Source organism: Vulpes lagopus, chromosome 21 (genome assembly GCF_018345385.1).
Source record: "Vulpes lagopus strain Blue_001 chromosome 21, ASM1834538v1, whole genome shotgun sequence".
NCBI classification, from domain to species: domain Eukaryota; kingdom Metazoa; phylum Chordata; class Mammalia; order Carnivora; family Canidae; genus Vulpes; species Vulpes lagopus.
In genome coordinates this window covers 43,423,668-43,491,632 of record NC_054844.1, presented here as the reverse complement: position 1 = coordinate 43,491,632, position 67,965 = coordinate 43,423,668, and the positions used below count along the sequence as shown (strand labels likewise).

At 56.4% G+C, this 67,965-nt stretch overlaps 4 protein-coding genes across 4 annotated transcripts in view; all 4 read left to right on the top strand.

The window, feature by feature from the left end:
- The window catches only part of KRT8 (keratin 8), a 7,610-nt gene extending 7,189 nt beyond the window's left edge, over window positions 1-421 (top strand). Inside the window, exon 9 of the mRNA XM_041736599.1 lies at window positions 1-421. This exon is cut by the window's left edge and continues 1 nt beyond it. Within this exon, the coding sequence (XP_041592533.1) occupies window positions 1-190 (190 nt within the window). The 3' untranslated portion in view covers window positions 191-421.
- A 27,310-nt stretch (window positions 422-27,731) lies between these two features.
- On the top strand, window positions 27,732-35,322 carry KRT78 (keratin 78). Its single transcript, XM_041736491.1, has 9 exons — window positions 27,732-28,100; window positions 28,782-28,996; window positions 30,022-30,082; window positions 30,536-30,631; window positions 31,426-31,590; window positions 31,930-32,055; window positions 34,406-34,626; window positions 34,855-34,889; window positions 34,964-35,322. The coding sequence occupies exons 1-9, from the start codon at window positions 27,732-27,734 to the stop codon at window positions 35,227-35,229; spliced, it is 1,554 nt and encodes a 517-aa protein (XP_041592425.1). The 3' UTR covers window positions 35,230-35,322.
- A 4,944-nt stretch (window positions 35,323-40,266) lies between these two features.
- KRT79 (keratin 79) lies at window positions 40,267-51,171 on the top strand. Its single transcript, XM_041736241.1, has 9 exons — window positions 40,267-40,784; window positions 43,016-43,236; window positions 44,310-44,370; window positions 44,499-44,594; window positions 48,222-48,386; window positions 48,570-48,695; window positions 49,337-49,557; window positions 50,177-50,211; window positions 50,480-51,171. The coding sequence occupies exons 1-9, from the start codon at window positions 40,308-40,310 to the stop codon at window positions 50,683-50,685; spliced, it is 1,608 nt and encodes a 535-aa protein (XP_041592175.1). The 5' UTR covers window positions 40,267-40,307; the 3' UTR covers window positions 50,686-51,171.
- A 9,215-nt stretch (window positions 51,172-60,386) lies between these two features.
- Window positions 60,387-66,638, top strand: KRT4 (keratin 4). Its single transcript, XM_041735615.1, has 9 exons — window positions 60,387-60,872; window positions 62,481-62,695; window positions 63,805-63,865; window positions 64,225-64,320; window positions 64,873-65,037; window positions 65,295-65,420; window positions 65,855-66,075; window positions 66,308-66,342; window positions 66,451-66,638. The coding sequence occupies exons 1-9, from the start codon at window positions 60,387-60,389 to the stop codon at window positions 66,636-66,638; spliced, it is 1,593 nt and encodes a 530-aa protein (XP_041591549.1).
- The last annotated feature ends 1,327 nt before the right edge of the window (window positions 66,639-67,965 follow it).

Below are 67,965 nucleotides of genomic sequence, written 5' to 3'. Positions count from 1 at the left end.
TGGCCTGAACTTGGCCTACGGGGGCCTCACGAGCCCCGGCCTCAGCTACGGCCAGAGCTCCTTCCAGTCCGGCTTTGGCCCTGGCGGGTCCTTCAGCCGCAGCAGCTCCTCCAAGGCCGTGGTTGTGAAGAAGATCGAGACTCGCGATGGGAAGCTGGTGTCTGAGTCGTCTGACGTCCTGCCCAAGTGAACGGCCAGCGCGGGCCCCCCCAGCCTCCTTGCTCTTGTGGCCCCATGAAGCCTTTGGGGGAAGGAGCTGTGCAGGGGAGCCTCGCGTACGAGAGACCCGCCTAAGGCTCAGCCCCGGTCCCCAGCCTACCCTTAGGGGGAGTCTACTGCCCTGGGTACCCCTTCTTGTCCATGCCCCCAACCGAAAGCCAATTCAAGTGTCTTTTCCCAAATAAAGCCGCTGCCAGTCCCACTTGCCGTATGCAGCCCTGGTCTGTGGGGTGGGGGGGACGTGGTCAGGAGGCTCCTGGGGCTCAGAAGCTGTGGGGGGTGGTGTGGTTGGGAAGTGGGGGGCACTGGGGAGGAAGGTCTGGCTGTTCCCAGAGAGACTTCTTTGCCGAACGCCAGATGACACCTTCGTCGTTAATGTGCTCCTAAACACCCCACAACCGACCCTTCGAGGCGGGCAGAGCGGGTTCAGGTGCTGGTCTCAGGAGGGAGTCCACTTGCCTGTCTGCCCACCTCCCAGGGCGGCTTGCAGCGAGGAAGAGGAGGCTCCGGCATTACACTCCGTGCAGTTCCCCAGCCTCTCCTCATCCCCAGCCAAGGTAGATGGCGTTTCCTTGGTGGCCACAGATGGCTTTTTGCCATCTTCACTCATTTGCAGCTGGGGACCAAGGAGTCCCGGTTTCCTATCCCTTCAGAAGCTCAGAATCCACTGGTAGCAACTGGACGTGTCACACCCACAATTTCCAGAAACCTAGATAGCGTAGGACTTGGCATTGCTCAGTGGGCTCAAACCTGCTCCGCTGAGGGTTGTACCCGCCCTACACTGGGCCCTGCCACTCCTATTCCACCTTTCACATGCCGTGTTTATATATATGGATTTTAAAGATTTATTTTAGAGAGAGAGAGAGAGAGAGAGCTCAAGTGGGAGGGGCAGAGGGAGGGGGAGCATCTCCTGCAGCCTCTGCACTGAGTGTGGAGCTCCCGACCCTGAAATCATGACCTGAGCTGAAACCAAGAGCCGGCCGGACGCCTAACCGACCGCACCCCACCCCGGCCGCCCCTCCTGCAGTGTTTATATCCTATGTACAGCTGAGTATGTGAAGGGCGTGTGCGTCCCGTGTTTGCATGTGGAGGGTGTGCTGTGTTTGCAGGGGTGGGTACATGTGAAGTGAAGTGTGTAAAGGAGTTTGCCCGTCTTTGCTGAGATGCAGCCTCCAGGTAGGCCCTAGATGGGCAGGGTCAGAGGTTCAGGACACACCTGGGTGGGGCAGGGCATCCCTGGCACGTGGCTCCGCCTGTACCACCTCGGAGTTCCGGGCAGGCACCCCGATCCCTTAGCACTGGACTAAGTGTGAGGGATTGTCCACACTTAGACTTTCCAAAGCACCAAGGGAGAATTAAAAAAACCACGCAGAGAATACCGAGGTGGGGGGCAGCGTGGTGCAGGAGGCTTGAGTCCTGGCCCCGCTGCAGGGCCTCAGGGACCAGAGATCCTGTCCCCAGATCCTTGGCTTCCCCACCTCTGGGTTCTCTGGACACCTCCCTGGCTGCCTACGTCCATGGAGCTGCTTGCAGACTGATCCCAGGCCTTCTACTTCCGCAGCCCCTCCCAGGGCCAAGGCCCAGGGTTCTGGACTCTGTCACAACAAGGAACTTCCCTCTTTCATGATCACACTAAGCACCATTATTTAGAACATCAGTATCTCTCTAGTTTTGGCAACAGCTTGAAGTAAGAAATGCATTTTTATCACAACCTACAGACTAACCAGCCTTCTCTTCACGTGGGACTGATTCCCTCACCGGGTCCCAGGAGGCAGCAGGGTGATGTTGGAGCCCAGAGCCGGCACAGCACCCACTGAGAGGGACCTCCTGCCCCCTGAGGCCCCAAGTCAATATTTATTATTATTATTATTTTTTATTCATGATAGTCACAGAGAGAGAGAGAGAGAGGCAGAGACACAGGCATAGGGAGAAGCAGGCTCCATGCACCGGGAGCCCGACGTGGGATTCGATCCCAGGTCTCCAGGATCGCGCCCTGGGCCAAAGGCAGGCGCCAAACCGCTGCGCCACCCAGGGATCCCCCCAAGTCAATATTTTAAACCGTGCCCCACCCAGTCCTCCCTGAAGCCAGCCACCTTCCTTATTGGGCCCTGCCCCTCCGTGGTGGGCATGCTGGAGGCAGCCAGGGGCCCCACCGATAGCCTCCTGATACTTCCACACCCCAGGTGTTTGCTCAGGGAAAGGCAGGAAAACTCTAGAAAGAATTCTTTTCCTTCCCCATCTTTGTTTCCAGATTGCTGCGTGCCTACTGCGTGATCAGGACGCTCAGCATCCAGGAGACGCCCAGTATGGGAGCCCGACAGCCAGTTCTCATTGAGACAACGCTGAGGAAGGATGGACGCTAACATTTCTTTTTTTTTTTTTTAATATTTTATTTATTTATTCATAGAGACAGAGTGAGAGAGAGAGAGAGAGGCAGAGACACAGGCAGAGGGAGAAGCAGGCTCCACTCAGGGAGCCTGACGCAGGACTCGATCCGGGGTCTCCAGGATCACACCCCGGGCTGCAGGTGGTGCTAAACTGCTGGGCCACCAGGGCTGCCCAACGCTAACATTTCTTAAATACCTACTTGATCCGCAGACGTGGCGCTTCGTCACATTCCAACCTTCCGACGACCCTGTGGGGCAGACATTACAATCCCCGTTTTAGGCACCTTGCGTAGGGTCGCATCATGTGCCGTGATGCAGGTGCTGTGCCAGGCTTGGGCTAGGGCTTTTGGGCCATGCTAGGTTTTTATCACGTGTACACGCGACCTGCACAGCTGAGAATTTTTAAGCTCGTTTTTTTGTTTTTGGATAGATGACGCCCCCGCACACAATTCTAAGTGCAAAGGGCCTCTTTCCTCACCAGTTACCTGGTTTCTCTCCCAGAGGGTAACGGATGTTACCTGTGTCTTGTAATTCATCTCAGGTAGAGTTTCTGTATGCAGCATCCCTCAGGGACGGACGTGTGTACAGGTGTATGTTCACAAAGGGCGTTGTGTGTGTGCGGGGCTGTGTGTCATGCTTGGCGTTCACTCAACAGCTGTTCCTCTCACACCAGTACGTAAATGGCTGCTTTTTGCTTTTGCTTCTTCCCTTTTTAAACAAAAGATTTTATTTATTCATGAGAGACACACAGAGAGAGGCAGAGACCCAGGCAGAGGGAGAAGCAGGCTCCATGCAGGGAGCCCGATGCGGGACTCGATCCCGTGTCCCCAGGATCAGGCCCTGAGCTGAAGGCAGCACTAGACCACTGAGCCACCCAGGTGTCCCTGATTCCTGCTTTTTCAAAGCATTTTAATATTCTTCTTATGGATGAGCCACTCTCATCTGCACTGCGCTGCTCTCCGTAGGATGGTGGAAACTCCTAGGTGTGCGCGGGAAGCGCCGTGTTCCAAGAAGACAGAACTGGTGTGCAAGAGCCGGGCGGGAGGAAATGGGATGGGACCCAGGCTCTGAAAAGCCCCGCCACCCGCTCACGGAGAACACGGGGAGGGGCCCGGGGAGGGGGGGCCTGAAGCGCAGGCGAGGCGGAGCTGGCCCCAGACTGTGGGCCAGGCCAGGCCTTGGGGCCTGCTCTGCGTGCCCCGGCGCGGCGTGCTGCTAAGTAGGAGAGCGAGCAAGTCCTCCTCGTACCTTTACAAGTGCGACCTAGCACGGGACCCATGGGACTCTTCTGTGATGCAGGAAATGTTCTCTGTCACGGGCAGGTAAGCGGAAGCCTGCAGGCGCTCTCTGCCTTTCACCGCTTGTGCCCCAGCAAGAAAGGGACGAAGGCTTTGTTCTCGAGCGCCCGAGCCTGCTGGCTCCACCAGTCCTGCCCCAGGACAGGCCCTCCAGCCGCGGGCTGCAGCCCCAAGGGAAGCTCCCGAAACACAAGGGGGACCCTGTGCGTGCAGTGGCCAGGCGGGGGAGGGCCCTGTTGGCAGGAGGAGGTAGGGATGCTGGGCAGCCGGGCATGTAGCTACCACCCGCCAGGACAGGCAGAGAAGCAGCCCAGCGCCCCCGCCCCGTTCCGCCTTGCTCATCCCCAGGCCCCCCTTCCCCTCCTCACGGGCCGCTATTCCCAGCAGCCTCCCTGCTTCCCGCCGCCCTACACTATCGGCTGTCTGGCCCTCGTCCTGAGCTTACGTTAGCATCCCCGACGAGGGTGACCGCGGGTCATCTTAGCCCGGATCACCCTGGGCGGGCAGAGCAAAACCTTAAAATGACAATGTATGAAGAGGGGCCCGCGAATGCTTGGAAACTCATTATTTTGTTCCTAGAGGGGGGAGAGCTGATTTATCAGGAACAGTCAAACATGGGCCTGTTATACCCATAGATTGTCTAGAAAACTAAAATTTGGTCCCATAAGAAAACAAGTTTCTGGGGACACCCGGGCGGCTCAATGGTTTAGCGCTGCCTTCAGCTCAGGGCGTGATCCTGGGGTCCCGGGATCAAGTCCCACGTCGGGCTCCCGGCATGGAGCCTGCTTCTCCCTCTGCCTGTGTCTCTGCTTCTCTCTCTGTCTCGTGAATAAATAAATAAAATCTTAAAGAAAAAAAGAAGAAAGAAGAAAGAAAGAAAGAAAGAGAGTAAGAAAGAAAGAAAACAAGTGTCTTTTCTACTGTCTATCAAAGATTTAAATGCCCATATACTTTGACTCAGCAACTCCAGGAATTACCCCATGTACCCAAGGTTATTAACTCCAACTTTGTTGTCACAACGGAAGATCAAAGAGACCTACCGTGAGGATTGGTTATATACACTGTGGCACTTTACAATGGAATTAATATCAAAAACTTAATTAAAATATCGTTTTTAATATGGGGCATCTGGCTGGCTCAGTCGGTAGAGCATGGGACTCGATCTCAGGGCGGCGAGTCCAGGCCCCACATTGCTTGCTTGCTTGCTTACATGCCTCCCCACTCTCCTTGGTCGGGGTCGTCGGGCTGTGCGGCTGCCAACATACCTTCTGGCCCTGCCATTTATCCTCTGGATGTTTGGGGGAGTCACGGAAGCCCCGAATGCTGAGCTGGGAAAGTTGTACTTGATCTTAGCAGCGTCACTGGAGATTTTCCCTGGTGGGGGGCAAGGGAGTGAACTGGGGGGGGGACAGTGCTCCAGGAAGGCGAACCTGGCGTCTCCTGATCGGGACCGAGGCTAAGCCGGGGTGGGTGCTGGGTGAGGGTCAGAAGCGTGTCCCCATGGGACTGTGGGCGGGCTGCCCGCCTGGGGCCACCAAGGCCGCCCCGGGGCTTGAGGCTGGAGCACCGTGGAGCACGTGAGGGGCTTCTGGGGACCCTAAGCGGGGCTGCTGGCTCCTTCCCACGGGAGCCCTCTCCCTGTCTTCCCTTGGGCACCCGCTGCCCCCAGGCCCGGAACCCCTCGGCCCCACCGACGCCCTTTCTACTTTCTTCCTCTCCTGCGGGTCCAGGTGCGCCGCACCTGCACCTGCACCTGCTTCCCCGCGGGCCCTGCGAGGAAGGGTCTGTCTCACTGTCTCACTGTACAGGTGAGCGGGGAGGTCTGAGGCCCCGCAAGGCGAGGCCACTCTCGTTGCCTGGAGAAAGAGGCCCTAAGCCTGCGGCTTTTCCCACATCATCTGACCTGCCCGGCCCCTGCCCCCCGAGCCTGGGGGAGAGGTTGGCATCGGAGGAGAGAACCGAGGAGTGGGCCAGGCTGGTGGCGGGGGCACAGGAGGGCTCGCCCGCCCTGGGCGCCTGGATGCGGGCTTCGCGCGCCCCCTGGAGGGCACAGCCCATCACGTCCCCACGGTCCCGCGCTCCTGGCTTCTGGATGGTTCCCTGACCCTACCTCTGCTTCCAGCTACTGGTCTACCTGTGGGGCCCATTGCAACGGTGGGAATGTCAGCAACGTGGAGGTTTTTGTTTTTTGGGTTTGGGAGGTTAAAATTCAAATGCCAACAGGGGCCAGGCAGCTAAGGTAAAAACAGAGAAGTTGGTGTGCAGTGAGAAGTTGTAGACACTCACATGCCGTTTGCACATAAAAAAATTATGAAGGGACATACTTTCCCTTCATAATTACACTTTCCCGTTTTTTTTTTTTTTTTTGAAACAAGCCAGCCTTTCATCCTCCCACTGCAGACTGAAGGATCGGCACAGGGGTAGTTTACTTTTTTAATTTTCTTTCCTCTGTCTCATCTTTTCTCATTTTTCTCACTCTTTTCTCTATTTTATCTTTATCAGAAGATGACACTGGTATAGAAACGACGTTCGGCCCTTGGCCTCATTGTAGGGACAGTAAAAGGACGTGGTGAGTGCAACGGCAAACCAGAATCACTTAGAATGCCTGGGCCCGAGGCACACCTGCCAGGTGTTTTAACAACCCCGCTCTGTTACCCTCTGGCTCTGCCCCTGCACCCCAGTTGAGGAGCCCAAGGGGCCGAGGGAGTGTGCCCACCCACAAAGCCTGTGTCTCCCCGTCCTGCCCAGTAGGCCCTAAACTCACTTTGAGGAGCCGCTTGGGCTTCTTCCCTGGGTCCTACCTCCTTTGCACCTAGTCCTGGCTGGGGGATGGCGGATTTGGGGCCAGGGGGTCTCTAGAGCTGCCCTGTCCAATCAGGCAGCCAGTAGCCACGTGTGGCCGAGAACTCTGAATGTGGCTGGTCTGAACTGAGACGTGCTGTGACTATACGACACACCAGCTCTTGAAGGTGGCAGGAGAAAGGACGAATGTAAAATACAAATAATTTTAACAACTGATTACACGTTGAAATAATATTTTGCATATATTGGGTTAAATAAATAGGCTATTCAAATTAATTCGATCTGTTTCTTTTTCCTTTATGAGTGTGGCTACTGGGAAACAGAAAGTTCTATATGTGGCTCGCATTTGGGGCTCACACTATATTGCTGTTGGGTTGGCACAAACAGCCCTTGGAAGAAGAGATATCCTGGTATTCATGGAGGCTCCTGCGGGTGTGGGATGAAGTATGGGATGGAGCTGGGAGAGAAGGGGAAGGGAGCTGTGGGTCTCCTTTTTTTTTTAAAAAAAAGATTTTATTTATTTATTCATGAGAGACACACACACAGAGGCAGAGACACAGGCAGAGAGAGAAGCAGGCTCCATGCAGGGAGCCCGATGCAGGACTCGATCCTGGGACTGCAGGGTCATGTCCTGGGCCAAAGGTAGACACTCAACCGCTGAGCCATCCAGGCGTCCCTGTGGGTCTCCTTTTGCACCCTTCTGTGCCTGCCCAAATATTGGGGCCTGGCCCAGGGCAGCCTCTTTACTCAGCTCCCGCCTGCTTGCAGGTATGCAAGGTCTAGAACTTTCATCCAGAGTTTCCGGAACTTTCAACTTTGCAACAGAAATGGGAAGTCTGAGTTTTTACAGGAAATTTCCTGATTTTTAAGGGTTGACAGCTACTTCAAATGTCCAGAAAAATTCCTCTCCTGGCCAAGACCACGTAAGCCAGGGAAAACGTATCATTGGGCTCTGGTTCAAAGCAGGGAGACTGAGGTCAGAGAGACAAAGCTTGCATCGCTTTCCACAGCAAAGGAGCGCACACCTCGGTGCAAGGGACTGAGGGAAGGGGACAGATGGAGCTGTAAAACCTCCAACACCAGCGTCCACCCCCGGTTGCCAGGATCTGAGGGTCCAGGATCGGTGTCAGGGGCCAGTGCAGGGGTGGGAACCCCGGGGACACAGAAAGCCTTGGCTTTTCATCTCTCCCTGAAGCCTGCTCAGCAGGTGTGGACCTCCGGACACCAGGCGCGGGCGGCCACTAGGGCTGGGCCGTGGCTTGAGGGGAGGTTGGATTTGAGCGACTAGAAGTACCTCAGATGCCCACTGGGGGACAGCAGAGGAGCAGGGAAGAAGCGGGTCCGCGCGCCCTTCGGAGCAGAGGACCTGGCGCTGCATCCTCCCTATCCCAGGAGCCAGATCAGGGAGGCCCCTGGGTTGCGGGGTCCCCACAGGCCCACAGGGTGCTCCCGTGCAAATCAGAGGGAGCTCCTCCCGGGGGACGCGGCCCTGGGTACGGCTTGGGGGCTTGGGAGTGGAGTCTCCATCCACCTGTGCTGTGCACACCTGACAACCCAGGGGCCAGCGCCGGGGGCGGGGAGCTGGGGGCTGCGGGCACCCAGGAGCTGAGTGGGGCAGCCCTGCTCCTGCCGGGGTGTGTCGCCGGCTCCAGGGCCCTGGAAGTTTGAGTTCCCGTGGAGGGCGCCAGGCTGCCAGGGGCCGCCAGCGGGCTCCCGTCCTTCCAGCAGGTGGCGGGCTCCCGGCTCCAGCAGCCAGGCCTGGGGGTGGGGGGAGGACCATGCTGAGGAAGGGCCCCAGGTGAGGCTGGGCGCAGGACCCGGAGGGTGTGCCCCGCAGGCGTGGTGGGGGTGTTCTTGGCCCTGGAAGAAGGGACACCTGCGTCATGAGAACACAGACGGCACCAGCAGGGGGCCCGGCCCTGTGTTGTCTTGGAGGCTCAGAGAGGGAGGTCACGGAGTGTCGACCTGGGGTGTCCGTGCTCCCAGGCGGGGCTCCTGCTTTCGCAGCACTCCTTCGGGCTGGTTCTGATCATGTCACGCCCTGGCTAAACCCCTTCCTCGGCGGGGTGGGGTGGGGGGGTGGGAACCAAGCCCCTGAACCTGGCCCTCGAGGCCCTGCCTGACCTGGCTGGAGACCACCTCGCAGGCAGCCTCGCCCCCCACCATTGCTACACCCCCTGCCTCCGCTGCAGGTTCCCAGAGCCCCCGGGTCTTCGCGCGCCCTCCCTGCCCCTCCCGGCAGCGCGGGCCTCCCGTCTGTCAGTCCCCCTCGGCCCCTCCGAGCCTGGGCTCCCCGACTGCCCTGCCCTGCACCGCAGGGCTCTTTCCACTGGGTTGCACCTTCCCCAACGGAAGGTGGAGCTGGCAGGGCCACGTCTGCCTGGAATGCGTGGTGCGCCCCGGGCCTGGCACAAAGCGAGTGGTCGGAAGGATCTGCTGTTTGGATGAAAGGGAGGCCTGCCCACGTCCCTCGCCCCGCCAGCCGCGGCCTTGCCGGCACAGAGGGAAAACGGCAGGGGGGGGGGGGTGGCTGGCGTGTGCACGCGTGTGTGTGCGTGTGCTTGGGTGAGCCCGCTCGTATGTGCTGGGCACGCATGCCCAGGCCTCGGGCAGCAGCGATAAGGAGCAATTCGCAGGGGAGGTTGTGCGTGCACAGGCTCAGACAGGCGCCGACAGGCACGGGCAGACTGGATCCACCTGGAAGGACACACTCTGAACTCGGGGGGGTTGCAGGGGGGATTTTCTTTGCAAACAGTATTTGCATTGAAGTAAGGACACCAGCATGCAGCAGCGCTCATGTCTTAAGTCCCCAGCTTGGTGAGTCTTCACACACCACACACATCCCACGCCCAGCGCCCGGATCAGGAGAAGAGCAGGGCCAGCCCCCAAAGGCCTCGGTGGGAGCTTTTAAATGCCTGTGGCTTGACTCTCAGGCCAAGGGGAAAGGGGGGTGCGGAGACGGGAGAGCCTGAGGCCTTCAGACCTCTGTGTATCTCCCCCGCAGGGTCTGGGCCTCCCCAGTGTTGCCTTCGGAGCTCTGCTGCTTTTGGGACCCCGGCCCGTCCTGTCCTGTCCCTCTCCTCTCCCAGCAGCCCCTGCGCCAGGCCCTTGCAGGCCCCCTCCTTGGGCAGCAGGCCCACGGCCTACACTTCCCTGTGCACCTCAGGTGCCAGAGATGCCTACGGTCGTGCGTGCAAAGCAGCCACTGGCCAATTCTGCTTTTCGTCCTCACGCCTGGGGGGCCGCTGTGAGACGGCCCCGCTTCTGGGGCCACCCCTCCCAGCCTTCTAGCCAGGCTTACCACGGCGGCACATAGGAACCGAGCAGGGATAACAAGGAGCCCCCCCCCATGTCTTGGCACTGCGAACACAGGGGTGTGCACGCAGATACCTGCACCCCCAGAGCTGGCTCTCTCAGGGCCTAGCTGGTGCGACCGTTGGGACCATGATCAACACCTACGGGTGCCGTGCAAGTCTACGTGACCGCCACGTGCAGGGCACTGTTCCTCCGGCCCTGCGTGATGCCGACGGGGCTGCGTGACGGGCAGGGCTTGGGCATAGGGTGTGATGTGCTGGTAGTAGAAGCCCGGGTGGTGGCGTGTGCAGGGCCGCGTGTGTGTGGGGTCGTGACAAAGAACGCTGGTTGTGCGTGTGCTTGAAAGCCGGGACGTGGGGACAGCTGTCTGTGGGTGAGGGGACCGTGTAGCTCTGGGCGTGTTTGCTCACCACAATCAGGAAGCTCCCGGTTACTAGGGGATCCGGGGTTGGGAAGGAGGGGCCAGTCTGCAGAAGGAGAAGGGGCCGGGGCTCTGCGGTGGAGGCTCTGTATGGGCTGCGCCTTCCCCCAGGGTCTGGCCAGCAGGCCCCTCCGCTAAGCCCCAGCTCTGGGGTCGGCGCCCTGCCTGCTGCCTGCAGGAGCGGGCTGGGTGGAGCCCAGGCTGGGGCCCAGATGCTGATGTGGCAGGCCCAGGAGGAGGGAGCGGCGGCCGGGGGCCAGGGCACCCTGCCCTGTGCTGAGCTGGCCGCTGGCGCTGGGAGCGGGCGGGGCCCCACCCGAGCAGGCCGGGGCAGGCAAGGCAGGGTCTGTCTCAGGCCAGGGAGAGGATGGAGCTGATGGGGCACGCCTGGGCCTTGCTCTGCCAAGATGGAAGGTGGACGGGCCGTGGTCTCTGCTGGGGAATTCCTTTTGTGGCGGGGTGTGTGTGTGTGCCTGTGTGTGTGCCTGTGTGTGTGCACACACTCCTATTGCATGTGTGTCTAATTGGCATACGTCTTCATGTGTTCCCCTCTGGCTGTAGACGTGTATCTGTGAGCCTGTGCGAGGGCCGTGGTGGTGTGTGTGTGTGTGTGTGTGTGTGTGTGTGTGTGTGTGTGTGTGACTGGCACCCAAGCATGCTTGTGCGACCGTCTCCTTGGCTGTGTTTGCGGGAAGGCTTTGTGCCCGCATGCCTCCTGCGTGTGCCCCCCTGTTGCAAAGCCTGCATGGCTTCTGTATGTCAGGTTTCGGGAAGACACCTGTGTGAGTCAGTGCGAGCTTTCTCCGAGGCCTGTGTGTATGCACACGTGTGCCCGTGTGTGTATGTGATTCAATCTGGTTCTAGGTGCAGGCGGCGGAGGGGCAATGGTTGGCAGTGCCCTGTCCGGGGGTGCTGGGTGGGGAGTAGAGGGGTCTGGGCTTCCTGGGTTGGGGTTTGGCCAGGCCCTGGAACCAATTTGCTTCTGCAACAAATCCACATGCCATTCCTGCTCCCCCATCACCCGCGTTCTAGGGGTTTGGACAGTGTGTGCACAGCGACCTACAACCCATTTACCACTCTGTGTAACCGCGTCACTAAGTGTGTTTCCCCTAAGTGCCATGTGTGTAGCACGTGAAATATGCGTGTGTAAGTGTGACACATACTCCTGTGTGTCTACGTGCAACACCCCCCCCCAACATTAGGCACGTGCATTCGTGTGCATGGGACAGTCACTGTGCATGTGTGCCTGGGTCCCAGGAAGTGCATGGAGCTCGCGGACGGTGTGCCTCCTCGGCCCTCTCCCTGCTGGGGCCCCGGCGCATGCATTCTGTTGCCTCCTCCGAGGCCCCCATGTCCTGACACTCAGCTGGGACGAGGAAGCCTGGGTGACGTTGAGGACTGGGCCTTTCCGGGGTCAGTGATTTCCCTCCACGTTTGCTATCGCAGAAAGGGGCCAAGTGGAGGCTGCTGCCAGCTTGGGCGTTCGAGGAGCAGCCACCTCCAGGCGGGAGAGCATCTGTTTTAAAGAGAGACAAGAGGGCAGCCCGGGTGGCTCAGTGGTTTAGTGCTGCCTTGGGCCCAGGGCCTGATCCTGGAGTCCCGGGATTGAGTCCCACGTCGGGCTCCCTGCATGGAGCCTCCTTCTCCCTCTGCCTGTGTCTCTGCCTCTCTCTCTCTCTCTCTCTGTGTGTCTCTCATAAATAAATAAAATCTTAAAAAAAAAAAAAGCCAGACAAGACTTGGGGTTAAATTCAGACTCTCGAAAGCTATACGGTGACTTGCTAATGCCTCAGTTTCTCCTCTGCTTATTTTTGGAGTTGCTGTGAGAAGCAATGGATGAGATGAACATACAGCCCCTAGCACAGGGCTTGGCACCCAGTCGTCTTTGGACCCGGGTCCTTTTCTGTTCAAGGGATGGCTTTAAGATCACTGTGAGATGTTGCAGGTAAGGCCCAGGGGTTGGAGGGGTGCCTGGAGCCCCAGGCGCAGGGTAGCACCTGGTCTCTGACCCGCAGGGGCCCTGCAGTGCGGAGGTGGGCAGAGCCTGAGCTGGAGAACTCTGCAAATGGAGCCCCTGACAGAGGGTTCTGGGCCTTTCTGAGCCTAGGCCTTGAAACTGTTTCTGAAGAGAAGCAGGGAGGTGGCGTCCAGGAAGCATTTGGAGGGTATGGGGGTGGTGACGCAGCGCAGAGATGATCTTGAAACGGGGGCCAGAATGACACCCCAAGTGGACCAACATGCACACTTAAAAAAAAAGGCCGGAGTGCATTAGCTGGACCTGCAAAGATCCAGGAGAGGGAGCCGCAGAGACGCTTCCAGAAGGCTAGGACCAGCTTCCCATGCAGAGGGACGGAAGTCCCCGCCACCCCAAGCACAGAGACTGGGATCCCCCAGGAAAACGGACACCAGCCTGGTCCCCTCCAAGCTGCCCCTCCGCCCTCCCGCCCTCCCTCCCTGCTGAGTCAGGCTGTCCCAGCGCAGCGGGCGGGTCTGGGCTGGAAGCAACTGGCAGCCGGCCAGCCAGCCCGGGCGGGGGTGGGGGTGGGGGGTGAGTCACCCGAGGGCCCCAGGCTGCCGTGGGAGCGCGGGGCCCAGCCAATCGGTGGCCGCCACCCGGCCTGGAGCCCTGGCCCCGCCCCGCCGCGCCCGGCTTCCCAGGCCCGGGAGGGGGGCTCTGACCCGCACCCACCCTGAGGTCTGGGCTTCCCAGGCCCCAGGGGACTCCTGACCTGCACCCACCCTGCACCCCGGCTTCCCAGTCCCTGGTGGGGGGGACCCCTGACCCGCACTCACCCCACACCCCAGCTTCCCAGCCCCCGGGGAGCCCCTGACCGGCACCCACCCTGCATCCGGGCTTCCCAGCCCCCAGGGGACCCCTGACCCGCACCCACCCCGTGGTCCAGGCCCCCCAGGGAGGAGAGTTCTCTGCCAGGTGGGCTGCCCTGCCCGGGGCTGCCTGCTGTGCTGTGCCCCCGGCTGCTGAGGGGCAGGGGGGCCCTGTGGGGAGGGGGGGTGTCTCTGCAGGGCGCTCAGCACCCCGGGAAGGGGCCAGACTGCCGGCGTTTCCCGGCTAAGGGGCCGAGCTGGCTGTGCACCGGCATTTCCTGAACCGAGTTCCCGGCCCTCAGTCGGGCACGCTGGTGTCTTCAGAAAATGCAGGTACCTTCTCTGGAGGGTCCTGGTTCCCAAGGCCCTGGTGACACCAGCTCCTGAGCCTGGCCTGGCCGGGCCCCGGCCTGGGCACAGACGCGCCTGTGGACCTGCAGAGACCCACCCGGGCAGACGCCCGGACCCGCACAGCTGGGTCTGCAGATGCCATGCCCGGAGCCTCGCAGGTGCATGAGACACGCACACAGACCTCTGCAGGGTGTCCCTGCTCTGTGCCTCACCAGTCATCTAACTTCGGGTTGGTCATCCAATCTCTCCGTTTCCTTATCTGTAAGATAGAGACAGCAAGGCTGCCTTCCCTAAAGGTCGTTGGGGGAATTAAAGGCAGTAACAGCTGGAAAGTGCCTGGAACACTGTACTAACTGCATACAGGGCAGCTGCGATGATCGCCCGGCCCCACAGGGTATGTCCATACAAACGCACTCGTGGGCACACACCAAAGCACACAGACACGCCAGACCCCAGACATCAATACACACACAAGCACCAGGTGTGTTTGCACACGGATACACAGACACAAACAGCACCCCCAAGGAAAACAGCAACCCCCACAACAACCATAAAAGCCAGTTTTACTGCTCTGGGTGTGATGGGAACAGTCAGCCCAGCTGGGTGGGGGGCGGAGGCTCCGCGTCGGGCGGCGCCTGCTCTGCTCCAGCTCCCACTCAGCCCCAGGGAGAGGACGCTTTCATTCTTCCAACACGCCCCTCTCTGCCCCCCCCAGAGCAGTCACCCCATCCTTTTTCCACTGTCGTCTGAAACCAAACCCCACCTTTTCGTCACAGCCTGAGTCCCAGGGTGGGGCCCCCAAGGACTTGGGCTCTGTGTGGTTGGTGGTTGGTGGTTGGTGGTCGGGCTCTACGATGGCCTGGCTCTCTGGGGTGGGCCTGGGGGTTGTCAGGGGTGGCACCGACCCCACACTTCTCTGGGCCGGTGGATTCTGGAGGGTAGTGGTTGTGGGGATTTGGCTGCTGGGCCCGGGAAGCAGCCAGCGGGGACTGCTGGGGAGATCCCCCTGTGACCTGGACAGATTCAGACAGCCTCTTTCTACTTTTTATTTTATTTGTATTGTGGCAAGAATTCTTCCCTGACCTTCAACCCCCATCCCTGGGGACATTGGAAAATGGGTCTTTTTTTTTTTTTAAGATTTTATTTATTTATCCATGAGAGACACACACAGAGAGACACAGGCAGAGATACAAGCAGGCTCCATGCAGGGAGCCCGATGTGGGACTCGATCCTGGGTCTCCAGGATCAGGCCCTGGTCTGAAGCCGGCGCTAAACCGGTAAACCACTGGGTTTGCCTGGAAAATGGGTTTTTAGTCTCAGGAATGGCTAAAAGGAATCCCTGGCCCCAGCTTGGGAGGGGGGATCCTTTTGTGTGGAGCCATGGCCCCACCAGCCTGGTTCCCCACCTAGTGCTTTGCCACTGCCCTGGAGTTCTCCTCGTTAACACGTTTGGATACTGGATCACTCCAGGACCACAGGCCGTCAGAGCTGGCAGGGACCCCCAAGGTTACTGAGTCGCAACCTGAGATGGAGGGTCCCATGTCTGAGTTTGCACAGTGATTCTGCAGAAGTAGCAGCGGATGGAACTCAGGGCTCCTGCCTCCTCATCCAGAGGAGCCCCATTCCTCAGTGCTCCCGTCTCCCCTACCCCTTGTGTCCATTTTCACAGTGAGCAGGTCTGAGCCGCTCCCCTGGGGCCCTGGTCCTAAGAGCTGGGGTTGGAGACTGGAGGAGTGAGGGTCCTGGAACTGGGCCTGATGGGGGAGGAGGGTGTCAGATCCAGGGACCAGGGGGCACGAGCCACAAATGGGACCCGAACACACCTGCCGAACTGGAAGGGTCTCGGCCTCTGGGAGGTTTATCATGCAGGTGCCTGGAGGAGGATTTTGGAGGAGAAGAGGGACATGGACAGGTCTAGGGGGTGGTCTCCAGACGGGGCCGTTGGAGGTGGTGCTGGACGTCTTGAGGGAAGATGGATGAGGCTTGTTCTAGCCCCTTTAAGGAGGAAAGGTACTGCTTCCACTCTGGGGACTAGATTTTGGGGATTGGCTACGAGTGACCAGGTGACTCTCTGCTTCCAATGGTTGGCACGACTTAAAATGGCCAAAGAAAGGCCTGAATGTCTTACCCAGGCCTGGACCTGGGTGTAATGCCCTATAGTGTAACCTTCGGGGCAGGGACACTGGCCACTCTGGGGGCTTGGTCTCACTGGGGGAGCTGGGGGGGGGCAGGAGACGACAGGCCCAGCAACGCCTTGCCAACCTCCACACCCCTGTTCCAGAAGAAGCCAGTCCCAGCCTCTCAGAGGCCAGCTGGCCCTCGAGTGTGTGGCCCTGCCCCGCCAATGGGTCCTCAGAGGACTGAGAAAGCCTCTCAGATGCCCAGGTGTTCACCAGACCCCTTCCTTTCCTGCTCGCAGATTTCCTGCCCCCTTCTGCCCCCGGGGCCTGGATGAGCCAGAAGGGTGGGGCTCTCAGTTGGCAAGACCCTATTTTGCTGGCTGGGAGTTTTTCAGGGTGCTAATTAAAAGGAGCCACCCAGAGAGAATGACTTCACTTGTTCACACACACACCCTTCTGCCCTGCCCTCTCTTCTGCCCCCATTCACACGCCCAGCCAAGGCAGGGGCGGCGGGCAGAGGAGCCCAGCGGCGAAAGCAGGGGCTGTGAGTGTGCGTAGATGTCAACACGCAAACTGCAGGCTCAGGGCATTTTTGACATTTTTTTTTGAGAGTCAAATGTTGCAGTCACTGCGTTTCTCGGTGGTTCCCCTCCCAGCTGAACTGAATGGGGAGGGATCTAGGTGTCGCTCAGAGGCCCCGAAATAGCCCCACGGAGCGGGGGACACCCCTGCTCGACCTCAATACAGCCGGCTGCGGGCCCTCCTTGGTGGCTTCGTCCCCCGTGGCCTGAGGCCTCAGCTGGCCGGAGAGGCCTTGGTGACTCTGCCCTTCGTATCGGCTGAGGTTCTCCCCACTTCTTCACGATTCTCTGTGTTCCCTGAATTCTTCCACCAGTAATACCACCGCCCCTTCTGTGGCCGGGCTGCAGGATGGGGGTGTGGTGGCGAGGTGGGCACTGGTGCAGATCCAGTGGTATCTGGGGGACGGGTGTTGCCCAGAGCGCAGAGCTGCCAAATATTTCTGCTTTGGTGCTTGCTACAGCCCTCCCTGAGCCCTTGGTCTTGGCTAATTGGGGGCGGGAGGTGAGGTTCCAGGTTCTTTTTTTTTTTTTTTAAAAAAGATTTTATTTACTTATTCATGTGAGACGCACAGAGAGAGGCAGGGACACAGGCAGAGGGAGAAGCAGGCTCCCTGCGGGGATCAGGATGCTGGATTTGATCCCAGGACCCCGGAGTTAACGCCCTGAGCTGAAGGCAGATGCTCAACCGCTGGGCCACCCAGGGGTCCCTAGTTTCCAGATTCTAGGAGGACCTGGTAGGGGACGACCCTCAGACTCCACGGGGGGGGGGGGGAAGGAAGGAGTGGGGCACCCGGAGGCAGGGCGCTCCGGGAGGGGAGGAGGGAGGGGAGGAGCAGGCGCCCGCGTCCTCCCCCTCTATTCTGGGAACTCCCTGCAGGGGTCGCCCTAAGCCAGGCTTCCTGGTCGCAGTGGGAGAACAGGTCCTCCTGGGGAGGCGGGTCCCATCTCAGCCCTGGGTGGCCCACAGGGCCACCTTGTCCCTCTAGGGTCCGCCAACCCTTGGGAGTCCAGAAAGGGCCAGAGGAAGGGCCAGAGGCTCTGAAGCGACGGAGGGACAAGTGTCCATGGCTAGACAAAGTGCATGCAAATGACATGCAAAGGAGCCTGGCTGGCCTGCGGGGCCCGAGCCAGAGGCTGTTTGGGCCCAGACCCCTCTTCTGTGTCCCAGGGGTGTGGAGAGAACTTGCCGGCCTGCTTTCCACCGGCTGTGGGTGCTAGGAGCCCTCCTGCTGTTGCACCTCCAAGGGACTGACTGTGCCAGGCACGAGCTAAGTGCTTAGTTGTCACCACCCTGCTCCACCCCCCCAAGTCCCCACCTGGCAGGGACCCTCATCCTTGTTTACGCGTGGCCCCCGCAGGGTTGGAGTACTCTTTCCCCTTCTATCCCTTTTTCTTCACAAATCACCAGCTACCAAATGGGCCTTGCAAAGGAGGTGATGGGACCCCACCCCCACCCTCTGGAGAGCGGAGTCCTCCTGGGAGGTCCCTGAGAAGGGGGGCTGGGGTGGGGGGCTCTGGTTTGCAGTTTGCCACAGAAAGACTGCTGGGAGTCAAGCCTGGGAGGGGCCTCTAAAGAAGTCACCTGAAGGTCCCACTCCTCCCCGACCCACTGGGTCCCAGCCCTCGTGAGGCCTGGGGAGCTTCAGGTGGGGCTGGACGCAGGTTCCCCGGGGCACTTGGCTGGGCCTGGGGACAGGGGGTGAGGCCAGGTGAGGTGCATCCTCTCCCACCGCCACCCCGCACCAGCAAGGAAGCTGCGCCAGGCCCCGTGGGCACCCCGGACCCCAGTCCTCCCCCATGTTCTCCTCCTCCTCCGCTTCCTCGGTGGCCCCCGTGGCTGTCCCCCCTTCCCGCCTGCCCCTCTGGGCGCTTGGGCCGCTTACTCCGGAGCCCTCCGAGTTCTCTTCCCCACAAGCCCAGGGCTCAGGCGCGCCTCCCGGTTGCTGGGAATGGGGCGGCTAGAGGAATGAAGCCCTGGTGCATTCCAGACTTGGAGGGCGCTCAGTTGCTCAACGCCCCGGCTCTCCGGGGGGGCGACACCCCTGGCCCGGCAGGGCTCAAGAGGCAGATGGCCCAGGCCTCCGTGGGGACAGTGACGGCACAGGGAGACAGGTGCTGTGGGGGCTCAAACCCCGGGCCCCAATTTTTACCATCTCTGTTCCCTCTGCCCCGCCCAGCCAGGTGTCACAGAGGCCGGACTCCCCCTTCTCATCCCTTCTTTCCTCCTCTTACAGTCTCTGCCCCTTGCTTCTTGAGCTCCCTCCACGCCCCCATCCCCTGGAAGTCTGTGCCAGCGGCCCCAGCCCACCATCCCCCCAACCGGCCAGTCTAGTCTGAGCATGTTCCTTTCTTCGGATTCCCCGGCCCCCCTGGTGGGGGAGGAAGAACAGAGGTGCCCATCCTGGCGAGGACAGACAGGACGGTGCAGGCACAGACCTAAGAAAGGGTCCAGACCTTATAGGCAGACCTGGGATCGAATCCCGGCTCTGTGTGATCTAGGACAACTTAACCTGAGCGAGCCTCAGTTTCCCCATCCATAAAATGGGGGTTAATTAGAGGTCCCATGCGTAAAGCGCCTGGCATGGAGTGGTTGCGCATTAAGTGCTGGTTATTGTTAATACGTACAACGCGGCTAACAATCGAGACAGCTTCCGGGTTGAGAGGTCTTGTCTGGAACCCCCAAACGAAAGGACGTCCAGCCTCTGCGTCCAAGAGGCCCTGCTCTCTGAGATACCCTCCCCACCCAGTCCTCTACGCTGGTTTCGCCTTCTCAGGAGCTGCAGGGTGGGGTGGGGCGCCTGCGCCTGGGAGGGGGTTGGCTGTGGGCTTTGAAGTTGATCCCCCCGCTGCACCCCCAGCTCCCCTCCGGCAGGGAGTTGCCGGCTGCCCCTGGGTAAGGCCTGCCTGGGCAGGTAGGCAAGTGCTCCCCCAGCGTGCAGGGGGGCTTAAGCCTCGTGTCCAAGGCTGGGAGCTGCCCCAGGCGCCCTCCGGGGGGCTCGGGAGAGCGGGAGGGGTGCGGGTGTTGGAGGTGGAGGGCGGCGAGGTGTGGGTCCCCGCCAGGAGCGCTCGGGGCAGGGCGGGGGGTGCAGGGTGGGGACGGCTGGCGCTGGGCTCCTTCCTGAGTTTCGATCAGTGGGGCGGGTTTAAGGCCGGGCCCTGGTGAGCTGGCAGGTTTCTCTAGGAAACTCAAAAGCTTTAGAGGAGGAAAAACATCAAGGCTGTTCTCCCCCCACCTGCACCGGGGATCTTTGCCTGTGGCAGCCCCCTCCCCGGGAGGTGTGTGCGGGCGCGGGCCGGGGAGCACGGACCTGCACACACAACCTTCCTGCACACCCGCACCCTACGCATTCACAACATACAAGCCGGGACGCGATCACACCTTGTCCCCCCCCAGCCCCGTGCACACGTCCTTCTCGGGTACACGTTCACGGGGCCACGCATCTGCACACCCACCCTTATGTGCACAGCGGGCCCACATTCACGGATGCACCGCGCTTCCACTGCCTGTCCACGTGACTCGTGCACACACACCCACTCCCTCGTGGGCATCTGATCTCTGCGCATCCCACTCGTTACCCCGCATCCCCCTGGCAGCGCCCACAGCATACTCCCCACATGTACCCACGCACGTTCACACCCGAGTCCCGGCTCTCCCGGTCTCTTGCCCCCCGCGCTCAGATGACGGCGGGGCAGGAGCAGGGCCAGGAAAGTCAGCCTCCAGTAGGCCGGGCCTGGCTGGCGCCGTGGGCCTGGGGAGGTGGTGGTACTAAGAGCTGGTACACAGTACTCTGTGCCAAGTGCTGTTCTGGGCACTGCCCGTATCGTCTTGTTTGACATGCACAGCAACCCTAGGAAATAGGAATTATCTCTCCCTTATTGCAACTGTGGACATGGACGCACGGGGAGGTCAGGTCACTTGCCTGAGGCCACCGAGCCGGGGGGGTAGTGGAGGCAGAGTAGGAAGCACCCCCTGCAGGTCCTCTCTCCCCATCCTCAGCCTCACTCTGCCCAAGGACCCCAGGACCCCAGGAGCTAGCTTCCCCGGAGCGTGCGGACCGTGGATCTCCCCAGCTTGGCCCCAGGGGCCAGTGGGGGCTTCACAAATCCAGAAACACACTCAGGAGTCCCTGGTGTTCCCGTCCCCGTGGGAGGCCTGTTTGGGGGCTCTCGCCTGTGAGGCCGTCAGGTGCCAAGGAAGGGTGGTCGGGAAGGCACCGCAGGCAGGTCCTGACCAACCCAGCCCCTCCGGGTCAGGAGTTGGGGCAGCGCAGGGGGGGCCCCAGGTCCCCTCTGGGTGTGAGAGCCGCGGCAGCTGCCTGCAGGAGGAGTCGAGAGCGGAGAAGCCAGACTCCAGGCGGAGGACTTGGGGAAAAGCCCTGAGAACCGGGGCAAGGGAATACGCTGAGCCACTTAGAATAATCTCGTCTGCACTTACTGATGCCGACAGGGTGGAACTGGTTGTACGTGCGTATGTGTAATCTGATCCCACGCCTGGGAAATACATATTTACATGCGTGGGTGGTGCTTACACCGGAGCAGCGTGTAGCGCTGTGCCAGAAGCGTGAACATGCGCGTTACACATGTGTGCATAAGACGCACGTTCCATAAGGGCTTGGATATTTATCTGTTTCTTTCTTTCTTTCTTTCTTTCTTCTTTCTTTCTTTCTTTCTTTCTTTCTTTCTTTCTTTCTTTCTTTCTTTCTTTTTTTTAAAGATTTTATTTATTTAGTCACGAGAGACACAGGGAGAGGGAGAGGCAGAGACACAGGCAGACGTGGGACTCGATCCCGGGTCTCCAGGATCACACCCTGGGCCAAAGGCGGCACTAAACCGCTGAGCCACCCGGGCTGCCCTATTTATCTGTTTCATCGGCTACTTTATCCCTGGTGCTAGGACCATACCTGGCCCAGAGAAAGCATCCAATAAATACCAGTTGAATGAATAACGAAAAGATATTTACACGCAGAAAAGTCTGGAAGGTCATGCACCAAACTGTTGATAGTGACTATTCCAGGTTGTCGTTTTTGGAAAGAGCTATACTGTTCCTAATTTTATTTTATTCCCTATTGTGTTAAATTTTTCAACAATGAATTTGTATTATTTGAATAAAGAAAAGGAAGTGCCGCAAGCCTTAGAATCGTCTTCCTCTACATCCTGGAATCATCAGCCTAGACTTAAAAAAAGCGAGACCGCAGGTGGGATCTGTGTGTCCTTCCCCGTCCACTGTCCATGTCTTCCCCCAACATCTTCCTGCTGGTCTTCTGCTCTCTCTGCCCCCTCCCTGCCCACAAGCTCCTGCTGGCACAGCTCCCTGGGCTCTCATGCCATCGTGGAGATCATGGATGGGCCAAGTCGGGGGCCAGGAGAGGGCCGTGGGGAGCGCAGGCGGCCTCCCCCCTTTCCAGGCCAGGTCAGCGAGCAGGTGCCTTCCGAGGCCTCGAGAAACTGGGCCCGATGTTGCAGCAGGAAGAAGGGGGGTGAGGCCTGAGAACTTCCAGAACGCAGGTGAGGGGGGCAGGTCACAGAGCCGGCTCCTTCCCTGGAGGGCCGCAGATGCGCTCCCTTCTTAGGTGGAGGGGATTATCCCTCGTAGCTGAAGCACCTTGCTGAGACGCACCCCGTAAACGTTATGGGTGGGTGACAGCCCTCATGAGCTTGCTGGGATGGGGGAGGTGGGTGGGCGGGTGGGGATTTGGGGTCCTCTTCCATGGGCCTCTATCCTAGGCTCGTGGCTCGTTATGATGCAGGGCGAAATGTGTCCAGGCTTAGGGGTTCTAGTCCTACCCTTGCTCCCCCCCCACAACCTGCACCCAGTTTCTCGGGTTGCTGAGGAAGGGTGTCGACCAAGATGACCTCTTAGGTGGCTCTGCTCTGACATTCGGGTCACGCTCCGTTGTGCATCACCGTGGTCTTCCCTGGAATAGCCGGTCTCCGAGGGCAGGTGCACAGTGTGCCGTGGGGCCCCCAGCCCCGCCCGCCCTCAGCATGCTGCTGTCCCCGCCTCTGCCACCCTTGTTCTCTCCCCGCACCCGCCTGCGGGTTCCTGTCCTTGCCACTGTCAGGACTCAGTGGTTCACCGGAGGAGGGGGCCCCGGTTCTCCCCTTTGGGCTCCTGTAGGGCAGAGCATGCATCTGGGAGCTTAGGGGGGAGACTAGATGTTAGGAGAATTTCCTGACCCTTAGGGTAGATCGGGAGAGCGCCTTACCCTTTGCCTTCCCCCTTCTCAAACCTGCTTTCCTCGTCTCTCTCTTCTGGAAAAGCCTCCCGGAGGAAAGCTCTCGTTTTCCCATCCTCGAGTCCCGACAGCTTATGCTGCTCCTGGTTCTGGGCATCTTTGTCGGGTTTGTACATGTTCAGGTGCGGGACCACTTCTTACATCAGAGGGTTTTAGACTTTTTTGGACAACGCGCTCTAGGAAGAAGTTCATTTTATTTTATTTTTAAAAGATTTTAAGTAATCTCTACACCCGTGTCGCGGGGCTGGCCCCGAGAGCAAGAGTCGCATGTTCCCCCAACCGAGCCGGCCGGGCGCCCCAGAAGCTCATCCCACATCGCAGCTCTGCACACACGCACACGGGCACACGCCTACGGAACGGAACGTCACCTCGCTCCGGTGACACAGGCCGAGAATTCCTGCTGGGACCCATTCGGTGTGTTTCACGACTTACTGCTGGGTTGTAACTTGCGGTTTTGAAAATACTGTTCTCCCAGACTGAAGGTCCTTGGGGATGGGGCAGAGGGTCAACCCCCACCCCACCCCACCCCACCCCACCCTACCCCCAGGCCCAGGGCACAGCTCTTCAGATGCCTCCCCAGGCCCGAGGAGGGATGCTGGTGAGGGGGGATGAGGGTCAGGGAGCTCGTCCAGGTGACCCCCCTGCCAGTCCCGGAGGTCCTGCGGGGCCTTCCCTTCCCTTCCGAGCATGGGAGGAATCCTGCGCACTTTCCCCTAGAAATTACCCTGTGGGCCTTTCACCCTCTGGGGTGTCGGGAGGCTGTCCTTAGCAACGTGCCTCACAAATATTTGTCGTCTGGGGAGCAGCTGCTAGCAACGGGGCACCCAGCTGGCTGAACCTGATTGGGTCAGAGGGGCCGTGCTGCGTGCCGAGCCCTGGCTGAGCAAGTCTGGACTCTCAGCTGCGCTTTTCTGGTCTGAACACTTCCCTCTTCTCCCAGCCCAGCCCAGCCCAGCCTTGCTTCCCTCTCCCAGGCGCCCTCGCTTGGCTCCCAGATAAGTGTTCGTGGCTCCCACGTCCGGGAGAGTCTCTTTTCACAGAAAGACTCCTACAACCCCCCCCACTCCGATCCCCCCCACGTCCCTCGCATCCCCCCCAGCTGGTGTGTGCTGGTGCCAGGTCTGCGGACTCGGGGGAGCTGACCGTGGCCCTCTCATCCCAGCTCCGCAGTCAGGGGCAGCTTGAAAGCAGCCGGGTGGGGTATAGATACACCCCGGAATGGGGCCGTGTCCTCTAATCGTGCGGGGATTCGGCTGTTCCACTGCAGGGCAGGCTGCCTGGCCGCGCCCGAGTGCTCCCCCCCCACCGGCTCTCCCCTGCACCTGGCTCCTGGAGCTCCGCTGGATGGGGAGGCACGTGCTGGACGAGGGGCTCCGGGGGGCTCCGGGGGGGCTCCGGGGGGCTCTGGGGGGCCGCGGGCTCCTGGACAACCCACATTCTCGTCCTGGCCCGGCCACGTACTGTCGTTGAGATCCCGAGCACTGGCTTTCGTGTCTGCGCCCGAGCATCAGTGACCCTGATACCCACTTCTCAGGTTGTGACAAGGAGATGAAGCAAAGGCTGGGCAGAGGCACAGTGAGGGCGCCCGGAGGGCCCCGGTAGACGTTCTAAGAGTGCTTCGTAGGGACGCCTGGTGCCTCAGTGCTTGAGCGCCTGCCGTCGTCTCAGGGCGTGATCCTGGGGTCCTGGGATCGAGTCCCGCGTCGGGCTCCCTGCAGCGAGCCTGCTTCTCCCTCTGCCCGGGTCTCTGCCTCTCTCTCTGTGTCTCTCATGAATAATAAAAAAATTAAAAGTGCTTCGTAAAACACGATCATGTTTTACACGTTGGAATTTAGTGTCATCCTTCACTGCTTCTCTCAACTTGGACCTTGGGGACAGACGTTTAGGTTCAGAACTCCCAGGCAAAGCTTTGCAAACCCCTGCTCTCCCAGGCCTCTGTCTTGGGATTGCTCCCTGTGGGTTTTGGGGGCTCATTACCTGGGCTCGGAGGGGCTGCAGAGGCAGCAGCTCGCCCCACCCTTTTCTTGTTGCCATCAGCTCATTCTTTTATGAATGAATAAATAAAATCTTAAAAAAAAGGAGAGAGAATGTAATGAAAAAAATGTGACTAAGTGGCATTTGGGTAAAAAAAATAGACCGTGCGGACAGGACAGGCTTGAGTGAAAGGTTAGGGAATCACAGCTGTGACCGGGGGTGAACTAAGGGTGAGGCAGGGAGGGAGGGAGGGGGAAGCCACAAGAAACCACCCCAGCCTGGCACTTTCCTGAAGGGGAGCCCAGGTGGGCAGGGGCTGCGGAGCATGACGTGGGGCTGATGGTAGCTACCCCGGAGCTGGGGACACTGAGGACGGCCATAACCCATGGAGCCATGTGCACTTTGGCTGCTGCATGGATTGAGATCCCTTGATGCACCTTTGTATACAGGGACACGTCAGTCGGCCAGTGGAGGCCTAGCATTCGAACCCCCAAACTGTTTCAGCGTTCTCTCCGTCACCATACGATTACTTATTTATTGATCATTCATCTTATTTATTTATTTAAAGATTTTATTTATTTATTCATGAGAGACACAGAGAGAGAGAGAGAGGCAGAGACACAGGCAGAGGGAGAAGCAACCTCTATACGAGGAGCCTGATGCAGGGACTTGATCCCGGGACCCCAAGATCATGCCCTGAGCTGAAGGCAGGCACTCACCACTGAGCCACCCAGGCGTCCCACATGTAATCATTTAAAATTTTTAATATTTATTTAAAATGTCCCAGAATCATCTTATTTGTTTATTTATTTAAGTAAGCTCTCCGCCCCACATGGGGCTTGGACTCGCTGCCCCCGAGAGTAGGAGTCATCTGCTCTAGCCACTGAGCCAGCCAGGTGCCCCTGATTTATTATTATTATTTTTTTAAGCAGAAGGAAACATGTTACGGCAGCATTAGAGAACCTGGTGATTCAAGAAGTTCCCTGGGTGTGACTGTCGTGGAGAAGAATTCATCTCTTACCACAAATACCTGTTGATGCCTGGTGGATGCCCGACCCTGAGCCCGATAGAGTGGTGGACAAGCTATAACTGGGGGCTTAGAGGGCTGCTCCGTGGGGCAGTGGCCTGGGCTGGGTGGTGGTCCTGGCTTCAGCCTAACCAGCTGTGTGGGTGGCCTTGAGCAAGTCACTCAGATCACAGGCTTAGAGGTCACCTGGTGCAATGTCTTAGGTTACCCAAGGGTGCACGGTCTCTGCACCCCGCCCTACACCCTATGGGACCTCAGAACCCTCAAGTGTAAAATGGGAGCATTGGACAGATGACCTTGAGGCTCACTCTGGCTTTAATGTTCTATAACATTACAAATAGGAAGAAGTTCCAGGGAGGAACCTCCTCCTGTGATCTCTGTCATCCACCCTTAACACTGGGAGGAGGCGTAGTCGAGTCCAGGCCACAGAGATGTTTCTCAAACACATTCATGGTGCCGGGAAGGAAGGCACCTGGTCTTCCTTGATGCTGCAAAGTGGTCCCCAGGGGGCAGGGTTGGGAAGTGGGTCCTCAATGGGATCCAGCCCATTTCCCAGATTCTTTTTCTAACTCTTATCCTTTTTTTTTTTTTTTTTTTTTTAGGATTTATTGATTTATTTGATAGAGAAAGAGAGCAAGCACAGGCAGGGGGAGGTGCAGAGGGAGAAGGAGGCTCCCCACGGAGCAGGGAGCTTGATGCGGGGCTCGATTCCAGGACCCTGGGATCATGATCTGAGCTGAGCTGAAGGCAGATGCTTAACGGACTGAGCCCCGCAGGCCTCCCACCCCCAGATTCTCTTTCTAGACACTGGGGCTGCTCCACGCTGCCTCTCCTTCCTCAGTGCACTCAGATCTCCTGCTTGGATCTTTCCTCTCTTCCTCCTCACCTGGCACCTCAGTCCCTTGAGCTCTTTTGTTCTCCCCATGGAAGGCCCAGTCCTCTTCTTCCCCTTGAGGCCGTCTGTTGTTTGGCTTCATTCAGGGTGTGCCAGGTGGGGCTAGGAGAAGGAGGAAGGGGCTTCTAATCCTCTGGAGGGAGGGGAGACTTGCTCACGCGGTGTGGCCCGGAGGTGCATTGCTAGGACCAACTTCCTCATTGCAGGTCTCTTGAGTGTTCATGACGTTGAGTCCCCGTTGGCTCTTGCTTTGAGCTGCATTCGCAAAGGCCCAGTATCCTAGTTTCAGGGGCAGAATTTTAGAAATTTCTAAAAATCAGAGCTGCCCAACCGTGCTTGCCAGCAGTGGAGGAGTTTCAGCAGTGGTGGCTGGCCGCCTCCTACACGGGGGTACTGGTGGGGGGCTCTCGGCATACCAGAGGGCAGACACAGCCTCCACCCTGGGGGGGATCCCTGGTTCCTGTGTCTGCTCCCAGCACCCCAAGGGAGTATCCTTCTAAGTATATATTTTACTTCAGAAGCCAGGCGCCCCTGCTTCATAACGTGACACATGTGGTGCGTGAACCAGGCCTGGCAACTGCGTGTCTGGGGAGGGAGCAGGGACGTAGGCTGGGCTTGGAAATGCACCACTCGCCCAGATCCTGGATGCAGAGGCCTGGTTTGAGCGGGGTGGTGCCTTGTGGATGATTGCTGGGTTGCGCAAGAGAAGGCACTTGGACACCCTGTTTTTCTGTTTCATTTCCAAATCCTGGGGTGTCTTTTAGCCAACGAGGACAATAACACCTCCACTAGCCTCGTAGCTTCTCCTAGTACTGCCAAGTGCCTTCCTTAAGGTAGAGTCCCCTTGAGAAGCTCCACACTCCTCAGTCCTGTGTCTCCAGGCACTCAGACTCCCCATCTGGACCCCCCCTTCTTCCCCATCCCCCCATCTGCTTCCCTGGGAAGCCTTCCTTGGGTGCCCCCAGCGACCGTCCTGGCCTTGGAGTCCGGTCTGGGCTGCTTCCTTGCTTCCGGGCCGTGCCCAGCTCTCCCGCGGCCTGGGGGCTCCGAGGGCAGCATCTGGGCCTCCTCTCCCCTGGCCTCTGTCTTCCAGGTGTGTCGGACTAGGTCACCTGCCAGTGACAGACACAGTCAGGCCGAGAGCATCCTGCTCCCCGAGGCCCAGCCCAGGTCCAGGAGGGGATAAAAGTCTCGTGCTGGGGCCTCGGGGCAGGAACTCACACACCCGGATGATCCTCTGTCGTCTGCACTGTCTGCACTGTGTGGCCTTGTCTCCAGCATGTCCGTCCCCTCAGCCCGGGCCCCGAGGGGCTTCAGCGCCCGCTCAGCCTGCTGCGCTCGCTCGCGCTCGTGGGGCCGCGGGGGCCGCTTCAGCAGCCGGAGCTGCACTTCCTTCAGGGGGAGCAGGGGAGGCTCCCGAGGGGGGGCTTGGGGGTCAGGGGGAAGGCCAGGGGTGCAGTCTGTGGGAGCCCAAGGTGGGCCTGGCCTTCCCCTGTGCCCTCCCGGGGGCATCCAGGAAGTGACCATCAACACTGCTCTGCTGAGCCCGTTGAATATTGGGATCGACCCCCAGTTCCAGGTGGTGAGGACTCAGGAGACCCAAGAGATCCGGAGCCTCAATGACCAGTTTGCTTCCTTCATCGACAAGGTGAGGGTCAACTTGGCAAAGCCCCTGTCTCTGCCTCCCTTGGAGGAATGTTCTCGTTGGATTTGGGAATGGAGAAGTCTGCTCAGCTACCATTTTCCTTCCTTCCTTCCTTCCTTCTTCCTTCCTTCCTTCCTTCCTTCCTTCCTTCCTTCCTTCCTTCCTTCCTTCCTTCCTTCCTTCTTTCCTTCTTCCTTCCTCTCATGGGAGACAGAGAGAGGCAGAGACCCAGGCAGAGGGAGAAGCAGGCTCCGTGTGGGGAGCCTGATGCCGGAGTCGATCGCAGAACTCTGGGATCACGCCCTGAGCCAAAGGCAGGTGCTGGACCGCTGAGCCACCCAGGCGCCCCTGCTACCACTTTCCTAATCACTTCTGCAGCCAAGAGGTCCTTCCTGTGGTCTCACTGCAGTCTCTCTGATGATGCTGAGGCCCTGCTGTTCTATGCTAGGGGCTCAGGAGTGGAGGACGGTCGTTCGGCAGCAGGGAGACCCTCCCCTGTTAGCCATTCTGATCATTTTGATATGCTCAGAGCCTCCTGGGAGGGCCTGAGGCTGCCCCTGCCCAGGCTGGGTTGGGAGGTAGGGGAAAGGTGGGCTCACCGGAGGAGCCCCTGAGGCTTTACTTGCCAGAGCCTGTGGCCAGGGGTCCCACGGCAGCCTCAGGGAGCCTCCGCTCGGGCTGCAGGTGCGCTTCCTGGAGCAGCAGAACAAGATCTTGGAGACCAAGTGGCAGCTGCTGCAGCAGCAGGGGGTGAGGGACAGCCCCCCGGACCTGGAGACCTTCTTTGAGGGCTACGTGGCTCAGCTCAGGCGGCAACTGGACCAGCTCCAGAGTGAGCGAAGAGCTGTGGATGCCGAGTTGAAGTCTTGCCAGGACCAGGAGGAGGAGTATAAGGCCAAGTAGGCAAATCCCAGTGCCCCTTGGGGCCCGAGTGGGGCCTGGGAGGGTTTGGATCAGGACTGTCAGTTGGCGGGTCTCCCACATGCTGAGCTCCCAGACACACGTGAGTGGCTCCTCTGTGCATCCCCTTCCCTCTGATTCTCAGGGTGCTCCACCTGTTGCAGGTAAGGAGGCCCCACAGTCCCTGATGCCCAGGTCTGGAGAGCCTCGGTTCCAACAGACCCAGCTGTGAGGGCCTTGCTTCGGGTCAGGGCCGGGAGGGGCCTATTTTAACAATGCCTCAGTGGGTTTTTCCTCGATAAATTCCTGTTGAGCAGGCTGTGGGCCAAAGTGACTCAGAGGTTCTCTGGTCCCGGTGTTGTGGAAGGGAACCCATTCAGTGGGACCGTCCCCGGGCTTGTGGCATGATTCACAGCTGGGCTGTTTTTGGGTTCCCCACCTAGGTCACCCGGTGGTGTGGAGAGAGCCCTGGGTTAACAGGAGGCTTGGGTTTGGCGCCTGTGAGCAAGGGGGAGCTGTGTGGCCTTTCAGCTCCGCCTATCAGCTCCCTATCTGGAAGGTGGGAACATGCCACTGCCCTTCTTACCTCCCAGGGCCATTGGGAGGACAGCGTGGGAGGTGGAGTGGCTCCTGGGAAGAGTTCAGGATTGGGGCCAGGAGACCTGGTTTTAGATCTGCTTGGGCCACCTATCGATGACTTGGGCAAGCCATGTGATTGCTCTGACAAAAGCCAAACGCCCGCTTCATCACCTGATGGCTGTGAGCAGCAAGTGAGGAAAGGTGTTGGGATGTGCCGTATGGATGCGACGGAGAGTGGTCTCACGTGGTTGGTGGAGTGAAGACGGGCAGAGCCAGGACGCAACGATGACTTCCTGATAGGAAAGGCAGAGGCGAGGGCAGCTTATGTGTCCGTTGGGAGCATCTAATGGCCGGGGGGGCCGTTTCATGGAGGTCGTGCTCGGAGGAGAGGCATGGGCTCCGATCTCGCCACCCCGGGCAGCGGCCTTCTGTGCTTACCTGACAGGTATGAGGAGGAGGCCCACAAGCACGCCACGGCTGAGAATGACTTTGTGGTCCTCAAAAAGGTGAGGGGGGGTCAGGGGCTTCCCTGGGATCCTGAGCACCCACCATGCACAAAGCAGAGTCCTGGGCTGGGACAGCAGGGGGAGTGGGAGATCCTAACGCAGCATGTGATAGTGCACTGCCTTCGGGGGGCTCCAGGGGGATGGGACACCGGTGTGGACACAGGCGCCCCGGAAGATCTGATGGAAGGACCATGTGATGAGCTCTGGGTGTCACTGTGGGAGAAGGTGGGGAGGGAGTGGAGGACGCAGGACCGGTGGGGAGTCCTCGGGGAAGGCCTCCTGAAGGCGGTGTGTGCCAGGGTCAGGGAAAAGGGAGAGCAGGGTGAGAGGGGGCTGGAGGGGGAAGGAATGGGTCCCCGGGGTGGCCGTGGGTGAGTACTGGGAAGTGGGAGAGCAGAACTCGGGAACCAGAGCGGGAGTGGGAGTCCATGGCTTCTGTGTCCCTGTCCCCAGGATGTGGATGGGGTTTTCCTGAGCAAGATGGAGCTGGAAGGCAAGCTGCAGTCTCTGCGGGAGTACCTGCGCTTCTTGAGGCGACTCTATGAAGAAGTGAGGGTCCGCCAGGGGCAGGGTGGTGCTGGGGGGGGGTGGCCTGGAGGCGAAGGCCGGTTAGTGCGACCTGGAGCCGTCACTCAGTCATTTGACAAACAAACGTCGCGAACTTGCTGGGCAAAGGGCTGCGCTAGCGACCCCGACAGAACTCACGACGCTTTCTGCCGGGAGACGGCGGGACACACCAGCCCGAGCAATAGCCCGAGTAGACTGTGTGGCATTGAGAGGGCGATGGATGTGACGGCAAACGGGAGAAGTCAGAACAGGGCCGGGGGGCTTGGGAATGTCACAGGGGGTAGGGCAGGTGGCAGCTTCGCATGGGGTGGTCAGAGGGGGCTTCATTAGGAAATAAAGTTTGCGTAAAGATTGGAAGGAGGCGAGCAGTGAACCGGGCAGGTGGAGTCGGAGATTCCGGGCAGAGGGAAGCCCCTCGTCGTGCGCTGGTATCTTTGTGGAAGTGAGGCGGCCTCGGGGATCAGAGCGGGAGGAGGACGGGGTGGGGTGCGGTAGGGGGTCAGAGGAGTGGCGGGGACCAGGTGGTCTGGGGCTCGCAGGACGTTTACCTTTAACGTCCAAGCTGCAAGGGCCATTAGGCACCACCTCCCACAAGCCTCGTCTTCAGGTGAGGAGAAGCAGGGGGCCGGGCCTGCTCGACCGCCCAGCGGACTGAGGGCTGCCCCCGATGGATCCAGGGGGGCATGAGGCCGGGCATCGCGCCCACCGCCCCGGCCCCGGGGCCCCAGGGGAGAGGGAGCGGGGGCAGCTGGACGCTGACGCAATCGTCCCTGCAGGAGCTGGGCCAGCTCCAGACCCAGGCCGGCGACACGTCCGTGGTGCTGTCCATGGACAATAACCGAGGCTTGGACTTGGGCGACATCATCGCGGAGGTCGGCGCCCGCTACGAGGAGATCGCCCGGAGCAGCAAAGCCGAGGCCGAGGCGCTGTACCGGACGCAGGTGCGGGAGCCCCGAGGCGGCCTGGGCGGGCAAAGCCTGGGTCTCGCTGCCCGGGCCCCGGGTGCTCGTCCACTGCGGCCCCCTTGGGGCAGGTCTGATAACCTGCCCTGGGCTCCGGGGCCGGGTGGGCACGGCCACCTCCACCTCCGGGGGGGCGGCGGGGACAAGAGCAGCCCGACTCCCGCAAGCTCATCCCGCCCTGTCCTGGCTTCAGCGTTTAAGCCGAGATCCAAGTGAGGACGTGAGAGGCACAGAACGGGGGGACATGGTGTTTCTCACGGTCTTGGGGTCAAAGGTGAGGGTCCTGTCAACCAGTGGTGTCACCCGTGTCCCTCTCAGTACCAGGAGCTTCAGGCGTCTGCCCGGCTTCACGGGGACAGCATGAAGGGAACCAGAGTCCGGATCTCCCAGCTGCAGGAGGCGAGTCAGAGGCTGCAGGGTCAGATCGAGAACCTCAGGACGCAGGTGAGGCTCCCAGAGCTCCCCAGGCCCTCCCTTGGGCTACCTTTGTGCCAGGGTCCCCGCCAGGTGTGTGTGCAGGTTTGATAACCGGCTGGAGCTCTGGGTACTTTGGGGGGAGAGCACCTGAGGCCCCGTTTTGGAGGAACTTGGCCTCCCTCCTGCGGATTCCAGCCGAGGACAACTGCATTGAACAACTCCAGGGGGCGCTGCTCACGCTGCCTTCCATGGCCTGGGGTGCACCTTGCTTTTGGCTCCTCGGGGAGAGGGCCGATCCTTCCACTTTCTTTTGACTCTTACTCCTCAAGCGCAGTGGTGACTCTAGGGCCGGGGGCTGACTTTCTGGGTCCCGTGGTGGGGAGGGTGAGAGCCAGGACCCAAGGGCACAGGCGTGATGGGCAGTGGCGCTGGGGCTGGGAGTGAGCCCTCCTTAGGCAGATCTTTGTGCGGGTTGGAGGTGATGCCTCTGGGGCCTGGCATGCGACGAGAGGGGAGCGGCGGAGGGGAGAGGATGGCAAGGGCGGAGACGCGGTTTCTTGCTAGTCCTGGAGCCCTCACTCCTGGATGTCGAGGCTTCCAGACCCTTCACGCTTTCAAGTCTCTTTGCACTCCCTTTCCCCAAACCCAAAGAATCGATTTTGGGATCAGCAGAGGGTTGAGAGCTGAGACTACAGAGTCAGGCGGTTTCCCCATGCAGTTCGGCTTGACCCCCGGGGTGTGCACGGCCTCTGCATTCCCAAGCGGGGCCCTCCCGGGAAGCCCTTGGAGCTCAGGTCATTGGAAGCCCGGACTCAGTCTCCACCCAGCCCCACCTGGCCTCCTTGGGAATGTGACACGGGACCGAGATGAAGGTGCCCAGGGCCTATTATTCAATTTGCTGCCACGGTGTTTGGGCCCCTACCTTTGAATTCCTTGCTTTGGAATTCTCTGGGATGTCTATTAAAATGCAGATTCCTGGGTCCCTCTCAGGCTAAGGGCCTGGGTCTCTAAGGGGGGAGCTGAGAAACCCACTTGCTGAGCTCAGCTCACCCAGGTGATTGTGAGCGGGCAGTCTCGGCCCGGCAGGCAGCACTTAGGAGGCCGACCGCGTCCCCACATCTGGAACCGCTCGCCACACTGCAAGCTGCCTCTCCTGCGAGAATCCCTCTGGGAGCACAGCCCCCCCTACTCCTCCTTTTCCTGCACAAATGTACGGACTGGACTCCCCTGTGCCAGACCCTGTGCAGCCCCCAGGGCTGGAAGCGGGGGGCCAGCTGGCACCTGTCCCAGGTTAGGGACCCAGCTGTGCCACTCACAGCTTCTCTGACTCTCAGTTTCTTTATCCGTAGAATAGAGACGATGCTTCCCATCAACAGGTGCTCATGTACAGAGTAGGATAACGAGGCTGGAATGGGAATAGGAGGGAGAGCCCCCAGGGGATGCCTTCTTTCCTGATCCCGAGGCCGAGTCAGCGGGGTGGCCCGTTAGCTGGGGATGTTGCTCTCCTTTGGGGAGTTTTCTATCAGATCAGAAAGGTGAGTACGGAGAGCGAGAGCGTGCTCCTCCAACCAACAACTGAGGCACGTGGCTTGATGTGGTTTGATAAGAGGACAAAGTATTAGAAGTGGGGCTGTCCTAGAGCAATCAAGTGCCCTTAGGAGGACACTTGTAGGTAACGCTCCACGCAGCGGGACGGACAGGAAGACCAGTAAGTGCCCGGGCAGAGGTGGAGTCCCTCGAGTAAGGTGCCAAGGGGTGCGTTTCCTAACAAAGTGCCACAAACTTAGAGGCTTGAGGCACTGGACCGCGTATCCCCTCACTTCTGGAGGCTAGAAGCACGAAATCGGGTGTTGGCAGGTGCAGCCCCTCTGAAGGAGCTGGGTGGGGGCGTCCTTCCTTCCCCTTTCCCGGCCTCCGGTGGTCCCGGGCATCCTTGCCATTCCTCGTCTTATGGCTGCATCGCTCCATCCCTGCTTCCGTTGTCACGTGGCGTCATCCCCCCGTGTCTGTCTCTGTGACCTGTCATCTTTTTCTAGGGACACCACTCATCGGGGTTAGGGCTCATTCTACACATAGTATGATATCATCTTGAGATCCTTAGCTAATCACGCCTGCAAAGACCCTATTTCCAAATAAGATCACAGTCTGAAGTTCTAGGTGGACATGACATTTTTGGGGACACTATTCAACCCACTGTGAGAGTTAAGGAAGCAGAAGAGGCAATGCTTTCTGTCAGAGCGAGAGGAACGGGGCAGGGGGGGCCGTGGATAATTTTGAGCTCATGAGATTGTGGTCTAGCCACAGTAGATTCCTTGGGAGGCTGTACCGGGCTTGCAACCACTCTCCCCTTTGTTTCTACACCCTCCCCCCGCCCCAGAATGCCAACCTGCAGGCCACCATCACCGATGCTGAGCAGCGCGGGGAGCTGGCCCTCAAGGACGCTCAGACCAAACTGGCCGAGCTGGAGGCCGCCCTGAGAGCCGCCAAGCAGGACCTGGCCCGGCTCCTGCAGGAGTACCAGGAGCTCATGAGCACGAAGCTGGCCTTGGACGTGGAGATCGCCGCCTACCGCAGGCTGCTGGAGGGCGAGGAGTGCAGGTGGGGGCCTGGGCACACGGGAGAGGTGGGAGAGGAGGAAGGACAGCCACCAGCGTGGCCTCCTCACCGAGGGACATTCTGAGATTCCCTAGTGCCCCCACCCACCCTGCTGGGAGGGATTGACAATCAGGACTGGGGATTTGATCTGCTGAGAGGCTAAGAAGCACCTGGGGACCTATTCTCCGCAGCCTTTCTGAGCATTTTGTCCTCTTCTCCTTTCTCCCCCAGGATGTCTGGGAGGTGCAGCAGCCAGGTCATCGTCTGTGAGTATCGGGGAGCTGGGGAGAGTGGTCCCCTGGGGAGGACCCTGCTGTGACTCTGGTGCATTTCTTGGCAGCCGTGGGTGGAGGCAGCACCGTCCTGTCTGGAGGCGCTGACAGTGGCCTGGGGGGCTCTTGTGGCCTCGGAGGCGAGAAAGGCAGCTTCGGGTCCAGCTGCTCCAGCGTCGTGACTGGAGGCTCCACCATCACCCTGGGCTCCGGGCAGGGCCCTGTTTTGGCCTCCTGCTCTGTGTCCGGCTCCGGCTCCGGCTCCGGCTCCAGCTGCCGCACCATCCTGAAGAAGACGGTGGAGTCAAGTCTGAAGACGTCTGTCACATACTGAGTGACCTCGCAGCCACTTGCTCCTCATGCCTTCCCGAGCCCCCTCAGCCCTGCGCCCCCCTCCACCACCCACCTCCCTGCATGGCCAGCTCCGTGCGCGTCACCCACAGCGGAGCCAGCCCACGGGGCGCTCGCAGAAGCCAATAAAGTCGTGCCTGCTGGCTATTCCTGCTGTGTGCCCAGGCTGGCCTTGCTCTGCGTACGATTTGCGTCTCACTGGCCTGCTGTCCGCCCCAGGCCCCAGGTCCACGGCGCCCTGTCCTCCAGCCCTGGTGGGCTCGGCCAGCCAAGTATTGTCCTTTGTGGGGAGAGGAGGGGCCTGAGGCCCAATGACCAGAGCCTGGGGGCTGGAACCAAGGGCCACCACCCTGGTCCTCTTCCCTCCCTCTGGACTTCTCTCTTATGAAATGAAGCAGCACCCATTTCTCCCTGAAGGGGTCTTCCTTTCTCCCTCCCCTCTCCCACTCTTTCCCTCCCACAAATTTCATCGAATTGCAAACCGTACTGGAGGCACCATGCCAGGACTGGGCTACTCTGGCGAGCAAGATCAACCCCATCCTGCCCTTCTAATGGGCTCCGCGTCTCTCTTTTTTAAAAAGAAGCTCTACACCCAACGTGGGGCTCGAACTCACCATCCTGAGATCCAGAGTCGCACGCTCTACAGACTGAGCCAGCCGGGTGCCCCTGGGTTCAGTGTCTCTCCCGCTCCTTCAGTTTCGGGGTTCTCCAGCATAGCCCCTCCCACCCATGAGAGCCAGATCTTTCTGGAGCCTGTGGTAACCAGGGCCAGAGGCCAGCCTCTGGCGGCTAAGTCAGCAGCCCATGCTAGGAGATGGGGGTTTCTGTCCTTCTCCCAGTCCCCTCCCAGGGCTGCCCTGGCTCCAGCTCCATCCAGGGTAGCAAGCTGGGTCTTTTCATGTCAGCCCCACTTCATCTCTGAGCTCTAAGCTGGCCCTTCTCCTGGACAGGGGTGCCCCCGGCAGGTTAATAGTTCAGCACTGATGCTAAGCAACAGCTCTAAATGCATGTTCCAAGGGGATTTAGAGGGGAGGCTGAAGGGCAGAGACGAGGGATCCCTGCGGCACCGTGCAGCTTCTCTGCCGCTCCTTTCAGCAATTCAGCTCTGCCCCGGGCTTGCACCTCACCTAGCAAAACAGAAGCGGTGCCACTGCCCAGCCCACTCTTCTCAGGGAATTCGTGGAATATCTATTAGTAGATCTAATTTGGGAATCTAATCTAATCTAATCTAATTTGATTTGGGAATTTCCAATGGGCATCTCACCCCTCATCCCAATCAGCTCATCGGGGGGCTCCTTCCAGCCTTCCACTCTGCTCCCTGGGATGTCATCCATCCCCTCCATCTCCATTGATGCTTCAGTATCTCTTTTAGCTCGTTCCCTGATAAAGTAACTGTACTCTGGACTGGAGACAGCCCCTCATCCCTGCTCCTCCTCCTCCTCCTCCTTCTTTTTTTATAGATTCTATTTATTTATTCATGAGAGACACACAGAAAGAGAGAGGCAGAGACAGAGGGAGAAGCAGGCTCCATGCAGGGAGCCTGACGTGGGACTTGATCCCGGGTCTCCAGGATCATGCCCTGGGCTGAAGGCCAGCGCTAAACCCCCGAGCCATGCAGGGATCTCCAACCTGCTCCTCCTTCTTCCCATGTCTGCACCAGATTTATCTCCTCCTGGAAACCCTCCCTAATTCCTCAAGTCTGAATGTGCCAGACCCTTTCTGTGTCTGGCACAGCCTGTCTACACCTGTCCTTGGCTTGGTCTCTGGCTGGTTCTGGTCTGGGATCCAGCTTTCCTATTAGCCTGGGACCAATGGGCAGGTTCTTCTCCTGCACCCAGGATGGGGCTCAGCTGCTCAGCTTGTGCAGGGCTCTGATGAGCCTTTGGGACTGGAACTCTGTCCATCCCCTTACCTCTTGGCTCTCACCCCACCACTGGGCCTGTCTGAACACGAGGCTGGAAGCGTCTCCTTCCCTTTTCTTCAGGAAGCTCTGCAGGAAGCCAGGAGTGTGGGCAACAGGGCCAGTTGCTAGGTGGGTGAGGAGGGTCACCTTCTCCATCCCAGCCCCTATCCCATCAGCCCATTGGCTCCAACACTACTCCTGCCTTCTCCCTCCTGTGTGGCTCAACTCCAAACTCTACAGCCTAGGCCACGGGAGGTCATGCCATTGCCCCCCAGCTTTGAGGGAGGTCACCCCTTTTCTCAGACCCAAGGATCTCTCCATCAAAAGTATCCAAGAAGGGAGCTTTTCAGCCATCTGTAAGGGAGACAGGAGTTGGGGAGCACATGACCCAGGGACCAGGATCCCTGGGTTTGCATCCTGGCTCTGCCACTTACTAGTGGAGTGACTTTCACCAAGCTCTGTAACCTCTCCAGTTTCCTCATCTGTGAGAAGAAATTAATAATAATGCTGACCTCACAGGGCTGTGTGGTGGTTGTGCCATTCAGGATCCCAGCAGGAAACACAATTCACCCGAGAAAGTTTAATTACATGGGCTTTGATGCGAGAAGTACCTACGGAGTGTGGACGTGGCTAAGGGAACACAGATAGGATGGAGGGGCCACTGCCACCCCCAGAGCTGGAGGGGCCAACCTCTGGTTTGTCCAGGGTGGGGTGGTTTTCCAGGATGTGGGACTTTCAGTGCTAAGCAGGGAGAACCAGGAGGAGGAGGTCGCCCTGTGTAGAACTGAAAGGACGAAGTGAGTGGCAGGTGAGAGAGGAGCGGGAACTCATGGGGGGGCATCCTCTGGAAGAGGCTGTACTCCTGGAGCAAAGCAGGGAGGAAGCCGGGGGGAAATCCCTGTCCTCCCTTCCTCCCTCCTGGATCTCCTGCTGGTGCCCTCCAGCGCTGGCCAAGCCATGAAGCCAGAGAACAAGGGAGCAGCCTACGTGGCCTAGGAGGTGGGTGGCCGATCCGGGGCAGGAAGGAGGTGGACGGAGCCTGCCCAGCGAGGACATCGCTGTTAGATTACCCTTGCAGGAGGGCCCCACGGGCAGTCCCTGTCGTCTTCACCCTGTATCTTTCCTATGGCTCAGTACCCAGGCTGGCTTGGGTTGGGTGCTGTTGGGTACTCGGCTGACACCATCAGCCGCCTTGCCTTGTCCCCCCTGCAGCAGCCTCCCATCCCCTCGGCTCTTGCATCCCATCCTATTGCCGGGTGAGGATGGGGGGACCCCAGGCAGGTGACAGTCTCCAGATGCAGAAGTCCTTGGTTGGAGCAGCAGCAGTGCAGGGGAGAGGGCTGCTTCTCCTGGGCCACCGAAAGAAGGTCTGAGCTTGGGTGTCCTGTGTGAAAGCAGAGAGGAGAGTCAGGCCCCCGAGGAGACACAGTGGCTCCCCACCCTCTGTCTGGGCTGGGACCCTGGAGCCCCTGCTAGGCTGGGAGGGAGCCTGTCCCCAAGCAGCAGCTCGCAGGGCGAGCCCTGGCAGCCCGTGCCACTGTATGTCACTAGCTTCCCCACAAAGCCTGGCACAGAGTGCCACGTCAACGCATGTGGCTGTCATTCCCCAGGAGGGCTGGAATGTGCGGAGACGACTCTACTCCCACCCCCCACCCCCCCACCCCCACCCTGACTCAGAGGGCTGACATCACTCCCTTCCCCAGAAGCCCCACTCCCGACTGTTTCCCTCTCCTTCCCACCCACCTGCGGGGTGAGATAAGGGCGGCTGAGAAAGTGATCACAGCCGCAGGGACAGGAGACAAAAGTCAGTGGGAAGTGACGGCTCAGTCCTGGCTCAGTCCTGGGAGGGCAGGCCAAGGCTTCCTGCAAGGGCTTCCCCTTTCGAAAAGGCAGAGGCGAAGGAGGCCCAGAGAGGTTGAGAGCAGCCCACGGACACACAGCTCAGCGGGGATTCTCCTCCCAGTCTGGCTGGCCCCAGTGCCTCGGACCCTGCTGCCGCAGGGAGGAAGATCCCCTTTTGGGCATTAGGGACTAATAGTCTGGGAGAGGCCCTCACCCCATCCCTCATGGGCATTCTGACTTTGGGGCTGTGTTTGGTCCCAGGAGCCCGAGGTTGGGCGACACGGAGAGGACTGTGTGAAGGAGCCCCCTCTGGCTCAAGCCCCAGGCTCCTTGGGGGCTGGGAAGATGAGAACGTTGGGGTGCCCCATGGGCCTCTTGGGGCCTTTGTTGAGCACATACTTCCGAGATCTGTACTTATGTCCAATCAGAAAGGGAGGTGTCCTTGACCCACCTCCAGCCCCCTGCAAGGTGGCCGGGGCCTTCTGGGGTGCTCTGCTGCGGCGCAGGGGGCTGGGGGTCTCGGGCAGTGGTTGGAGCCTTCTGTTTCTCTTCAGCCCCCCGAGTGCTTTACTCCACTCGTCCCCCCGGCCTCAGGGCGCTGCCTGAGGCGCCCGGGGCCTTCCATCTTCTCCAGTGCCCCGGCCCCACGTTGGGCAGACAGCCCCTTGCTGTCCTTGTGTCCACGGGGTCTCCACCCAGCAGAGCATCTGCCAAATGTGTGACAGGAGAACTGACTGCCCCGCGCCCCCCACTCTGGACCTGCCAGGAGGCGATGAGGCCGTGGGCTGGGAGGGTGGGACTGGAGCAGGCTTGGGCACCCTCTCCCCAGCCCGTTGCCCAACCCTCCCTCCCTTACCACCTGTGCAGCCCTGGGCCCCGGGGCCTTGGCTTGCGACAGGTGCCTGGGCCAAATCCCACAGAACAGAGCCCCATTGATGGCGGCCATCGGGGCTGGGTGGGAGGAGACCAAGCCAGCCACCGGGTGGGGGGTGGCCGTGGGAGCCCGTATCATCCCGTTCCAAGTCAGGAGAGCCCCAGGGGGGAGAAGGTGGCATCCTGCCCCACACAGTCTCGGCTCAGCCCCAGCTCCGGAGCACAGGTGATACCTGGGAGCAGCCCCTCCCTCCCGCTGGGGGAGAGGGGACTCCCCTGGCCCACGGGGCCCCTCCCTCTCCTCCTGGGGCAATGGGGCAGGAGTGTCTGTGGAGCTCAGGAGCCAGCCCAACTGGGAAAAGATAAAAAGCCCATCGGTGGCGCAGCAGCTCACCACGCCCCGTCTCCGCTCTCTGCGCCTGCACCCCGGCCCCCCGACGGCCATGAGGTCCTCCGTGTCTCGGCAGACGTACTCTACCAGAGGGGGCTTTAGCTCCAACTCTGCGAGTGCGGGAGGCGGGTCCCGGGCCCGCAGCAGCTTCAGCTCCGTGACGGTGTCCCGGAGCAGTGGCAGTGGTGGGGGGACGCGCTGTGGCCCCGGCAAGGGTGGCTTTGGCAGCCGAAGCCTCTATAACCTGGGAGGCAGCAAGAGCATCTCGGTCAGTGTGGCTGGAGGGGCCTCCTCAGGGCGGGCCCTGGGAGGCTTCGGCTTTGGCAGTGGGGCCTTTGCAGGCCTGGGGGCCGGCAGGCAGGTGTTCGGGCCCGCCTGTCCTCCTGGAGGCATCCAGGAGGTCACCGTCAACCAGAGCCTGCTGACCCCCCTCAACGTGGAGATAGACCCCGAGATCCAGAGGGTGCGCACCCAGGAGCGGGAGCAGATCAAGACCCTCAACAACAAGTTTGCCTCCTTCATCGACAAGGTGAGCCGGGGTGGAAGGAGGCGGGGAGGGGCCCTTGGAGTGGAAGCAAGGCCCCTAAGAGGCTGGGGGCCGGACGGAGGCTGTTGCAGCCCGTGTCCACTGTGGCAGGGCTTGACCAGGTGACTGTTGGAGCTCCCTGGCCTGGCGACAGTCTTCTGGGTCTTACCGTCCTTGCTCCGGTGAATCTCGGTTCTGCTCATGAGGCCTGATGCCAAGCCTGCCTCGACTGCGTTGTGCCTCCCCCTTGGCCGCCGCTAGCATGGTCACACGGCAGCCTGCGCACGATTAAGGAGTGGACCCTCCTCACCGTTCCTCTTAACAGGGTGGTCCTTGGTGCCGCGTGTCATGTCACAGCTGGGGAAACCGGCTCAAACATCTACCGGGTTATCCCAGGAGCCCCATCTCCTCCCTGTTCTCTCCGTTTTGGAGAAGGCCTGAGGACAAAGATGTGATCAGGACACGACGAGGGCGTTGGCCCAGGAGAAGTTACCGTTTTGCTTCTCCTATCCCTCCCTGCTATTCTGGTCGGGAAGCTCAGTTTGGGATGGACAGTGACGAGGGTGGTCACCTGGGGGTATAGTCTGGTGCATCCCGGATGGGGAGCATGCTGGCTCCTTCCCTGGGCTCCGGGCCGACTGGGTGGCTCTTGTGCTGCTCTCTGGCACTTCCAGGTCCATTTTGCTGCATTGTCTACCTCTGCCCCAAATCCCCAGGTAAGGGGACTGTGATGGGGAAAATCTTGGTGGGTAACTGTATCTTAGTTCAGTGGTCTGGGGGTTCCCAAAGAATATCCTCTTTCTGAACCCACAGCATCCCATGAGGAATCAGAAAAGGTGATACTGTGTCCATTTTGAAGAAGAGAAAACAGAGGCCTAGAGAGGGCAAGTGATTTGCCCAGGATCCTACAGGCACTTGGAGGCAGAGGTGGGCCTGGAACCCAGGTTCACGGGCCCCACGGTCCTTGGCATTAAGAGGTCCAGTCGCTGCTCGTAGCAGGTGCACCTGCTTCACGGTTCCCAGGCCATGTGACTTTGGGCCTGGGGTGCTGTGGGGGTGGGATCTGCAGGAACCAGATGGCAGAAGGTGAAGCAAGCTGTTCCCTCCACCCCCTCACCTTCTCCCCTAGTGACTTTTGGTTCCCTGTGGAATTGCCCCAGAGGTCAGACAAGCAGAAACCCGTCTCAGGTGCTCAGCAACATGCGGGGGTCCGTGAGGCTGACCCGGTCCCGTGTCTGTGCCCAGGCAGAGACTCCCCCAGGGGACCTATGAAGCCCAGGCCGTGAGCCCCCTTTTAAGTCTTTCCAGATAGGGCTGGGCATCTATATTAATTTTTTTTTTAAAAGGTTAAATTTACAGAAGAGTTGTCAGAACAGTACAATATATTCCTATATATATTTTTTTCACCCAGATGCACCACATTTAAAATTTCAATGTAATTTATTTTAATTTCATTTAATTTTAGTTCCAATACAGTGTTATATATTTTAGGTTCCGATGTATACCATGGTGATTCAACAGTTCCAAACATCAGCCCTCCTCAATCCCCGTCCCCGATTTCTCCCACCCGCCTCCCCTCCAGCAGCCAGCAGTGTGTTCTCCAGAGTTACGAACCGGTTTCTTGGTTTGTCTCTTTCTCTCTTTCTTTTTCTCTTTGCGTGTTTGTCTCTTCAATTCCACATTTGCGTGAAATCCCGTGGTATTGGTCTTTCTCTGACTGACTTAATTTGGCTTTACATTCACCAATTAAAAAAAAAGAAAAAGATTCACCAATTTTTACATTTTGTCACATTTGCTTTCTCCTTCCCTGTGTGTGTATGTACGCGTGTACGTGTTCGTGTACCTATGCACACATACACTAGACGTGCACCTGCATTTTTAGCACTTGACTTTGATGTAGAATTAGGGTTCAGAAATAATGATCTAGTCTGGTTTACCCCGGACAAGTGGGAAAAGGAGACCCAGGGAGAAGTAACTTGACTGTCACCAAGGAGCAAATGACTGAGCTGGGGTTTTATGGTTTATTAACTCTTTAGAGTCCTTGTCATTGGATTGGACCATCTTTTCCAGCAAAGACTGTTCCCGCAGGGACACCTCCCCTCTGCAATGCATTGACCCTGCACTGGCCTTGTGATGTCCTGGTTGGGGGCTGGTGGTGATGATGGGCCCAGTCCTGGGTCCCTCCTGGGTCAGAGGAAGGGCACCAACCCACCACCCTTCTTGCTCTGGTTTAGGTACGTTTCCTGGAGCAGCAGAATAAGGTGCTGGAGACCAAATGGGCCCTGCTGCAGGAGCAAGGCCAGAACTCTGGTGTCACCAGGAACAACCTGGAACCTCTCTTTGAGAACTACTTGGGCAACCTGCGGAGGCAGCTGGACAACCTCCAGAGCGATCGGGGGAGGCTGGACTCAGAGCTGAGGAATGTGCAGGATGTCCTTGAGGACTTCAAGAGCAAGTGAGGAGGACTGGACAGGCTGGGGCCATGTGGGGGTAGGGAGGGGACAGCGTGGGAAATATCCCCAGAGAGTCACCCCATTCCGAGGCTCCTAGGCCCTACCTGGGGAAGTGCGCAGACTGAGCTGCTTTCCTCGGGTGTCCAGGCCCTCGACTCATTGCTTCCTGGAGAATTGTCCCACTTATTTGCACATTGTGCATAATTTGAAAAACCCTAAGGTAGGGATAATAGTATAAGGGATCTCTATGTTCTTATCACTCAGCTTTAATAATTATTAACTCATAGCGAATCTTGCTTCATCTATAGGCCTATTTGACTTTTCTCCTCCCTTATGTCTTGAAGCAAATCCCAGCCATCGTGTGATTTCATTCTCAGATATTTACTGGGTATATTCATGTGGCTTATCTGCATAGCTCAACTTAATCAAATATAAACACTACGCCATAACCACATCTCAGACTTTTTTTTTTTACATCTCAGACTTTTAAAACAGTAATTCCTCAATATCATCGACTATCCATTCATTCTGAATTTTCAATTGTCCCATAAATGTCATGAGTTTTAAAAATAGTTTGTTTGAATCAAGATCCAAATAAAGGTCATATATTATGATGAGTTGATACGTATATTTATAATTTTAGGGTATAATCTTTCATAACTTTTCTGATAACTCGATCCTGGTGCTTTCTAACCTTTAAAATCTCAGCAAAAGTGGTTGGAGAGAAGTAAACTGTTGTAAATGATGTCCTACCTGTTGAAAGTGAACGCAAAGATAAACCACTGTTGACACATCTTTGCCTGTTCCTATAAAGCCTCCAAAGGGCCCCGATCCAGAGACAGCTGCTCTGGGTGCCATATTATTGTACAAAATCTGTGCCCGTTTCCTCAAAGCGGGTGGGCAGGAATATGTAACAACTGCCCCCCAAGCCTCTTCACTGGGCGCCTGCATTACAAACCTGCTTCTCAGGTGTTCTTAGATAATGCGGGACCCAATGGGGCTTAAAGCCAAGTGGGTTAAATGTCTTAAAAGGCAGAACTAGGCTGAGCCTGGCCTACGTCTTCCCGTGTAACAGGTACGAGGATGAAATCAATAAGCGCACTGCAGCGGAGAATGAGTTTGTGCTGCTCAAGAAGGTGAGCAGGGGAGCAGGGAGTGGGGGGGGGGAGCGGTTCTCGGGCTCGCCGGGGTGCTGCGCTGACTCAGAGGGAGGCGACAGCCCCGGGGGCTGAGGCGTCTGCCCTGCTGTCTCTCTTTCCCCCAGGATGTGGATGCTGCATATATGAGCCGAATGGATCTGCAGGGCAAAGCGAGCACCTTGACTGAGGAGCTCGACTTCCTGAATCATCTCTATGAAATGGTGAGATGGCCAATGGACAGGGACAATTGCATTTCCCTATAGCCCTGGGGAGTCCCCCCGGAGGTCTGATCTGAATTCACCAATGCAGTTTGTTTTTTTGAAATTATTTTAAAAATATTTTATTTATTTGAGAGAGAGAGAGAGAGACAGAGAAAGAGAGAGAGAGAGAGAGAGAGAGAGAGAAAACGCACACAAGCAGGGGGAGCAGATGCAGAGGGAGAAGCAGGCTCCCCACTGAGCAAGGAGCCCCATGCGGGGCCAGATCCCAGGACCCTGAGATCATGACCTGAGCTGAAGGCAGATGCTTAACCACCAGGCAGTCCTTCACCAATGCAATTTAACTGAAAAAAGATAGAGCCCGGACCTTTCATTAATACCAGCTTCCGTGTATTAGGTGCTAAGGGTGGGACAGACACTGGGCCAAGCTTTACACAATCCTCTCAACAAAGCCAGAGTATAGGTACTTTTTTTTTAAAAATTTTTATTCATTTATGATAGTCACAGAAAGAGAGAGAGAGAGAGAGAGAGAGAGAGAGAGAGAGAGAGAGAGAGAGGCAGAGACACAGGCAGAGGGAGAAGCAGGCTCCATGCACCAGGAGCCGGATGTGGGATTCGATCCCGGGTCTCCAGGATCGCGCCCTGGGCCAAAGGCAGGCGCTAAACCGCTGCACCACCCAGGGATCCCTTATTGTCTCTATTTTATAGCCAGGGACACCCGAGTTGATCCCTGACTCGGCGTCCTGGATTGGGACTTGGTAGGGGCGTCACGGCCCGCCTTCCCCTCGGTGCTGGAGCCCTTCTCTAACATCACTGATAGGAGTCATGGGGCCTCCGATTGGATCCTCCTGGGGGCCGGGAGCTCATCATTTTTTACAGCAGGTGTTTCCATTGTTGACCAAATTAGACACTAACTTCAATCTTCTTCCCGTGACTTCTGCTCTTGATTGGCCCTGATCCTGCCTCCAGGCAACGAACGCAATTGTCTTCCGTGTGGCATATATCTTTCATATATCTTTCACATGGGGACCTTTTAGAGGTCAAGAGGCTTCAGGAACTGACATCTGAGGAAGTTGAGGAAACAGTGTTCTTAGCCCAGACTTTGGAGAACAGCAGGGGAGGGAGGGAGGCTACAGACTTGCATTTGTGCTGCCTAATGTTGCACTAGTTTGTCATCTTTAGAAGCCATTTCACAATATTTGCTCCTTAAGAAACCCTCCCGGAGTTTTTCACACGAAAGTTTTCAAGCCATGCACGTATCCATTTCTTTTCAACTTTCTGTTTTTGGGTGGTTGAATTTTGGAAACCAAATGCAAGAGTTAATGAGCCCTGATTTTCCCGTGAAATGTTATTGTGGTTTCATCCCATCGTCCAGGTAACTGTGGGTGCTTTGAAACTCGATGTCTCCTATCTATGTGTTGGAGAGACCCAACTGGGTAATGGGATATATTTGGTATATTCATGATGCCCCAGCTTGGGGTTCTCTGCACACCTGCTAAACTTTCCACATAGCGTGAAAGTTCATTTCAGGGTACGTGACCAGTAAGCACGTTAAAGCCAGTATGGCCAAGACCTAAGTCTCAGTGCAGGAGCGAGGTCTTCCGTGGTACCTTTCCCCCAGGCTGACCTCACTCCACAATCAATAATTTGTGGTTCAAGTGGCTCAGCTACTTTAAACGCGAGTTGACCATATCATCATCTGGTCTGCATCTTTTCTTGCGTTCAAGAATGCCATGGAAGCCTTGGTCATGTGATGTCTGTGATGGTCCGTTCGCATTTTAGTAATACAACCATAGGGGAAAATGAAATCCATTTGGCTTGGTCTCTCCTTAGGGAAGTCTTGCTGGTTCCAACCCTCTTACATTTTGTGATTCTAGAGGCCCATAGGAGGTTGACGGCAAGTCTAATCTGAAAAAGTGTAAATATCATCCCCTTGACAATGAGGACATTTGCTGTATCTGGGGTTCTGGAATCTTTCCTACTCTCCACATTTCTTATGGTTCTCTGGGAGTATTCATCCCCTCGGCAATCCCATGGCCTCCTAGGATGAGTTCCTTTGGCCTGGACCCTTGACATCCCCAACAAGGCCAAGGCCTCTCATACTCTCCGTGTCTGTCTTGGCTTTCCATTTCTCCTCCAGCATCCTGCCCTTTCTAGTCTGAGACTGTTCTCCTTGATGGGAAACAGCTAGTGAATGGTGGGCTGGGGACTTGAACTTCGCTTTGCCTGTCTCCAGAGCTCATGTCTTTTCATGAAACCGCGAACATTTCAGAGATTGGATGTTAGCTCCTTCCTCTCCACGCATCCCACCTTGTAAAAGACAATGTAACTTAGTAAATCTAAATCTATGTTAGCATGGGCAGCAGGTCCGGCTTTGGTAGCTCTCTTTTTCTTGATTTCTGTCTCTCTTTTTAGTCTATGTCACCTCAGTTTCTGGTGTCAGACGCTCTAGGCTTGAGCCTGGGCTCCCTGCTTATTAGTCTGCGATTTGGAGCAGGTTACCCTTTGCGCTATTGGAAAGTGCAAGTACCGAGTTGGCGCCTGTCAGGGACGGCACCTGCCCACAGCGTCTGCCCAGGGGAAGGGCTCAGCCAGGGAGAGCTGCTGTTACGATGCCGGCTCTATCTGTTAGAATCCCACTGGCTGCAGGGAAGCTGGAGGCAAGCCCAGAGCACACAAGGTGTTGACTTTTAGAAGGAAGACTCTCTTCTTTGGGAGCCACTGAGGAGCACTGAGGGGCTGAGGGATTTGATTGGAGCTGGGGTTTGGGCAGCTTGTTGGCAGCTCAGGGCAGGAAGGACCACGGGAGAGTTGGAGGCAGAGCTCAGCTGGGAGCCCGTGCAGATGACCTAGTGATAGAGCTGAACTCAGAGCCAGAACACAGAGACCCAGCCTGCCGTTCGTGGCATCTTTAAAGGCCTGTTTATATGTCAAAGCGGATGGTCTTAGAAACCCAGGGAGGTTCCAAGAACATCACCACGGTCTATATATGTCAGTATATTCTAGGGGAAACCACTTGGGATTTGTTGCTCAACTGACTGGTTCCAGTCTGGCTCCTAGGACTGGACTGGAGGACCTTGGATCTGGTGACCTTGGATGCATCACTTCTCTTTCCAGAGCCTCTTTCCTCACTAATCTGTGTCAGGACCAATGTGAAGGGGGTGCAGGTTGATCGCTGGCTGAGTGGAGAGTGAGGTTTGAATCACGCCCATGCTCAGCTCTCTAGGCCCCACCGTCTGCCTCCTACCAGAGGGGGGACTTTTCCCAATTTGATAAAAGTGCCCCGTGTGCCAGTCATGGCCCGGCCTGCCTCCCAGGGTGTTCTGAGGATGCAGGGACTGGTGGATGTACTGGCGCTGTAAGCCTAGCACCGGGTTTGAGTGCAATACGTACACATTCTTTCTCCTTCTTTAATCCCTTGGAAACCTGTAAATCCACAAAAAGAAAGGATATTTATAAAAGTGAGAGCCCCATTTCACAGCTGGAGACAATGAGGCCTTTCCTTCTAGGCTGGAGCCTGGACCAGAGCACAGGCCTCCTGATGCCACCTGGGGCCCGTCCTTCACCCCTCAGCCGTCTCCTGGGGGCCTGGAGCAGGGGCTCTGGTGGCAGCTGTCTCTTTTTCTGCAGGAGCTGAGTCAAGTGCAGACCCACGTGTCTGACACCAATGTGGTCCTGTCCATGGACAACAATCGCAGCCTGGACCTGGACAGCATCATTGCTGAGGTCAAGGCGCAGTATGAGCTGATTGCCCAGAGGAGCAGGGCTGAGGCTGAGGCTTGGTACCAGACCAAGGTGAGAAGAACCGCGGGTCAGGTGTGTGGGTGGGATGGACCCAGCACATCCCCCGTGGTGAGAGGCCTGGGCCAGACGCACCCAGCCCACACGGGGGACCTCTAGCTGTGAGGTGGGCCTGGGGCCGATAGTTACCCAGGAGGGCCTAGAACTGCCACTCACTGCCACTTGTTTGGTCTCCAGTATGAAGAGCTGCAGGTGACAGCTGGGAAGCATGGGGACAACCTGCGGGACACTAAGAATGAGATTGCTGAGCTCACCCGCACTGTCCAGAGGCTGCAGGGCGAGGTGGATGCAGTTAAGAAGCAGGTGAGCCTTTGATTGGGAGCCTGGGGGTCAGACCTGGGTTGGCAGAGGTGGGGACCTTCTCACTGTCATACTGAAGGGTGAGAACTGCTCCTTTCCTGGTGGATGGGACACACTCAGAAGCTGGACTTTAAGACCAACACATCCCTTTTACAGGATAGAAAACTGAGGCCTGGAGAAGGACAGGGCTTGTCCAAGGTCACATAGTGTATCACGGGGGGAGCAGGTGGGATGATCTCCAAAGAGATTGGTCCCATCTTCAGGAGGTCAGAGCAGGAGGCTGACGGTTCGAGGGGCCACGTCATAGGTGCAGATTCCATCTAGGATATGGCTAAAAAGCCTGGGCTTTTCCCCAGATCAGAGTGAAGCGTCTAGTTAATGATGAGCTTCTATTACTTATTTTATCTCCTGTGAGGCACTGCACTGAGGGAGGGAGTAAGATTAGACTTCAGTAAGGACTTCCCCGCAGCGCTGACTCCGCCGTGTAGTGGTAGCTCTTCTCTGAGAAGACTATTTCTGCTTCCCTTCTTGCTCAGTTGGCTGGGGTCGGGAGGGGGCGGGGAGTGGCGATGTCTGGGTCGGGGCAGAGAGATGGATGTGATGACCCTGGAGGGTGTTCCCAACACCTCTCATCCCTTGGGCAGTGCCAGCAACTGCAGTCCGCCATCGCAGAAGCGGAGCAGCGTGGGGATATGGCCCTGAAGGACGCTCAGAAGAAGCTTGGGGACCTGGACATGGCCCTGCACCAGGCCAAGGAGGACCTGGCCCGGCTGCTGCGCGACTACCAGGCTCTCATGAACGTCAAGCTGGCCCTGGACGTGGAGATCGCCACCTACCGCAAGCTGCTGGAGAGCGAGGAGAGCAGGTGGGGCCCCTCCTGCCCTGGGAAGAGAGCTCCGAGCTGGGGGTAGGGAGATAAGGGGGCAGCCAGGGAGCTGGGCTCCTGCCTCTTCCCCCCCAGGGACTTTCCACTGTGCTCACTGCCTCTGCTGTGCGTGTCCTCAGTCGGCACAACTATCAGTAGCCTCGCGGCGGTCGGCAGCCCTGCAGGACTGAGGCTGCTTCCACCAACCTTTGAAGCTTTGAAAAAATAAATCATTTCTGTCCTTGGGAAGGCATGAGATGTAAAAAAAGTCACTTTAACCAGAAACCGGGAGGCTTTGTTTTGGCATGAGCTGTGTTTGCTGTCACGATGCGCAGGAGGCGGAGCGGGGAGGGGACGACAGGGCAGAATGGGGCCATTTGGCCTCCTATGGCTCTGCTTTCTCTGTAGCGCCTGCTGGAAGGGCCGTGAGGCCCAGGGCAGCCGCGTGCACACGTTTCTCATGTCTCTTGGTCTTGTCTTGCTGGCCTGGCTTGAGAGTTGGCCCACTGAGTTGATCCACCATGAAGGCAGAGAATGGGACGGGGGAGGGAGGGAGAGGGTTTTGTCACCTGGGCCCGGGGAAGCCCTGACCCTTCTCCCGGTCTTTCTGTTTCTGCAGGATGTCTGGAGAATGCCCCAGTGCAGTCAGCATTTGTGAGTACTTTGCCTCCTTGCCCTGCCCCAGGCCCAGCCCTGATCCTCTGCTCAGTCCACTCAGTCTGTCCTTGGCCAGGAGCACATGTTCCCTCCACCTGAGCCCCTGGAGACAAGTTTGGGGGTTCCCAAAGAACGAGCTTCCTGCCCCACTTTCTCCATCAGTTTCCCATGGCTCCACGCCTCCTTGTGTTCCCGTCCCTCACTGGTTTCTGCAAGTCCCCCTCCCTCTTCCAGCCCTGCCTCACCCAGACCCTTTGCCTTGCAGCGGTGACCGGCAACTCCACTACTGTGTGCGGAGGCGGCGCGGCGGGCTTCGGGGGTGGCATGTCCCTCGGCGGGGGTGGGGGTGCTGGCAAGGGCGGATTCGGCACCAGTGTGGGCTATGGCACCGTCAAGGGAGGGCCCGTCTCTGGGGGCACCTCCATCCTGCGGAAGACCACCACGGTCAAGACGTCAAGTCGGAGGTATTAGCTGCCCAGCCTTGCAACCTGGGGCCCCTGCAATTTTCTCCTTGTTGTACTCACCCCACCCCTGCTGCCCTCCCCACCCACCCCCATAAGAGAGGGAACAGCCCCAGGACCAGAGGTCCAGTGTATTTGCATGCCAGACCCTGCAGGTGATCTGCATTTGGGGAGGGCTCAAATGTACCCAGATTTTCTCCTTGCTTCTGCAACGTGATGGGAGGGGGGGTTAAGGCCACCTCCTTGAGCAATGTATTTGAGTGACTTGGGGGTGATCTTTTGACCACTGAGAGGAGACTGGATTTCCCTTGATTCCTCTGCTCCTCTGCTCTGTACTCAGGGCAGGCGGGGGGAGGAAGGAGGGAAGTTGGGAGTGGTCCCTGAAGGCCTTTCAACCTCCCTGGTCTCTCACTAGACCCGACCCCTCTCTGAATCTACCCGCCTGCCTCCCCTGTCTGTCCCTGTGATGTATCTCAATAAATGGCAACTGCAGCTACCTGTCTGTGCCTCCCGTCTGTCCTGCCTGGGGGACTGAAGTTGTCAACCACAGGCTCACGATGCTCCATGCTACTCACCACGCCAGAAGCACAGCGGCTGATACCATCACCACTGCAGGCCTTGGTTCTTACTCTCCCTTACGGAGTTCACAGGAGAAGGCTTGAGGGGATATAGAAGTTGTTCAAGGCAGGACCCAGCCAGTGAGCAGCTGCCTATTACCAGTCCATCCCTTGATGCTACCGAGTCCTCTGCTAATTCTGTGGGGCAGGCAGCATGATTGTTCAGTGGAGAGATCTTGGGCTTCAGAACTGGGCAGACTTGGGTTTAGATCCCAGTTCTGCTGCTTACTGTGTGACCTTGGGCAAGTCACATAATCTCTCTGAGCCCCTTCGTAAAGCAAAATGTGATGAGGACATGTGTAAAGTCCCTGGGCTAATGAAGGTCTTGACAGAAACCAGCTCCCTTTGCTTCCCTTCCCTCTGGCTCCTGGTTTCCCACCTCACCAAGGAGTCTGATGGCTTCTCTCTTAGCCCTCACATCTGGTCGTCAATAAGAATCTACATTTTCCCAACAATAGCAAAATATATATTTTTCTCAAGCACACATGGGATGTTTTCTAGGATAGGTTATATGTCAGGCCATAGAAAAAGTCTTAGCAAATCCAGGAAGATTGAAACTATATCAAGTATCTTCTCTGGTCTCAATAGTATGAAACTAGAAGCCAGTAACAGGAGGAAACTGGGAAATTCATGAACACATGGAAATTAAACAGCACTTTCCTCAACCACAAATGGATCAAAAAAGAAATTAAAAAGGAAATAAGAATCTTGAGACAAATAGGAATGGAAAAATAACGTGCTAAAACTTATGGGATGCCATAAAAGCTGTTCTCAGAGGGAATTTTATAGCTATAAACACATATATCAAGAAAATAGAAAGACCTCAAATGAACCACCTAACTTGACCCCTCAAGGAACCAGAAAAACAACAACAAACTAACCTCAAATTTAGCAGAAAGAAGGAAATGATAAAGATTAGAGCAGAAATAAATGAAATAAAGAATAGGAAAACAATAGAAAAGATTAAACGAAGAGTTGCTTCTTTGAAGAGAGAAACAAAATTGACAACTCTTAGCTAGACTCACCGTGGAAATGAGAGAGAGGACCCAAATTAACAAAATTTTAAATGAAAAAGGAGGTGCAATCACTGATAACATAGAAATGCAAAGGATCATAAGAGACTCCTTTGAACATCTAATGACAACAAGCTGATTCGAACATCTATATGACAACATCCTACGAGAAATGACTATACTCCCAGAAACATGCAACCTACTAAGACTGAATCAGAAAGAAATAGAAAATCTGAGCAGATCAATTTCTAGTAAGGAGATTGAATCAGTCATCCTTCCTGTAGAAAAGGAAACTACAGGCCAATATTGGCTTTTTTTTTTTGCAAAAGTAGAAAGAACAGTAGTAAAGTATTATGGAACCACAAGAGACTCCAAATAGTCAAGCAATCCTTTGAGAACAAAGCTGGAGGCATCACACTTCCTGATTTCAAACTATAAAAAGCTATACTAATCACAAAGGGATAGGACCAGCATAAAAACACATACAGAGACCAATAGAACATAATCGAGAGTCCAGAAATAAATCCATTCATGCATACATGGTCCCCTAATATTTGAAAGGAACCAAGAATACGCAGTGGAGAAAAGACAATCTCTTCAACAGTGGCGTTGGGAAAATTGATTATTCACAAGTAAAAGAATAAAACTAACTTATACCACTTAACGAAAATTAACTCTTTAGTGGTCTAAAGACAAGTGTGAAACCTAAAACCATACAGCTTCTAGAAGAAAACATAGAGAAAAAGCTTCTTGACATGGGTCTTGGCAATGATTTTTGTTTTTTTTGGATATGACACTTACTGTATAAGCAACAACATAAAAAATAAGTGGGAGTATATCAAACTAGAAAACTTCTGCACAGTGAAAGATATAATCAACAACATGAAAAGGCCACCCACGGATTGGGAAAAAAATATTTGCAAATCATGTATCTGTTAAGGGGTTCGTATCCAAAATATATACATAACTTATACAACTCAAAAGCAAAAAAAATCCAAATAATTCCATGAAAAATGGGAAGAGGATCTGAACAGATATTTTCCCAAAAAAGATATTCAAATAGCCACCAGGTGCGTGCAAAGGTGTTCAATGTCCCTCATCATTAGGGAGATGCGAGTCAAAACCACAATGAGATACCACCTCATGCCTGTTTGGATGCCCTCAACGAAAAGTCAAGAGAGAACAAATGCTGTCGTGGATGTGGAGAGTAAGGGAGCCCTGTGCCGTGTTGATGGGAATGCAAATTGGTGGAGCCAATATGGACAACGGCATGCAGGGGCCTCAAAAAGTTTAAAAAAAAAAAAAAACCAGAACTATCATATGATCTAGTAATCCCACTTCTGGGAATATATCTGAAGGAAACAAAATCACTATGTTGAAGAGATCTCTGTGCTCCCACGTTCGTGGCACTCTCGCTTACAATGGCCAGTGACACGCGGAAACAACCTCAGTGTCGGTCGGTGGATGAGTGGGTAAAGAACACCTGGTCTATAAGGCGACAAAGTACTCTTCAGCCATAGGAAAGACGGCAGTCCTGACATTCGAGACAACATGGATAGACCTTGGGGCATCACGCTAAGGGAAATAAATCAGGCAGAGAAAGATAAATACTGTATGCTCTCGCTTACTTGTGGAATCAAAAAAAAAAAACAAAAAACCTCATAAAGAGATCCCATGTGTGGTTACTAGAAGTGAGGGCTGTGGGGAGGAGGAATTGAATGAAGGGGATGAAAAGGTACAAACTTCCAGTTATACGAGCAATATACTGTGGGTGTGTAATGCACACCATAAGGACTAGTTAACAGTGAGCGCTGTATGGAAGGTGCTAAGAGGCTCAATCCTGAGGGTTTTCATCAGAGGGAAAAGTATTTTTGGTAACTATGTAGGTGATGGATGTTAATTGATCCTATTTTGATAATCACTTTGCAGTATAACATATGCCAAGTCATTATGCCGTACACCTTAGACTTCTATAGTGTTGTGCGTCAATTATATCTTAATAAAACTGGAAAAAAGCTATTTTATTTTATTTTTATTTATTTTTAAAAAAATATTTTATTATTTGTTCATGAGAGACACAGAAAGAGAGAGGCAGAGGCAGAGACACAGGCAGAGGGAGAAGCAGGCTCCATGCAGGGAGCCCGATGTGGGACTCGATCCCGGGACCCCAGGATCACGCCCTGGGCTGAAGGCAGGATCTGAACTGCTGAGCCACCTGGGGATCACAAAAAACTATTATAATTGGACTTTATGGTTCACAAATGCACTACTTTTTTAAAAAAGATTTTATTTATTTATTTGAGAGAGAGAGAGAGAGAGAGCATAAGCAGGAGGAATGGCAGAGGGAGAGGGAGAAACAGGCTCCCCGCTGAGCAGGGAGCCAGAGGTGGGGCTGGATCCCAGGACCCTGGGGTCACCACCCAAACTGAAGGCAGGTACCTACCCGACTGAGTCACTAAGGCGTCTCACAAATATCCTACTTTGCCTGTGACCTTCAAGCAGTCCCAGAATTCAGTAGGGGGACATGTGATAGCCCATTTCACAGGTGAGGCAATCAAGGCTCGCAGGGGTCACGTCCTACACCAGCTGCCGTATAGCTGGTTTATGGTGTGGAGGGCTGCTAACTCCAAGCCCTACGCCCTTTCTCCGTGAGTCACCTCTGTCCCCCGGCTCCCCTTTCTCACCAAATCTCAATTGTCCTTCTCCCATGGTGTCTCTCTGAGTCACCCCTTTTCTTCTTCATCTCCACAGCTCCCTGCTCTGAGCCCGGACCCCACTCCTCATTCCACACCCAGCTGCTCTGTGCCCTCCACACCCCAAAACCCTGCTACCAGATCAGTGTGTCTGAGTCGAGCCTGTCATGGTACCCACCCCCTTCCCGGGCAACCTTAAACGCCTGTTGGAATGGACTCTTCCCTCGACACCTCCTGCTCTGAGCCCGGTCACCCGGTCCTCCTTGGAAGAGCCCAGACATGCCCCATGAAAGCTTCCTCGGGGGTTACGGGAAGGCCAGCACAGGGATTTTGAGCCAAACCCTAAACCACAGCTTAGGAACACAAACTCCTAGCGCTTAGCAAAACCAGCTCCACCTCACCCACCTGAGTGGTGTCCAGCCTGGGAGCCGATCACACCTGCAGCGCGGTGCTTCTCTTCTTAGGGGTGGAGTGTCGCCCCCTCCTGACGTCGCTGCCTTCTAGGAATAATAGCCCCTGGGATTGGGTTCTCGCCCTCTAGCTGATTCGCTCTCCGGCCTGGAGAGAAGTAGGTCTCGCAGACAGGGAATCGGGGAATCGCAGGCCCGAGTGGCTAAGGAGCTTGTCTGAGGTCAGCAAGCAGCGGCCGAGCTGGGCGTGGAACCTCAGGACTCGGATTCCAGAGTCCAAGTTCTTAACAACTGGCTTATGCTGCTTTTCCAGAACGAGACGCCGAGAAGCAGGGGGTACGAGAGCAGTAAGGGACCCGGGACGCCGTCTAGGCCAAACTTCACGTATCGGCTGAGAGCTGGAGGGAGCTTGCTCCTGGTAGAGTAAAACAAGCCAACGGTGCCACTGAAATTACATTTAGAGCTTAAAAACCAAATCGAGACATTTAGATGATCATGCAATAGAAGTCAAAGGTCATCTCACTTGTCAGGAAGGTCCACTAACAACATGTTACTTAGAAATACTTGTTGAAGGCTGGGAATGGCCCGGACCCAGGGGTCCCCCACGCCGAGCTCCTGGAGTCTGAGGCCCCCAAGGGCCGCGCAGGGGTGGAGGCAGCGTGTGGGAAGCTCATACCCTCCCGCTCTGCACCGATCGGAGCATTTCTCCCTTCGTCTGTTTTGCAAATGGGGATATGCCTGTGTTTGGTTTTGCTGTCAAAATGTGTTGGGTACCCCCACTTGCTCACGCCCAGAGCCCTCCCTCCTGCGCCCCCTGAAGGTAGGAGTCCCAGCTCTCACTGTCCCCCCTCCCCGACCCCCTGCCCCTTCCTGAAATGCTGATGGGCCCTCTGCTGCAGAGGCTCTGATCACCAGCTTGGCTCTGGCTCCCCAAAGAGTGACTCAGGCCCAGGAGGCCCAGTGACAGCGACTGAGGACCAGGGAGGGCGGGGGCGCTTCTCACAGCACACACGGGCTTTGGGGCTGAGTGAAAGGCCCCGGGATCCCTGTAATCCCCGGCTGAATGCGAGCTCGCCTCCCTCGCCCAGAAAGCCCAAGGCAAACACACCTTCCCACCCGCTCCACACCCCTGTCAGCTGCTCATCCTCTTTGATAAGATCAGGAACAGCTGCCAGAGGAGGAAGGGTCACAGAGGGCAGGAGGGGAGGCTGTAGGGGTGGGATGGGGACCAGCTTGCAGCCATTGCAGTCTGCGAGGGTCACCTTGTCCAGTCTCCTGGTCCCAGCCCGGGCGGGCAGGAGGCATTTCTCCCTTTTCCAGGGAAAGAGTCTCCTCACTGTCTCTCTCACTTCAAGGGTTAGATCCCTGTGCAGAGTGAGGGCGTGTCTACCTTCAGTTTCTCAGGCTGCAGTTTGAGGGGCTTGTGAACTTCTGGCAATTCTGGCTATTAATAAGGCCGCAGAATATCGCTCTAGTCTAGACCTTTCTTCCTGTTTGCTTTGGGTTTATCGTAGGATTTGTAATTAAGTTAATTTGGATTTGCTTAATTGAAGGACACGGAATCGGGCCCTCGGGACAACATCCTACCTTGTTGGATACTTGTAAGGACAGGGCCATATAAAGTGAGCAACCAATCATGTGACGAAAGCAAGGACAGAAGGAGCAGGGGCAGCTCCGCAGAACGTGCCCCGGGCGGTCGAGACCCTGTTGCTGCTCTGGTGGGTCATAAGCTATGGGTTTGTAGACGTGGCCATATGCTTTATTTATTTTTTTCCCCCTGCAGGTATTGTGTGGGGCAGATGCGAAGCACCGTGGTGCAGAGTTAAGGTCACGGGCTTTGCAGTTAGAGACGCCTGGCTTCCCCCTGCCATCACCTCCTAGCTGCGTGAGCTCAGACGAGTTACGTGACCTCTCTGGGCCTCCGCGTCTGCAGCTCTGAGCAGAGCAACACCTCCTCAGGGTTGTTGTGAGCAACGAACGTTCTGAGAAAAGCCCTCCGTGTCCAGCACATAAAGGCAGCTCTGGATGAGCGTCCCTTCTAAGGGCCTTTCTCTTGTTTTATTTTTTTAATCTCAGGATGGTATGTGCCTCCGTTTAGTATTAGCTTTATGAGGAGTGCCTCAATGGGGAAGTACCCACAGGCACAAAATTAGACTGATTATAGATTATTTATTATCCCCCCCACCCTCAAATCCCTTCCACACCCACCTGCTTTCTGTTTCAGGCTCCGGGCATGAGTGGACACCCCTCTAGGTACAACACATCGCATCATTTTCTCCTAGCATTGGAGTGTCACGGCCACAGACTACAAGACCCAGCGGATGCATCAGAAGCCACCTTGGGGCTTGAGCTTTGCAGATACAAGCCTTCCTCCTAGCCCATGGGAGTTCTCATCACCGCAAGAGAATGGGGTGGTGAGTGGGAGGTGCAGAGACCCGGGTGGGGGGGGGTGGCCAGGGTCTGAGCTCCGGGCCCTCCCTCAGGCTGCGATCCTGGTGGCCTCCCCATCTCCTCTCGGGGCAGGACAGCTGGGAATCAGACCTCGGCTTCCCAAGGGGGTGGTGCAGACAGAGACGCCTGGCTTCCCACTGCCATCACCTCCTAGCTGCGTGAGCTCAGACAAGTTACGGGACCTCTCTGGGCCTCAGCGTTTGCAGCTCTAAACTGAGCAGAGCAATACCTCTTTCTCAGCTCTTTGCCAGATCTCCTCTGCTCCCATAGCTGCAGCCCCAGATACCTGCAGTAACCCCACCTTCCCTCCCAGCCGCGCCCCCGCCTGGAGTCAAGGTGGGAGTCAGCAGACCCTGGGATACCAGTGCCCTCAGGGCCCCCTTGACCCGAATGGTCAGTTCAGCCAGGTTTGTTCAGGTGCCCAATTCTGGATTGGCTGCTGTAGAAGTTAGACAACTGATCTCATCCCAGGCAGGATGACACAGTGAGAGGCTGGGGGTGCAGAGCCTTTGGGAGCAGACTGATGTGAGTTCAAGTCCTGACTCCACCACGTGCGACTGCATGACCCCGGGGAACTTTTAGGAAGGCAGGGTGGTGTCGTGTGTATAAAGCACTCAGCACGGGGCTGGCACAAAGCTGGTCCTCAGTAAATACTCACTGAAAGAGGGACTGAAGGTTCCACTGCATTCCTTGTAGGAGGTGGTCCTGGCTCTAAGATGCTCACTTACTACAGGTGGATGGACTATCCATTGGGCTTTCTTCCACGGACCTTCGATAGAGCCTGGGGCTTCCTGGCCTTGCTGTCACAGCTCCTCCACCTGCCCTCCATCTATTTAGAGGGCACCTGGGTAGGGCAAGTGGAGCTGAGCAAAGGGGGAGGTGGGGGATGCTGAGGGTGGGGTACAGACCAGATGTAGAGGTAAGAGGAGGGCCGGGAGAGGGGTTGAGGGTGGGAGTGGGGAGGGGAGAGAGCTCCGAGCCAGTCCAGTCCTCCTAGTAGCCCCATCCCCAAGAACTGGATCCACTGACATCCCTCTTTGCACCCCATGGGTCCTGCCTTTTCTCTTTGCAAGGGGGAAGAGCTGGTCATTTCTGTCGTGGCCAGCTTCCAGGTGGTCAGGGTCAGCTCGAGCCTATGGGAATTACCCAGGCCCTGATCACTGCTATTCCCCGGATTTGGAATGGCAGTTTTATTAGGGCTTTAGAAGATGGGGAAGGGCTGCAGATTTGTCTAGTTTTTCATCCTAAGCAGCAGTGGCAAAGTCTGGGCAGGCTAAGAATGAATGCCCACTGACCTACTCTGTGCCAGGCACTGCGAGGACGTAAGAGGCAGGTGTCCCTTTATAGATGAGAGGATGGGTTGAATGAGTTCAGCTGGTTAGTGGCCACAGGTGGGATTTGAACACAGATCCATGCCAACCAGTGGAGAAGAATGTAAGCGAGGGCTTAAAACTAGGACTTTGCATTTAAAAACATTGCTCTGAGAAGGGGCTCGTGGGTTTTGCTACTCTGCCAAAGGGATCCTGAGCACCAAAAGGGTTACAGACTCCTGCCCTGAATGCTGAGACCGTTAGGGGAAAGCAGAACATGCTCTGTCCTGGGGGAGCCAAGCAAACGTTTGGGCAGCAAATGGAGCAGCGGTGCACGCCCGACGGGGACCTAGACTGGAGAACGCTGATCTAGAATCCTACAAACAGACACCCAAACAGAGGCCGGAGAAGGAACATGAGTTCCTTCTCATGAGTTCCTCAGTCCCCAGCTCTGCAATGGGCACGAAGTAGGTTCTCAACAACTGTGTCAGGTCGAGGTGAATCTTGATCTAGGTTTGGGAGGCTTCATAGGCTGGAATACGGATTTCTTCTTTTGTAGGTGCACATGGGGCCGAGCGCAGATGGGGGATTAATAATGCTGGTAATCAATATAGGTGCAGCTTCCGACAGTTTACAATGATCATAATCTCACTGCATCTGGAGAGGGGGTGAAGGCAAATATTCGTATTATTTCTCATTTCTGGGTGAAGCAACTGAACCCCAGACAGTGACGTGCTCAGGTTTGCAGAGCACGTATGAGTGGGCAATGCCCTGGAATCCAGGCCCTCTGCTTCCAAACTCGTGGAGGGAGAGGACGGGTGATAGGTCATCTCATGTGGAGCTGGGGGCCCGCAGGGAGGCTGCCGAGATGGAGGTGCGCTGGGTGGCAGGCCCGAGGGGCTGGGCCTGGGCAGAGGCCTGTGATTCAGGAGGCCCTGGGGCACTCGTTGAGGCTCTCCCGAAGGGGAGTGTGTTGGGATCCTGTAAACTGTGCCCTCGGAATGACATCTGAAGGTGTGTTGTGACATACTCAGCAGGTACGAGAAGGATGGGCCTGTGCCAAAGGCCAAGCCCAGAGATGTTTCAGATTTTTCCCTTTATGCCCCTGCAACCAAGCCCTGCTGCTCCAGCGCATATAAGAGGCCGGGGCTGGGGCCGCAGCACTCACGGCCTGGCCCCCGGCGCTCCTCGAGGCTCCAGCTCGCTCTCCCCGCACCATGATCGCCAGACAGCAGGGCACCCGCGGCTCCCGGGCCTTCAGCTGCGGCTCCGCGGTGGTCGGAGGGGGCAGGCGGGCCGCATTCAGCTCGGCCTCCGTGTCTGGGGGCGCGGGCCGCTGCTCCTCGGGGGGCTTCGGCAGCAGGAGCCTCTACAGCCTTGGGGGCAGGAAGAGCATCTCCATGAGCGTGGCCGGGGCCCGCCAAGGCGCTGGCCTTGGGGCTGCTGCCGGTTTTGGTGCTGGCAGCTTCGGGGCAGGTTTTGGAGCCGGCAACTTCGGTGGTGGATTTGGGGGTTCCTTCAGTGGACGGGGTGGCCCTGGCTTCCCCGTGTGCCCTGCCGGAGGGATCCAGGAGGTCACCATCAACCAGAGCCTGCTGACCCCCCTCCACGTGGAGATCGACCCCGAGATCCAGAAGGTCCGGACGGAGGAGCGCGAGCAGATCAAGACGCTCAACAACAAGTTCGCCTCCTTCATCGACAAGGTGAGCTCCCCTCGGCCACAGGTGCTCGAAGCCGGGGCTCCCGAGTGCTGGGATCTCAGACCCGGGCCTGCCGCAGGGGTGCAAACCACTGAGCTTCTCTGGGCCTCTGTGTTCCAGCTGTTAAAGGGGGGGTCCTTCCCCCAAGTCTTTCTCTTGGGAAGTGGCTGGTGGGCAGGCAGGCTGCTCAGACCAGCGCGATGTTTTGAGTCTTCCTAGATGTGCCTTGTGATACTCTGCAAGTCGCTCAGCTTTTCTGAATCCAGGCATCCCAGCGATAAAGTGGGTTCATTATTTCCCTGCTCTTTCTCAGATTTTCTGTTTCAGAAGTAGCATGGTTAATAATTTAATTATTAACTAAAATTAATCATAGTTGAGATAGTAATTTAACTATTGGCACTTTTGTCGTCAGAGCAGAAGAAAACCAGGCTGGTTTCCCAAATGAAAAAGGGACCATCGCCAATGGCAGATTCTGGGTTCCTATAAGACCTTGGAGGGTCATCTCCTTCATCCTCTTGACTCTGGGCAAAATTGCTCATTTCTGATTCTGTTTGGAGAGAGGAGGGGTTGGGTGTCTCCTTTGCTTTTTGTGATCCAACATCCTTTCCCATGCAGTGTCTATTGCAATAGGATGGATGATAACAAGCAGCTCAGCCCCGATTACCGAGTCACCTGGAGATTAATGAGTGAGTGGATGAGTATAGCCACTCAGCCAAGGATGCCCTGGCTCTCCGTGCATCAGTCTTAGTCCTCTAAGATGTGTGGGGCAAGACTAAAGAGTCTCGAAGTGACTGAGTGGAAGTGTTTGCTCTCCTGGATAGTCGAGTAAACCTTCAGTAGCTTAAAGAGGCTTTATGTGTGGTGACTCCAGGACATACAGATATAGAAACAAGACCCCGGGTTTGGTGCTTCCTTGTCTCCTCTCCCCTCATCTCACCTTTTGGGTTCAAAGTGTGATCGGTCACCCTGACCTGCTTTCCTTTCAGCTCTGAAGCACATAAAGTGGGAATATCATGCTAAGCTAAGCTGCTACCCTGGTTTATCTGGTTAGATGTCTTCACAGAGAGAGGGAGAGTTCCAGGAAGTCCCCTTGCAGGGTGAGCCTGGCTGAGACTCAGAATGTGTCTTGGGCCTTGATCTTAACTATTTAGACTCAATCATGCACAGGTTTATAAAAGAGACACACCAGGTCCATTTATTTAAAAAGTTGTCAGTGAATTTATCACTCCTTTGCCTTGGGTCAGGATCACTTTGAATGCGAGAGTCCCCAGACTGTGGTTGTATCTCCTAGTTTTGTTTATTTTATTATTTCCTAGAAGGTCAATGTTCTTGTCGGCACCTCACCCCAGGGTCTCTGGATCGCTGTGGTCAAGAGGACATACTTGCTACATAGTCAGGCCCTATTGCTCTGGCTGTTGCTCCATCTTCTATAACACGTGTGGCCCATTTGCTGCCTCAGAGCAGAACCACCATGTTGACCCCAGTGGATGGTGCCTGGAGTTGCAACATGGTGGCCCTACTTGCATGGCTCTTGGGTGACCTGGGTGGCCTTGGCCGGTCCTCCTGCCAAAGCTTCAGGCCCTCATTGATTGGTGCCTTTTTAAAACATAGGTGCGGTTCTTAGAGCAACAGAATAAGGTCTTGGAGACCAAGTGGAGCCTCCTCCAGCAGCAGACGACCACCACATCCAGCAAAAACCTTGAGCCCCTCTTTGAGGCTTACATCAGTGCCCTGAGGAAGCAGTTGGATACCTTGGTCAATGACAAAGGACGCCTGCAGTCTGAGTTGAAGACCACACAGGACAGCGTGGAGGACTTCAAGACCAAGTATGTGTGGAGGATAGAGGGATGCCACCTGAAAAAGTCTGCCCAGCCATGCCCCAGGGTCCCTGGGCTCCTGTCCAGTCATTTAGAATCCCAGGCTCTGAAGAGATCCCAAAAGGGTCAGAAAGGTTTTCTAGTTTGTTCCCTGCATCTACATGGGCCCTTTTTAATGAGGGGAGGCCCAGTAACCCTAAGTTGCCCCAAGTAGAAAATTCTTGATACATTCAGGGAGTTGGGCTTGCCGTATACAAGATCAGAGACCATCCAGATGAGAAGTGGCGGACAGCATGGTCAGAAGAACACAGATTGTAGACAGATGGACCTTGTTTGGATACTGATTCCTCCACTTACGAGCTTTGTGCTTTTGTGTAACTTGCTTAACCTCTCTGATCTTTATTCTTATTTATCTCTAAAATGAGGATAGTAACTCTAGTTTTTGAGAATTAGATGAAATTAAATGAGATTGAGAAAGCAGGTAGCATAGCACTGGACATATAATGAGCATTTAATGCACAGTAGCTCTTATTATGCTCACTATGGGATGGGGCTGAGAAAATGCCAACCTCCTCTCTCAATTCACTCTCACACCAAAGAGAGCTGGAGTGTTGGCAGCATCCTCGAGAACTCAATCCACCAAACAGATGGCCCTTCTATAGAAATAAAACCGACCAGGTTGTGGCTGGTTGTCCTCCTCACATCTTGTCTCTTGAAAACGGTCTTTATAGTTTGATTTTCACTTCTCTGAATAAACCAGGGTCTAGATCAGTATTTCATACATGTAATTAATAAATGTAAGTTGAATGAATATTTGTATGAAAATGAGAAAATGTGGCCAATTACCTGGATATGTCCAAATAGGTGTTTTTTTAAAAAATATTTTATTTATTCATTCATGAGAAACACAGGCAGAGGGAGAAACAGGCTCCATGTAGGGAGCCTGATGTGGGGCTCGATCCCAGGACCCCGGGATCACACCCTGAGCTGAAGGCAGTTGCTCAATCACTGAACCACCCAGGCATCCAGTTAGGTGTTTGAAATGTAGCAGCAAGAGAACCGGGAAACACTAGCTCATTGTGGGGCGTCTGTCTTCTCCTTCCCATCCCTACCCCCAGGTATGAAGATGAGATCAACAAGCGTGCAGCTGCAGAGAATGACTTTGTGGTCCTCAAGAAGGTAAGAGAGGAAGGAGGGGAGGGAGAGGCTGCGAGGGTGCCCCTTCCCTTGGGAGTGGCCTTTGGTTTAAACCATGGGTTTGGTCCATCCTGGCCTCACTTTTACCCCACTTGGTACTATCCAGATCTATGTGGTCAAAGGAGTGGGTAACTGAGCCACACCCCAAGGAATTGAGGTTGGGGAAAAAAGCCCATTTGGATAATTAACTTCCATTTCTGCAGCTGGCTTTAGGGCAGAGTATGTCAAATGATTAGCCCTTTGCCACCTTGCCTGGTGCCGAGACTACCTTTGTGCATCACTTAACACTCCCCTGCCCTTATTGTAATTTCTGTACCTTGTCTCTTCTGTCTCCTGTGCAGGATGTGGACGCTGCCTACATGAACAAGGTGGAGCTGGAGGCCAAGGTGGATGCTCTGAATGATGAGATCAACTTCTTGAGGGTCCTCTTTGCTGCGGTGAGGACTCCATCCCCCTGCATTGGAAGAATGGAATCCCATATCTTCGCAGATATGTTGTGGGAATTCACAGTTCTTTGAAAGGACTCCAGCTCCCTAACTTGCTGAGGATGCTCTTAGCAAGGTCATAGGTCAAAAGAGTTAAAGTGAGAGACTCACCCAGGAGGTTTTCAAAACCAGATGTTATCTTAGAGGGGTGATTAGATCTGAAGGTTGCATGGGATAGAGTTTCTTGTTGTCTAGCATTTCCTTGGTGAAAGGAATCTATTCCATTCCCTTTGGTTCAATGCACTGAGCACCTACTAACATGGGGTAGCTTATGGATCCCAGAGAGCAGTAAAGACTAGAAACATTACTTTTCTGTCTTGAAATGTCACCAATCAGTTGATTTCTACATAGAAACTTACCATTCTCCCCCCTCCCTACACACTGGGATGCCAGCTCTGCTTCCATCTGAGCCTGTGGCATTGATTTTTGATCACAGTAGATTTCTGGTGTCAGAGATTAGGGGAGACTCTCTGGGGCACCTGACATGAGACATTTTCCCTGCAGGAGCTGTCCCAGATGCAGACACACGTCTCAGACACATCCGTGGTCCTGTCCATGGACAACAACCGGGACCTGGATTTGGACAGTATCATTGCTGAGGTCCGGGCCCAGTATGAGGAGATTGCCCAGAAGAGCAAGGCTGAGGCTGAAGCACTGTACCAGACCAAGGTGCGTGTCAGGGATCTCTTAGGAGATGGTTTCTGGGGCTCTGCTTTTGGTGTCTGTGAGCAGGTGATCATCATCTCAAGCCCAAGAGAAGTCAGAGATGAATTGACCTTCCAGGCATTGCTGATGCTGGTCTGATTTGAGATTACATGACAGTTTATATTATCCCTGACGCCTGTGCCTATTACTGAGCTCACTTGAGAATAGACCCTACTCAAATGTCTCTGACCCCTTGTTCCCTGTGTTTTCCTGGATATTAGGTCCAGCAGCTCCAGATCTCCGTTGACCAACATGGTGACAACCTGAAGAATACCAAGAATGAGATCTCAGAGCTCAACAGGATGATCCAGAGGCTGCGGGCTGAGATTGAGAATGTCAAGAAGCAGGTAAGTGTCACCATTTTCTGGCCATGGTACGGGGTCAAGGGCCTAAGAGAGGTCTACACAATAGACAAGAAGAAGATCAGGCATTGGGCCAGAAGATCCTGAGCTTGCATGCAGGGGATTTGTGATTCCTTATAAAAGCCACACCCAGGTCTTTTCAGCAATGCCCTACTTAACCTGATATGACACCCACATAAATAAGGTTTCTTGTCTCTTCTTCATTGGTTTTTGCTCATCTTCATCTAATCAGCCTGGTGGGCACATTGGTGGGCCCTGGCTGGAGTAAATGAAATGCATAAGAGTAAAGCAGGTGAGGAGTAGGACAGACAGCACCCTCACATCTTAGCTCAGGAAGAACTGGGACAGGACAGGGGATAGATGGCAGGGCCTTGACAGCAGGACACTGATGATTGCCTGCTCAATGCTGTCGTCTACAGTGCCAGACTCTGCAAACATCGGTGGCTGATGCGGAGCAGCGTGGGGAGCTGGCCCTCAAAGACGCCCAGAGCAAGTACAAAGAGCTGGAGGCCGCCCTGCACCAGGCCAAGGAGGAGCTGGCCCGGATGCTGCGCGAGTACCAGGAGCTCCTGAGCGTGAAGCTGGCCCTGGATGTGGAGATCGCCACCTACCGCAAGCTGCTGGAGGGCGAGGAGAGCAGGTGGGATAGGGAAGGCAAGAGCAGGAGTGGGAGGGAGGGAGAGACCCCAGCACCAGGAGTTTGCACCCTGCTGGGCCGCACAGGTGCATTACGATCCAGCGCGGTGTAGATACCAGGTTCACACGCAGTCCTTTAATTTGCGTAAGGGTGGGATAGGTGCTCGAGGGGTGCTTATGGGCCAAGCATGGCTCGGGGTCCTACTGTGACTCACTGCTCTTTCTCTCCCCTGTAGAATGTCTGGAGAGTGCCAGAGTGCCATGAGCATCTGTAAGTTCCTTCTGTCCCTGCGATAGCTGGTTGTTCCCCCTGGTTTGGGCTGAGAGCCCTGGTGGCCAGTATTGTTGAATAACCGTATCCTTTGCCTCTCTCCTGCAGCCGTGGTTGGTGGTAGCGCTAGTGCCGGGGGCATCAGCGGAGGATTAGGAAGCTGCTCTGGGTTTGGCCTGGGCAGTGGCTTTGGCTCTGGCTCCGGAAGTGGCTTTGGATTTGGTAGTGGTGTTTGTGGCAGTTCCGGCAGCAAGATCGTCTCTACCACCACCTTGACCAAGAGATCCCACCGATAGAGGAGACAAGGTTCCTGCAGCCCCTGAGCCCAGCTGGGCCCAGCCCTGGTGTCTCTGCTTCTTTCACCCCCACCTCCACCCTCCCTCTCTGGGGCTCATCATACCAATGTCACCTCAGTGTGGACTCTGCCCTCTTGGAGTTTGGTAGCTTCTTCTCGATTTGGGCCTAGTGACACACCTGGAATGGGAGGGGTGTCAACTGACAGAGGAGAACACTATCGGGAGCTTCATCTCCAGAATCATCAGGGTCATGTATGCCCCCTGCCAGCCCATGATCCCAGATAGCCCTCTACATCAGCACCAAACTCCCTTGTCACTTGGCAGCAACTGGCCCTACAAGTCAGGATAGGAACCACCCTGTGTCCCATCCACCTCTTTCCCTTTATCCGTCTTTGGGTGAATCTTTAATAAAACGCTTTTGTCATTCACTCTTGAGCCATTGTCCTTGTTCCCTGGGGAGAAGTCTCTAGATTTCAGGTGGGAGTAAAGGAGGCTGGGGCTGGAGGGATCTGCCTGCAACAGATCAAGATCATCAGCTAATTTGAAGGAGGAATGCAGCGTGTGGAGCCTGAAGGCTGCCTACGGAACAGGGACACAAACTCAAAGTAGCCAGCACTTGCATAAAAATGAAAGGCAATCAGAGCAGAACCATCTTAGGGTTGAGGCTGCAGGGAATCTGGAGGGGAGGGGTTGAGGAGAGGCAGCCATAGGCCTCTACTGATTGTGCAATGAGGGGTTAGGGAGCTTATGGAGATTTTGCACTCAGCGTCTAGCAAGGCCTCCCTATTTTCATGAGACTATGCAGAGGACTCCGTCCCACTGGACTGGCAAGGCTCTCAGAAACTTGTTCCAAGAATCAGCAATGTCCCGACTGCTGGATGGAGGAGTGGAAGCCTGTCATTCTCACAGAGCTTTCGTGCTGGACTCACTTTGCTGTCTCAGGTGGTTGTATCCGGGGTTATGTCTATACTGCTGTCCCTGAGTGATGGGGGTGTGGGGGAAAGGAGGCAGGTGGGCTAGAGTGATGGGGGGTGAAGCGGCCTGATTGGGGGCAGCCCTGGAGGTTATGACTGATGAAATGAAGGACGGGGCGAGGATAGTCAGAGGTGCGGATCTGGGCATAGCCTTTGTGGACACCCTGTTTCCATAACGGGACCACTTCCAAGATACCCGGAAGAGCCGAGGTTTCCTGCACAGCTCGCCGTGTGGTCTGACCCAAATCCCTCTCACTGCAGATGCAGGATACACTCATTCCCTTGGCCACCCCGTTGGTACCTGCCACCCGGGGCTGCCAGGCACTTCATTCAGACTCCAGTCCCTCCAGCAC

Bases quoted from the DNA above. Each gene is read 5' to 3' on its own strand.
- KRT78 (XM_041736491.1), top strand. From the start codon at position 27,732: ATGTCCGTCCCCTCAGCCCGGGCCCCGAGGGGCTTCAGCGCCCGCTCA. The intron at 28,101-28,781 runs GTGAGGGTCAAC...CTCGGGCTGCAG, and splicing joins TTGCTTCCTTCATCGACAAG to GTGCGCTTCCTGGAGCAGCA. The intron at 28,997-30,021 runs GTAGGCAAATCC...CTTACCTGACAG, and splicing joins GAGGAGGAGTATAAGGCCAA to GTATGAGGAGGAGGCCCACA.
- KRT79 (XM_041736241.1), top strand. From the start codon at position 40,308: ATGAGGTCCTCCGTGTCTCGGCAGACGTACTCTACCAGAGGGGGCTTT. The intron at 43,237-44,309 runs GTGAGGAGGACT...CCCGTGTAACAG, and splicing joins CTTGAGGACTTCAAGAGCAA to GTACGAGGATGAAATCAATA. The intron at 44,371-44,498 runs GTGAGCAGGGGA...TCTTTCCCCCAG, and splicing joins AGTTTGTGCTGCTCAAGAAG to GATGTGGATGCTGCATATAT.
- KRT4 (XM_041735615.1), top strand. From the start codon at position 60,387: ATGATCGCCAGACAGCAGGGCACCCGCGGCTCCCGGGCCTTCAGCTGC. The intron at 63,866-64,224 runs GTAAGAGAGGAA...TCTCCTGTGCAG, and splicing joins ACTTTGTGGTCCTCAAGAAG to GATGTGGACGCTGCCTACAT. The intron at 65,038-65,294 runs GTGCGTGTCAGG...CCTGGATATTAG, and splicing joins AAGCACTGTACCAGACCAAG to GTCCAGCAGCTCCAGATCTC.